This window comes from Hippichthys cyanospilos, chromosome 1, assembly GCF_059441005.1.
Source record: "Hippichthys cyanospilos isolate Australia breed blue-spotted pipefish chromosome 1, RoL_Hcya_1.0, whole genome shotgun sequence".
Classification (NCBI taxonomy): Eukaryota; Metazoa; Chordata; class Actinopteri; order Syngnathiformes; family Syngnathidae; genus Hippichthys; species Hippichthys cyanospilos.
Genome location: NC_142369.1, coordinates 15,321,421 through 15,393,509, shown reverse-complemented (window position 1 = coordinate 15,393,509; position 72,089 = coordinate 15,321,421). Strand labels below are relative to the sequence as shown.

General features: G+C 38.8%; 3 protein-coding genes across 3 annotated transcripts; 1 reads left to right on the top strand and 2 right to left on the bottom strand.

The window, feature by feature from the left end:
• Positions 1 to 24,384: 24,384 nt before the first annotated feature.
• On the bottom strand, positions 24,385 to 52,601 carry cemip2 (cell migration inducing hyaluronidase 2). The gene is made up of 24 exons (XM_088426363.1): positions 52,415 to 52,601; positions 48,074 to 48,438; positions 47,130 to 47,270; positions 46,258 to 46,825; positions 43,019 to 43,188; positions 42,034 to 42,225; positions 39,726 to 39,895; positions 38,508 to 38,720; positions 36,541 to 36,746; positions 35,180 to 35,249; positions 34,681 to 34,809; positions 33,237 to 33,325; positions 31,639 to 31,770; positions 31,505 to 31,540; positions 31,093 to 31,248; positions 30,040 to 30,217; positions 29,752 to 29,967; positions 29,447 to 29,658; positions 27,279 to 27,461; positions 26,867 to 27,086; positions 26,208 to 26,309; positions 25,980 to 26,125; positions 25,798 to 25,904; positions 24,385 to 25,723 (listed from the first exon to the last, which is right to left on the bottom strand). The coding sequence occupies exons 2-24, from the start codon at positions 48,405 to 48,407 to the stop codon at positions 25,521 to 25,523; spliced, it is 4,173 nt and encodes a 1,390-aa protein (XP_088282489.1). The 5' UTR covers positions 48,408 to 48,438; positions 52,415 to 52,601; the 3' UTR covers positions 24,385 to 25,520.
• An 857-nt stretch (positions 52,602 to 53,458) lies between these two features.
• On the bottom strand, positions 53,459 to 68,355 carry abhd17b (abhydrolase domain containing 17B, depalmitoylase). Its single transcript, XM_088421162.1, has 4 exons — positions 67,898 to 68,355; positions 64,278 to 64,745; positions 57,211 to 57,390; positions 53,459 to 55,488 (listed from the first exon to the last, which is right to left on the bottom strand). Exons 2-4 carry the CDS (start codon positions 64,742 to 64,744, stop codon positions 55,269 to 55,271), a joined length of 867 nt encoding a protein of 288 aa, XP_088277288.1. The 5' UTR covers position 64,745; positions 67,898 to 68,355; the 3' UTR covers positions 53,459 to 55,268.
• Positions 68,356 to 68,590: 235 nt separating this feature from the next.
• c1h9orf85 (chromosome 1 C9orf85 homolog) lies at positions 68,591 to 71,850 on the top strand. Its single transcript, XM_088421176.1, has 4 exons — positions 68,591 to 68,912; positions 69,023 to 69,129; positions 69,313 to 69,426; positions 70,681 to 71,850. Exons 1-4 carry the CDS (start codon positions 68,811 to 68,813, stop codon positions 70,913 to 70,915), a joined length of 558 nt encoding a protein of 185 aa, XP_088277302.1. The 5' UTR covers positions 68,591 to 68,810; the 3' UTR covers positions 70,916 to 71,850.
• The last annotated feature ends 239 nt before the right edge of the window (positions 71,851 to 72,089 follow it).

Genomic DNA, 72,089 nt, shown 5'->3' with positions numbered 1-72,089 from the left:
TTGATCTACCAATCTTATGCCATAAGAGGTTGTAGAGAATAGAGATATGTAGCCTGAAAATCAGCGGGGCTATTCTAAACCCTTTTTAAAGAAACTTGGGAGAAAGGGCAACAACATAAGGACAGTAGTACAACCAAGACAATGCAATGCATAGTCTAAAGCTTTGACTCACACAAAGTTACTCGTTTTTAATAATTTTAGTGGAAAAAAAACACAATTTGTTTCAAAGTTGCCGCTTATTACAAACCCCAATTTCAATGACGTTTGAATATGTAAATTAAAATGCAACAATAATTTGCAAATTTTTTTCATATACAACAAAATACTGTACACTACGAAGTAGCGGCACAATTAATAGAGTTTTAATCACGATCACGATATTGGCTGCCACAATTAACTAACCTGATCCTCGGCGATATTAACATTTAAAAAGCTGGCTGCCGTATATCAAATCAAGCACTTAGTCATCAAACCACCAGGGGGCAATGTTTCACACATGTTTGCACGACAAAAGCCTCTGCTTTTTCACACTAATATATTATTTAACAGTGTGAAATGCCGTTGAGTTTCCCACCTGATTCCTAATATATATAGTGCTAGCTGTCAATGCAGACCCATTTTGATTATTGATTCAAATTGGCTTAAAAGTAAATAATGTGCTTGGTTCTAAGTAGGCTTCGTTCTTTTTTCAATGGTTTGCACTCAGCAAGTAAGTTAGCTGTATTGGCCTGTGTGCCAAGTTTTTGCCAAGGGTGATTTTTTTTTCCTTTCTTTCTTTATTTTAGTATATTATAATTATCCATAAGATTAATAATCATCATTTCAATATTGACCAAAATAATCATGATTATTATTTTGGCCTTAATCGTGCAGCCCTATTACAGAGGCAAGAGGTCTGTGTAAAATCCAGTCAATGAACTGAGGTAAATAAGGCTAGGTTTACACTGCGGGGCTTAATGCTCCAATTCCAAATTTTTTGTGAAATCCGATTTTTTCGAGAGGTCGTCCAAAAAGGCAACCTGTATGTGACCTGTGTGTGACTGCCAAACGGCCCAAAACTGTTCGGCATGTGCAGAGGACACCGTGGCGTCACCCACACACGCTTAACCTTCATTTTGACAGAAGTAATGCAATAGATGGCCAAGGGTTAGGGTTAGGGTCATACTGGAGGCGCAATATTTTCAATCTGTTACATGTAAGACGGAAAGGAGGGGGGAAAGTGGGGTGTTTGGCCATGGCATTTTTTGCTGTGACAGCAACGTCTCCCCAAGCGAGAGGAAACACACACAAGCACACACAGAAAATGCACTTTTTCTTTTCAAAGCTGCTTCCACCTTTTTGAGACCAGAATTGTGACGTTTATTGCTTGTTTGGTTATGAATGCGACATGGCCATTCAGAGTGACATTTGAATGTCAAAAAATTGAATATGTGACGGATTTAGTTCCACATAACCAAGTGGTCTGGGTTGCATTTGAAAAAATTAGATCTGTGTCTTTCACACCGCCATCATAAGATCAGATACAGGTTGGACAGGGATGATAACTGAATTGCGTTACTTCAGGCTGCAGTGTGAACCTAGCCTAAGATAATAAAAATGACATGTTTTTTTTTTGTTTGTTTTTTTGTCCCTGATGGGAAAAAGGAAGGCATCTATATGAGGGAGACAACAGTATAGCCGAGACAAATCAGGGAAGATTGTTTATGAAAGAACTGGCCACTATTTGTGGAATACTAATATCACTCTTTCTGATTTGGTTTGCTGGATCGTTATTGTTTCCTTTGCTTGATAAGAAGGCACTGGTAGCACACAGTGGCTCATTTTGTGAGCAGCCACTGAAGAAAATTGCCATTTATTTGGAGTGGTGGCTCTGGGTGTGTTGTGCGAGAGAACATCTGTCCCTTTAGCTTCTAATTGTGTCACTACATTCCACTGTAAATCGCTCACTGTTTGTTTGCAAATTATTGTTGAACAGATCTTCCCTTGAAATGAGATGCTTAATGCTGCCAAAAGCAAAACAACAAGATAGCAGTTCGAAATTATCAAACTAATTTGATTACAGATATGATTTATCAAATAGCTTTAAACCTTTCCACAGTGGGCAGGCAAGCCTGAGCCTTTAAAAAGATGCCAGTGAATATCAATTAGCCTCTGCAAATGATAATCTGAAGTACAGTGGTAAATGTACAACTGGTATCAAAGCCTTTGCTATCCACTGAGTACAGCAAGCTATTAATGTCTAAATATGGTGTAGTACACTCATTGTACTAGCCATACAAGCCAGGTAGAAGGATAGGGGAGCACATTGTATAGCTGTCAATTCTGGGTTTTTTTGTATGACTCTTGCTCACTGGCCATTGGATGTTTAACTATATATCGAAAAAGATGATTATAGACCTAAAATTGCTATTCTCGATAGGTAGCCTAGAAAAATATTATATTGGAGAATGGTTTTGTGTTTTCCCGAAGATTGGTGCTACTCCACACGCTTCACCAGGATACTCCAAAGATGTTGAATCCTTGTGCTAGGTGTCATATTCAGAGGTGGGCTTAAAACACACCCACGGTTGAAACGAGTGAACAAGTGACAGGTCAGGCTGTCAGTGTGCTTCGGTATGGTTTTTGGCCCGGAGGAATGCCCTTCTGAAGCCGGCTCTCAAGAAAACCAGTAAACAGTGTACTGAAAGACAAGCAAGCAAGAATTTCTTACTGTGGTCTGATGAGCCAAAAATGTTTGGGTCAGGTGGTAGTGTCTTGCATGTGTGGTGGCACCCTAATGAGCAGTACCGAGATAATTGTGTCTTGCTTAAAGTCAAACATGGTGGTAGGATCATTGTGATCTGGGGGTCTATGAATGCTGTCAGCAGGGAAGTCCATTTTTTTTAGCAAAACATGAATTCAGGAGGTACTTGCTGAGGAGGTTGAAAGGGAAAGAATGTCCAAGTATGCCTCCAGACATGAACAGAAATGACCGCTAGTGGGATACCCTCAAGCAAATGGAGAGGAGCATGAAAAAACATCAGCTTGGTGATGTTTTCATGGAACAGTGGAAGGGGATTCTGGTAAACCTGTGCAGCTCTGGTGAATTTCATGTCTGAGAGGATTAGGGCAATACAAACAGAGAATACTGGCACTTTTTTTATGCTCTTGCCAGTTTGTTTTCTTCGCTGTGCGGTTTAAGAAATAAGAGCAGCACCTACTCACCTTCATCATAGATTGAACATACATGCATCTTTAGAAATAAGAGCAGCACCAACATATTTTCAACATAACACCGACAAATTAGGATTGATAGAATATCAATAAAACACTAACATTTACTAGTCAAGTGTTCACACTTGTGTTGAGTACAGTAGAGCAGTTCAAATTCAAAATCAATACGTTGCATCATACATAGCATCTTTCTCTGTGTCCCTTTGTCTACCAGGACATTGGAGTAAAAAATGTAGTGGCTTATAGTCCAAATTTTACATTAAGCTATATGAAAACACAACAAGTCAGTATAGTGTTTGGATCCAAGCAACACAAATCCCACAAACTCTAGTTAGTTTCTTTTTGGCAACACAAAGAAAAAATAAGCAACAACCCACAGTGTTGTCAAAAATGTGATTAATTTAATTTTTCAGGCCAAATATTTGCAAATTGAAGTTCATAAGTCATACTGACTGACTGACAACCCAAATACACAAATGCAGTCAGGGAGCAGCCAACTCTGAATGCTCTGACCTTCATTCAAAAATACCAGTAATAATTTCAAATATAGCGCAGTGGTGTCATCATAGCAAGGCTGATTTTGGGGGAAACATATCAAAGCAGACATGCCGTTCTATCTTCCCACACCCGTTTAATTTGTATGTGCTACAGTATATGGTTGCACATACAAATATGTAACAAAGTGTTTAAGTACAATGTTAAGTGTTCCAGCGTTATTTTGGATTGTCCACAAACACATGTGTAGGCGATAACGCAAAGTGCTAAATTAATATGTCATCCTAGGAGGATTAGTCATTATTCATTGGATGAAGCACCAGTAGTCATTAATTGCCATTTGAGAAGAATAATTAGCAAGACTTTCTAGGTGACTTGACATTATGGAACACCCTGAAATCATGTCATTCGGAGTTCACTCACAACAATACCTCAAAAGTTGAAAAGTTAAGATGGAACTACCACATGGTAAAGTAGTAATCATCGTCTATGTCTTGGCTGTACGTGTCAAAGTGATCTATCGCTGTGTGACTACATTTTTTTTTTCCCTAGAGTTAATGTTTTATTAGAGACCATATTTGAGACAGAAATGTCATTACCCTAGTATGTTGTGAGGTCATCAGGTGTGCTGCAGGAATTCATCAAATATCATCTCAATTCGTCAGAACTCAACACAACAAATAAAATGGTCTTCCATTAGATTGCAGCTAGTACAAAAAATAGAATAAGTCATAGCTCCATGCTTGATCTGCTTTGTTGTTCAATTAAGCTCACCCAAATTTTGAACCGAGCTAGTTCATATGTGAGAAATTTGATATAAAATCATCAGTATTTCAGCATTTTTGTTTGGTGCGATGTGATATCTTTCTAATATTCTCCAGGTTCATTCAGCTAATACAACATTTTCTGTTTACTTGGTTTCAAAATGTGCAAAGGATACGGTGATTGGCCAATTGATTGATTGGCCAATTGGTTTAGTCTTAAATTAAATTTCATGTTTATCTATGTAGTTGATGTGTGTTTCTAGCGGAAGGTGGCAACTGTCAGGAATTATACCCAGATTTTTCTCTAATCTTTCACGATACAGTCAAAACATTGTCAAAAGGGTTATAATGGATAGTTTGAGATGTAGTTAGAAAGTCAAGAAAGCTGAACTTAAATCACCTCAAATTGATCACATTTCGAACATCTCTATCTTAAAAACTAAATAAATAAACCTCATTCAGCGCCTGGTGACGACTATTGTTAAATGTTTCTCTTGTGAACAATATGAAGACGTTTGTGCCAGAATTTGAACACAAATAAACGAGGAAGAACATATTTTTTCTGTTCAAGAATTCCATTAAAAATATTTCTCTAAAATACCATCTTAATCTTGAACCAAGAAGTTAGCCTTCAAGATTCACGTAACGCCTCACATTCCGATTCGTAGTCGGCAGCACTGCGTCCTCCCGTAAACTTGCTATCAACCTGACAGATGTGCGGAGACCGACGTATGTGTCCTCAAAAACAACTTACCGGTGGCTGCTGAGAGCCCAGCACCCCCCGTTTGGTGGATCCCCCTCTAGAGCTCAGCCTCTTCCAAGACTCGGAGAAGCGCCCCCTGGCGGTGGGACGCCCAGGCCCTGACGCCCCAGATGCGACAGACGCATCATCGCGGGTGGAGAAGTGTTGCTCCTTGCGTGTTTCTCTCCTCTCAGCCCACTTCTTCTTGGAAGCCATCGGTGTTGAAATGTTGCGCTGAAGATGTTGTACGTACGTAGGGCAGCTTCCTTCATCAAGCTGGTGCCACAGGTGGCATGCTGATCTCTTTGCAAACTCGTCTGCCAATTGAGCAACTCTTGCTGGGTCTGAGTGGGTGTTCTCCTCAGTCTAGGAAATGATGAAGAGAAAGCTTCCTTTTCCTGCCTTCACTTCTGTTCCGGTGTCTGATCTTGTGATTGGGGAGCAAAAATCAAAAGGAGAAGAAGTGCTCACTCGGCTGCACTCGGTTGCTCCTCTCATCTCTCTTGTAGCCCAGTCGGAGAGGAGAGATGGCGACACAGAAGCTGCACCCTGTTGCATGTGCTCGTACTCAGGCTCGTTTTGCCTCCTCACAGGCGGAGGGAGGGCAGAAAGGAGAAGGGAGGAGGGGGTCTGAGGACTTCTGAGATCCAGGTGAAAAAAAGGAAGGGTTCAGGAATTAGGAGCTCTGCTTTGAGAAGTAAGAACGGAATGACAAATAGCAACAGATGACACAGGTGGAGGAAAGGAGAAAAGGCTCTTGAAAAAAATGGAGGATTCTGTGAAGCCTCAGTGTTAGATTGTTCACCCTCTCACTGATACCAACCGGAGCTCAAAAGGCTTAATTCTCACGATAAAATGATCTTCCTTTTCTTTAGCATGTATTAGCTGGAAGCCCACGAAGCAGCTCACAAGCCTAATTTCACCTCGGCCAACTTATGACGGACCCAACATGTAGGTCATCATATAGCATGGGAAAGCAGCCCTAATTACCACCAGACTTGCATTTTTAGGCGTGTCAGGAATGTTCCAGGATTTGTGTCAGTTTTCCCTCTTCAAGGTAATCTCCGTGGCATCTACTTTGCAGTCTTTTTATGCTTCAAGTAAGGATTTGTCCAGTATTTTCCATAGTCACATGGTCATGGCGATAATGATGTTATCCGTGGCTTCTTCTGATAAACTACTTTGGGTTGGAAAAGAAGGGTTAAAATCGCACAGAGTCAGGTGAACGCGGAGGTTTCTCCAGCATGACAGTGTTCTTCTTTGCTGGGAACTGTCAGATGCTCAAGTCCTTTGCGACAAAGTACAGTATGTTACCACGTTGGAGCAGCAAGGGTTGTAACTGACACATGTCTCCGTCCTGCTCACTTACCGAGCAAAACAAATACAGCAGAATGTTGGTGATGTACTGCCTGTACATTGATGGGAAAAATCTTAGTTTGGATTAGAATTTTTCTGTGATAGCATTTCTGAACGTTTTCTAACAATCCTCATACATAGTGTCCGACCTAAAAGTACTTTTTACGAATGAATTAGTGACATAAACTATCAATTATTTGATCATTATCTTCTCACCATTAATATTTCTTCTAAAATGGGATTCCATTTCTTCATTGCATAACATTTGGGTAGATTCAGAGCAGGTCCTTTCATTGTATTTCCACTGCAGTCTATAAACAGTATTTCTTCTCTAAGCTCTCAGTGGGAGTCTCTTATTTGGGTGGCAAAACTGAAGAGATTATTGTGGGACAACTGCCACGAGCAAGGGAAAAGACGGGAGCGTACATGAAGAGGTGACAGTGTCATACTCTGGGGACAATGTTGCCGTCGCCCACAACAACCATTTGCCACCTGGGAGATAGGGTTTAGGCATGTGTGTGTGTATGCGTGTGTTTGTGTGTGTGAGTGTATTAAAAAAACAACAACAGGAACCACAATGCAAAGTGCTCAAAGAATGAATAGAGTGTGGTGTGGGAGTAAAAGAAAAACATTTTGTGTGCATACAGTACTTCATCAATTATGACCAGTGGTGTATCTACAGGACATGGCTACATGCATTCTACCTACACCTTTCTTTTTTTTCTCTATTTTTTTCCTCAATGTGCTCTCAACCCTTGATTAGTGACTAAAACAGTGACAAACATACTGTAGAACATATTCTACATCATTTGTATGTAGTAGAAAATGGTTGGATGCAAAAGAATAAAAACACAATTATAAATGAAAAACACTTGACTTTGACATTCACTGAATAGATTGACAACTGTTGCCACAGTCACAATCATTGTTAAGTGCCTGTAAAATACAAAGTAATAGATGTTGAGGAGTGGCCATATTCATTTGCATCCAATGATATACCCATGTTGGGACACACTCTGGACTGATTGCCATTCAGTCTTCAAAGAATCCATCACAGTGAGTGGTTAGCATGTCTGTCACTTAGTTCTGAGTTCTGAGTTTGAATTTCAGCTCTGGCCTGCCTGGGTTTGCATGTGCCCATTCTGCTTTGTCCATGTAAACCATGTGCCTCACCTGCACTGGAATGGAACTCAACAAAATGAGAAGAGCCACTGCGAGAATCCGAGGAATCAAGTCGACTGTGTTCACGCCAACAATAGCGCAAATTCCCATCTGTAAATGTGCCCGTCTACGAAAATAACAAAAGAAAGAAAATTCAACCTATGCGCACAGTTACACTGCACTTAGCGGTGCACACAGACATATGCCAAGCACCACAATACAGTATTGCCAACATTATACTCTCAGGTTAAAAGGCCTGTATCTCACACAGCAAGAATGGACTGTACCAGTCACTGAGGTGTTTGTTACCATTGGTTAAACGCTTTACAATGATTTACACGGATGTTTTAAATGCAGCACGTATTACAATAGGCAGCTCAGCGGGCCGTGGTTAATACACACAGTTAAAGGACCCAAGTTCAATTCCGGCCTTCCTATTTGGAGTTTGCATTATCTCCCCGAACCCCCGTGGGTTCTTTCCAGACAACCGAGCTTCCTCCCACACTTCAAAATCAAGCATGGCAAGTGTATTGGGTACACTATATTGTCCTTAGGTGTGAATGTTTTTTCATCCCGGGATGCACTGCAATTGGCTGACAACCAGTTCAGGGAGTCCCCCGCCTTACTGCCTGAAATCAGCTGGGAGAGGCACCAGCAAGAGGATAAGCTCACAAGATAAGATGGACGGATGTATTACAATAGCAACGCTATGAACATTTTTAAATTACTGGGAAAGTTGATTCTAGCTTTTTACAGTAGCAAATGAATGAAAACAGTGTATGAACAATATTGGATGCCTTACCTTAAATATATTGCTCACGAAAAGTCCAGAAGCCAAAAGAAGTGAATGTTGTCAGCACATCCAAAGATGTCTGTAATTTTAAGGTTGGATACCGATGTAACAAAAATGGTTCTTATAGAAAAGTCAAAGTTGTTTGTTCTGATTGACAGCCAATTATTGGCGTGGGCAAACTTTAACTTTAAAGTGACAAAACTCACAGTTACAAATGTGTGTTATATATGCTATATATATATAAATATATATATATATATATATATATATATATATACAGTATATATATATACAGTATATATATATATATATATATATATATATATATATATATATATATATATATATATATATATATATATATATATATATACAGTATATATATATATATACAGTATATATATATATATATATATATATATATATTGCTTATCTAGTTTTAGCAATATATATATATATATTGCTAAAACTAGATAAGAACGTGTAAAAGTGTGTATTTTTTTTAATTGTCAATAGTTGCAACCATTCAAAACAATAGCAAATGTGCTTAAAGTTAATCCTGCGGTTTGCTCAGTTGTGTCATTCATGCATGACGGCCTGTATTCTTGTGAAAATCTTGCCCGAATGTAAAATTGCAAGGCCTCTAGGGCATTAGTGACTCCAGTGTAGAGAGAAATCCCTCTACTTTAGGCAGCTATGAATAGACCAGTGCTGTGAATAGCAAAAGAATTCAAATTATTGACACACACCCATATAAAAGTTTGTAATTGCCACAAGATATCATTAGAACTGAAAAACACAAGGAACATAAAGCATTGGTAGTGGTCATCAACCTATGCCCATGAATGACTGTATTTAGTAACGTGAAATTTGTAACATTATCAAATGTTCAAACCGACAACACAAAGATTCTACCTAATGTCAAAGTATTACAGATTCCTTCCCAAAAAAGATGCAAATTTTAAAATGATTAACTGAATAAGTAGGTGTTCACAAGTATGGGGGAAACAAGTATCAAAAGAAATAAGCTTTTGCATTTTTTACAAGTTTGGACATACTGTTGTGACACGCGTCTCCCTTACGTCCACCCCTTTCTTTAACATGCAACATCCACCTCCACAAGGTTTCCATAGCAACTACATCAAAAAGTTTTATGAAAACTTTTATGCTTTTCATCATAATCATCCCATAAACATATCACGTCAGTGTAGTCAAGTCCTATTTCTGCACACTCTTGCACCCGATAATAACGCTTTCATTTACAGAAGTTGATTAAGCCAAAAGTAAAACCCATGCGTTACAAAACATGCTGCATAAAAACCTCATTAATGGTCATGAATGTGAGTATAATAGGTCATTGTGGGTCGTCACTAACAATCTGTTATTTGTGAGTCTTTTTAATTGGCTTGTCAAGACACGGGGCCATTTTTTTCATGGGTGCTCTGTCCAATTTAATTGAAATGAAATAACAGAAAAACAAAAGGAAGCAAACAACAAAAACATGTCTGTGCAAAAGCTTGTTTGCATTTTCTGAGCGAGGAGCACAATGGCCCTTAGCACTTTAAAATTGATATCGTCGCACGGGAGAGAAAAGTGTTGTATTATCCAAAGCCAAAATCAGCATGCAGGTCGACCTCCAGGTGTAATAATTTCCATCAGTAACCGCTTGATAGTGCACTGGAACATTTGAGTTGTCATGAGTTTCTCCACATTTAAATTCAGAAATTAAGCTGCTGGTAGGAAAGGGGGAAAGAAATGATTGTGTGCTTCCTAATCCAACTTTCATAAATCCGTAGCTTAGTTTCTGCCTTATATCTGAGCTTTTAAAATTGCTGCCTGCAAATCCTGAGCATTCATCACCCACTTAAAGACATTCACACTCAGCTAAAATAATTTTACTCTCCCTCAGTGTAAATATTAGACAGCAACAAGTGCAATGAACCTCTGGTGCAAATTATTGCATTGATTTTGAGGAGGCATTTTATTACTATTACATTATTAATAATATCAGAAAATTGTTGTTGATGACCAGTTGTAGGGAACACAGAAACTTTTAATAATATAACTCTGTTGAGCAAAGTTGCTTCTTACCTTTATCTCTGTACACAAAGGGGTGAGAACTCTTCTACTATGAGACTTCCTCGGCATCTTCCTCTGAGAATGGAAAAAAAAAAAAAACATTCCATCAACATAAAACCTTCATATTCGTTTTCCTCTAATACTTGGAATATGTTGAAATATTACATTTCAAATTAGACAAGTTGAATAGGTGGAAAAGCTGAGAGTGGACTGAAATGCTGGGGAAATTATTGTGGAATGATAAATATGAACTGAAGTGGTAAAATTATGAAATGCGGGGCTTTTGTTTTGAAACTTGGGGAACAGGAATGAACTGAACAGTTTGACATTAGAATGGTTGGAATCAGTAAAGGTATGTGGAAATCAGTAAAAAAACAAAAAAAACTATTTGGGTTTTTAGTTTAGAAATTTGTGGAAACAATATATAACTGAATGTCTGATGTCGGACTATTTGATCAAGAGAGGAAGGTAAATATGCCAAAAACATCTTGTGACTTTTTAATATATTATACTCTAATTAAAATGGATAAATTGACAAATATGTCAAGAAACATCAACAGTGGCTGCATCTAGTAAACGTAAAAATGTGGTCAGCACTTTACTTGGAAGAGGGAGATAAAATTGGAGAAAGGGAATAGTTACAACATATGTCTTAACTATTATTTATTTATTTATTTGTTAAATGTCTCATTTGGGACATTTTTTATGGAGGGTTGATTTATGAGGGAGCGGTGCATTTTTGGAATTCTTTTGAATTTTTGAACTATTGTACTTGTACTCTTGTACGTGTGCATGTGTGTGTAACGAAGGATATAACAGATTCTATTTGCACATCCGATCAAAGTTTTGGACTAACGTCTCATTTGGATTCATGAGCATAACTTGGTATCGGCTCAAATGCTAACGAATGAATCTTATGCAAGAGCCCGATATGACTGAAAACTCTCGCTCAAGTCTCCGTGCTTTCTTCTGAACATTGACGAACACTGATGTGATTTATTTGTCTATGAAAAACGTGTGTGACTGCGTTTCTCAATGAACAAATTTAATCAAAATTATTTCAGAAAATATCTAGGATTAATTCCGGTTGGCATTGCTGAAACATCCTTTGTTCCATAACTGCCTCATTCATTGCATGTCTCCAATTTTGCTTTCATTATTATTTTTTTAAGCGAGCTTGGCTTTGAACATGTAAATCAGAGGTATGGAATCAATAACATGTGCGCTGTGAAAGTTTTGAAATGGCCTGCCACACATTTACAAAAAAAGTCACCCATTTTGCAGTATGGACAAACACTACTAAAGGAATAAAAAGCTGATGCATGTTTGTTCTGGTTTGACAACTAAATGGTCTAATTCCTGCAGATTTAAACAAATAGCAGACTTCATGTGCATTTCAAACCGCAGCCCTTCATTAATTTTGTCTCTTGCCATAATGAACAAGAATTACATTTTGCATCAATAGGCCATACTGCTAATAGAATACTCAGAAAGAAGGTGAGTGACTTACTCACAATCAACAGATTGCTTGTTGCTTGCTTTTTGCTTGTCAAAATTCTAGTCTACTTTCTGTCCCCAAATTGTCAGGTGTGCCTTGACTTGAAATAACAGAATGCCCTCTGTCCCTTGCAATGCCCAGCATAGTGCATCACGGGCTGCCAATTTCCCCGACACAGTAAACTAGACTTACCCTGGCTAGAAAATGAAAATGGTTACTTTACTTATTTCGCCATTTACAGCTGTAAAACGTTAATATGTTCTGTATAAATAACTTGATAAATGCAAAATTTATCATATACGATTAATACCCTTCAAAATATATTTAGTCACTTGCAGATGAGTAAAAACGATATCACATGTGCTCAGGGTAACATCCAGTTATGGCTCAGCTTGCAAAAGTCACATAACCATACCCAGAAAACACGTGCACTGTGATTGGTCTTTACCTGAGCCAATAGCAACTGTCATGTCATTTTCAGTTGACGCACAAGTGAAAAAAAATGTAAAATTTCTAATTGTAAAAACAAAAAAAATACTGGTAAACAAATTAATTAAAGAAAATATTAACATTTCACCGCTGAAAGGCATTGCTAAATAAGTAAAATATCATGTTAAAAATTCACAGTTTTTGTACAGAGTGCTTTTCTACAAAAATAGGGCCCAAGATGTATTTTTAAGTTATGTTCATGTGGAGCAACTGTCATCTATTAATTAACTTCACTTCAATGACGATTATACACAATATAGTAACAAATGGTTACTAAAAAATAGACTTTTCTCCGATCTGATCGGCTTGATCGAGATCAGCCAATGCTTGTCATTTTATGCAAGATCAGGGATCAACCAAATGTTATAATTTGCCAAGCGATCAATGATGTTATTGATTGGTCCCACAAATTATACATTGTGAGAATTGTGTGTTTTGAGCGGCAACGTTACGCCTATTATCACTATAATTGCACTAGTAGGAATGTTGCCTCTGGCATCAATTCCTTATTTGCAGAATTTACTTGGTGTTGCAAAGTAATTTAATACATTCAGTATGTAAGACAGTAATTTAATGAGCGTAAGTTGGTGTATACATAACTTCTCTTTCAAGTTGTTTTTATTCTATATTACTGAAGTTTCACTTTATGTCTGGCCACGTTTTTAATGCCACCTGCAGATAGTTAATGTGTTTACTTGTGCAAAAAAAAAAAAAAACAAAACACAAAAAAGTTTGAACTATGCTACCAATTGGACATAAAAAAATATTGGAGGACCCCTAGAGGTATTCCGAAGCAGCACATTCAAATCAAAACGACACGAGTCCTGTGTCTTCAGGCATGCGTTCTTACTACTTTCATTGCTACTCACTATAGTCTTGTCTACCTCTTGCTGAATTATACTGTATGCCTGTAATGGTTCTTGAGTGTTTTAGAGTGGGAAATAAAAGGCAAGGAGTCCAAATTAATAAAACCTCAGGGTAACACTAACCATACACACTATAACATACTGCGTAGTAGCCAACATTTGTATGATAGTATCAAGTGTCATGTTTTTTCATGAGGGTAGTTAGATGACAAAAACTGCAACGGCCACTGATAAGAAATCACGTCCTATGTAAAATAACTGATTGGCTGCAATGAAGACATTTATGATTCTTATTTCAAAAATAATATTGATTTAAAAGATCAATGATGTTCATGCCACAGCAACATCCCAACACTAATTATGACTAAGCGGTACTCTTTGTGTTTGACAGAAAGGTTGGGGATGCATTTTTTAGCAGGTTGCCGCCATCAATAATTCATGTGCAGCCTTTATATACAGACATTGTGGGTGTTTCTCTTTTGCAATTATTTGTACATTTATTCAAGTACGTTGGCTTTGTGGAACATGTCTACACCTAATACTCAAGAGGCAAGGATCCAATCAGAAAGCAAATTGACTGTGCAGCTGGGGCCATTTCCCTCCAACATATTATGAAAACAGACAAATACCTCCAGATCACAAGCAGTGTTTTTAGTTGAGCGCAAAGCAAAGGCAAAGACCTGCAGGGAAAAGTGGCCTGACTTGACACTGAAAATGAGACTCAGCATTAAGCGCTGGTGATTTTTTTGTGTTCTGCGTATGCACCGAAATGCAGTGCCTAATGAGGGAACAACCTGTTTGTGGCGTACAGCCGCCTGGAGACAAAGTCACATATCAGTGCCCTCACCATTAAAGTTGTGCAAACACACCAAAGTTCTGCGCATTCAAGCTCTTAGAGTACAGCAAACCAAGAAAAAAAAAAAAACAATAACAAAAAAAAACTATGGCTATCGGCTCTATTTATGTTTTGTGCCGTGGGCTACTGATAATTATTTATACATCTCAAGCATATGGTTGCGCCTGTGTCCAACAGCCAACAGATGGAGGGTCAAACCCAGAACTAGAGAATATGGAGGCAATTATTATTTATTCAACACATTTCACAGCACTCATTCACAACCATTGTCAGACCAAGTTGATCCTCATTGAAATATTTGAGTAAACAGCTGGTTTCTTACCACTTTCAGTCACCAGAGCTCTAAATACGACTTTCTCCTTGAACTTATGAATCCTCTTCTGGTGGGAAGAAGGTCCCTCTTGTCTTAAAATTGGAATAGAAAAAAAAACCTGTAAGACTTTTGAAGCATAAAAATGGATAGGATGAGGAGAGCACACAGGTGATTGTCAGAGGAGAGGAATGGAAGCTAGAAGATGACTGGCTCCAGGAGTCAGGCAAAGCCACAGGTGGGCAAGACGTCCCTGTGTAAGCATGTGTGTGCGCACGCGTCACACTGTCAGTGCACATTAAAACACATCTGTAGGTGCAGGAGACAAACTGTGACAATGAGCATTTCCCACACTTTATCTTTTCTAGCCTGGTTCTCATCATATGGAAATCAATCACAAATAAATGAATGGGTAAGGTGTGGCTGACATTTTGAAAATCTGGGCCTAAAAAGAGGAAGATGACCTCATCTTGCCGCCATGGAGACTACATGGGTGATGTCGTTTTTGCCATTTAGTTGTAAACTGCAATGTGGCCCTATCAGGAGACTTGACCATCTTGTAAGGTACCGGTGCAGGTTTGGAGAGCCGTGTATGTATGTTTGTGTCTGTGTGTGTTTTCCCTACATTTGAGCATCTCTCCAGAGGGCAGTTGCTAGGTGAGGAAGCTATGAAGCTCCCAACACACTCACACACACACATGCACACACGCACACATTACCACACAAAGACATGCGGTTGATGGGTAGGAAGGTTAATGCTTGCAAATAAAGCAAAGTCAACAGTGGGTGGCTAAACATGTGTTAATTTGTGCTATGAATTAATGACAACATCACTGGGATGCCACAGCAACTGATGGGAAGGGTTCGCCTGTTGGGACAAGGTGATCGGACCCATGTCACGCTGATTGTCTTTTAGGGCCCTTACATGCCTCCCTGTTGTCTGGCAACATGAGTGTTATGTCATATGGGTTTGCATATTCTTCCTGTGCCCACATGGGTTTTCTCCGGGTACTCCCTTTTCCTCCCATTATTCAAAAAACATGCATGGAAGGTATACTGGACACTATAAATTTCCTTTAGGTGTGTTTCTGAAAGTGAATGTTTGTCCGTGTTTTTGTGATGTGCGAATGGCTGGCAACAATGTAAGGGTGTGCCACACCTAAATATGCCAGGACAGCTTGGATTGGATGTGAGTACAAGCAGCTAGGATAATGGACGGATGTTAATTGTTGTTTGTAAAACCTCTCTGAAAGAGAGTAGCCCATACATCTACAAATGGCACCGATACCGTGAGGTAAGGCCAGGTATCGGCCCGTACCTGCCCATCCCTAGACAAATGAAAACAAAATATCAGCAGTATCACTGTACAGAAATCAAACACAAAAAAAAAAGATTCTATTATTATAGTATTTGTAAGCAAAAAAAATTGTGACATAAAGAAAGCACCTTAAAAAAAGAAATATCAAATGAAAAGGTTCATATTGTTCCAATGTTACAAGCTATTTAAGGATTGTGTTTTTTCCTCCAGAACAAGAAGTACCATCTGGAGGGAACAGGTCATACTAATAACTAATATTTCTGAGAACGTTTTTACAAGTTTAAGTCAGTTAGCAAAAAGAAAAAAACGTGGAGTAAGTCTTCCTTACCAGTAGTTGGTGCTATACTGTGGCCATTTGACATGATGGCAAAGCATCATGTGGCTCAAAAAGACAAATGGATATTTGTTTCTAATTATCTGTTGTGTTAATTGAAACTGTGTCACAAACACTAACTGAAGTAATCTATATTTGTGAGTAATTAATAGTGAATAGTCATACCGGTATTGGTCTGGAAAATAAGTGGTAACGAACATCTTAGTCATATGATTATAAGAAAATCATACAACATATTTACTGCAAAAATTTGTGATTCGATAAAATATGTTATCCTACAAATTAAAGCCGTAACGTTAAAAAAAAAGTCCATTTGTATAAAAATAACAGGAATAAAAGAATAACATTTTTTGCTTTCAGGTTTTGAAGACCGAACAACACAGTCTTGGATCCAGACTGAACAAAGATTTTTTTTTTTTTTTTTAAATACCACAAGAAGTTAAATCCAACTGACTTGAGTTGAACACTGAGCTATAGAAAATGTGTTCTACATTGCAGTAAAAAGAAAGTATACAGGCATTCAGTCCTCTATTACAATCTCTTCCACAGAGAATGTGTTTTACCACTAAAACATGTCATGAGGCTTCAAAGAAGCAGTAATCATTTTTATTTGGAACGTGGGCTGAGAAAGTGACACAGACGGATGGTGAAAAGTAGAGTTGTGTGTGTCTTTAACACCAAGGTGAGTGTGTGTGTAGCTGTCAGCTTTGATGGAGAGGAATAATCAGTACATTTGTGAAGGACAGAACAATGATTTCACCTCTTTCCTTCTTTCTGTGCCCTTAATGGCCACCTTGTCACAGCAACAAGGAGTGCAAAGGAAAGAAAAAACTCCTACTCTGCGGCAGACAGCGAAGAGCAAGTACTTTCAGCGCACTGAATGTTAAGTTGAGGATACCGAGATGACGATTGACTTTCACAGTGGTTTGTGTTCTGAGGAAACACACTCTGTAACCCCCATCCACAAACTGCATACAATTCTAAAAAAAAAAATCATGTTGCTGTTATAGCTAGGGATAGATAGATAGATAGATAGATAGATAGATAGATAGATAGATAGATAGATAGATAGATAGATAGATAGATAGATAGATAGATAGATAGATAGATAGAGACAGAAACATGATAAGTATAGACCCAATAATGATTTAAAAAAAAAAAGATCACTTGTATCAAATTGATATTGGAAAAAATGCATATCTTAAAAGACGCCTCACTTAACCAGAGCTCTGGGATCGTTTCATGAACCGCCGACTTTAAAAAAAATCCAGTATAGGGTCTAGACAAGCAATCAGCCAAAATTACCTCTCGCTAAAACAATGTTTTCTTTAAAAATTGATAAAGTGTTTCAGAAACCCAATGGATAGCAACACAGTACAACAGCAGTACAGCACTGCTTCCAGCAGATCTTATTGTGAAAGACACAGTGTTGGTTTCTGGTAATGCAACTAAGATGTTTGATATTTCTAATCATTTAGTTTTGTTTTGGTTTGGGGTATTAAAACAGGCAAGTGGCACTAAAATAACCTGCCTTCATTTAAAATTGTGCATGTGCATGTGTGAAACCAGAACCCAAACCTCACACAACAGACAATGACATCATCCAATATTAGTAGGAAGAGGGATTGAAATGTTTTATTCTTTCAGGCTGCAACAACAGATACATTAAGTATAGGAAAAAAATGTTGGTTATTGGTATTGATATCGAGAAGCAGAACGTTCTCAGGTAACGTTATGAGCATAAAAAGTATGGATATCATGGATCCATAATCTCTTCCAACGCCTGTAAAGAATAAGGCCACTTTTTAACTATTTTTACAAGTGCATACTCCACACTTGAGTATATACTGATTGCTGACACTTACTATCATCTAAAAAGAAACCAAAACCAACAGGAGAAGTGAAAATGTATTCACTGTAAAAGTTTTTTGTTTGATTGTTTTTTTACTGTAAGGTAAGATTTTTTTTTTCCTACGAGCATATGTTCAATGCTAATGAGCTGACTCACTCAAAAGCTGATCAGTCAGTTGTGTTCTTGAGTTTGGTCATGTGACGTTCACAAACTGAGCCATGATTGGTGGTGAGATCAGAGCAACTGTTTCATTTTCAGCCAATAAAGAGGAAAAATGGCCACCCCTTCAGATGAAAAAAAAAAAAAAAAAAACATATCTGCTAAATTCATATTTCACAAAAGCAATTTTATCCGAATTTTGCGTTTAGAGTGGCTGCGTAGAACATATTATTGTGAAGAAAATCTCCTTTAAACAGTTTGACAAGGCCAATTTATCCTCAAACAATAGCAGTCAAATTTAAGCCAAGCAAGTTTGTTAACACTGGCACAAATACACTCAACAATGTGATTACATTGCGACCCAATGGCTCCAGGAGTGCCTTCATATATCGCACGCTGGGTTTAAGCATTTAAACATCGAGGCTTCCTCACGTCCTAATAATCAAATTAAATTGAAGTTCATGATGAAAATGTGGTGTAAGCTCTTTACTCGACAAACTATGTCATAATCCCGTTTTTATTGCATTTCTCCAGGCCTGATTACAAAAGCACCATGGGGTGCGTAAAAGTACGCCGCATTGCTGCTAATAAAAGCTCAGACCACAGGCATCATATTCATACTTGCGACTTGTAGACCAGTGTCGGTAATTTGGCAGAAGAGCGGACCCCGGCCGGATCTGACAACAGGTTGGCTGCACCGCTGTGGGAGTTCCTTATATCTGATATTGTGCAATATTTTTAAAAATGGTCTCTATGTGCTGATTAAGGAAGTGAAATAAAGTTTAATTTTCAAATAACTGTTTGACCTTTCTTTTTTTGGACGACCGTACAGTAATGCCACATCAAAATCATTTACATATGTATATTTATTGATAAATATGAAGACAAATAACATTTTCACCGTAATTATGGTAGTTTTGTAAACAAACAAAGATACCTTGAGAACAAGTCAAGGTTTTGAGTTTCTTTTGACTGAGTTTCAAACTCCATATATGGTAATACAAAACCAGACCAATCTTCTCAACGCGTTTGAAGAATATTCATTCAATTGTGAAATAAATCGAATCATGTCATGTACAAGGCATAAAATAATTACATACTCGCTTACCTCTAACATCGCAAATATCCACTTTTGTCAAGCGCCGCCATCTTGCCTGTTCATAGTCGAAAACGAGCAGTTCAGTTTTTCATTGAAGCATTGAGTATGAAAATGAAAAGAAATTACACGACACGTGAAACATACCGTATGTTTCCCTTATTGTACCATCGATAAAATCACATTACGCTGGCGCCAGCTGAGGGCAGGCGACACTGCCCATTTGGGAATGTGCACAGTTTTTGGGAGTCTCATAGTCTTGTTGGACCTGGCGAAGAAAGCAAAGAGAAATCAAGGAGGTGGACTGGAGTTCACGTATTCACTGGAAGTCTGGTACTGTATGCTGTGTACTGTACAATGTAGAAATGCCTCTAAAAGTAATTTTGTCATTTTAATAACACACACCATTATGTGTTTTATTTGAAAATCCATTCGAAGGCTACTTGACAGGCCAGTGAAGTTGTCCATATGGTGGAGGCTCATATGTGTTTAGCATCACTGAAAAAGTGTTGTTTTGAATTTAATTCATTTTATTTCATCAAAATCAAATCTCATCTGAGTCCCGTCACTTTTTTTTTTTTCAGTAGACTGTAAGTCTACACATAAAAAGTATCTGGCTCCAGATGAGTTTATTTTGTGCAACAATGTGACGAAATAAAATTGAGTAAATTCCACACACCATTTTTTAGTGCATGCCCCACAGGCATGAATGAAGTGCTGCCTTTACAACTGAAAATAAAATGTTCACTATGTCTTCCCCACACTCTGGCTATTCCTGCAAGTATACAATGCTTGCTTGCCTGTTAAGTCACTTCGTGTAGCTCCACCCACGGTAGTCATGGTGACGATAGCCGTACTCTCCATTGGTACACAGCAGCCAGACACGTTTTTCTGTCACTAAGTTCTATTTCTGCAGCTATGGGTGTCACGTTATCACTTATTTCCCTCTTGGCAATCACTGGTTTGCGTCGGTGGTGGCATCAGAACAAGACATGGGAAAAATGCTAAAGAAAAAGTCAAGCAGTGAGCTGAAATCTAACCAGCTTTGATCCACGCCTTTTTTCTGTTCCACTTTAACAGGCTGTCAAGGTGATAATAAGCAGACAGGAGATTGACATCACTCCTCGGGAAGAAGGGATCGCCATGGAGACGGACCCCCGCGAAGCAGTCAGAATCATTTAATTATTCAGGAGCGGCGTCAGCGGGGAATCAAGTGGTACCACTCAAACCATTAAGAGGTCATATCATGAAGATCTGTGCCAAGGGGAGATGATAAACGTACCTGTTCAAACAGCCCCATTAGATGCTCGTCAAATACTCACTTTGACTTAATGTTAGGTACACCTGGATCAGCTATCAGGTATCCATTCTATACTATAGTGTAGTTGTGTACACTACATGCCCTACTTTAATGACCCAACTGCAATGAAAATCTGTGATACACAGACCATATTAAAAAAAAACTATTTTCTACAACCGCTTTGCACGGTTAAAAGAAGGGCAATAAGGTCAATAAATAATCCAGGTACAGACACCATGCACTGTTTATAAAATCACACTTGTTAAAATAATATCGTGAAAATAATTAAATAATGATCGCGGGCGTGCTAGAGCCAATCCTAGCTGTCTTCAGGCAGTAGGCAAGATACTGGTTGGAAGCCACAGCGCACAAAAACACACCTAAGGACAATTAAGCGTGGTCAATACACCGACCATTCCGTGTTGGAATGTGGGAAGAAACCAGAGAACTGTATCTGGAGAAAACCCATGCAGGCACGGGGAGAAAATGCAAACTCCATACAGAAAGGCCTGAGCTGGAAGCGAACCTGAGATCTCTGCACTGTAATACAGACATCCTTACCAGTCTGCCTCTATATAAAGAGTGACATACAGTATTTAGTTTTATACTGTAAGAGTTCAGTTAGAAAGGGGTAGAAATTTGAAGTTTAGACTTCTTTCTTACTCCTTTTTTCGAACATGTACAGTATGCTATGCTATGTTATCGGCTTTGTTCTTAGTTAATACTTTTATTTTTTTTCTTTTGTAGCATGGTAGAAGTCTGGTTTTCACGCCCACCTCACATGTGGAGGTCATGGGTTTGAATCTGACTCCGGCCTTGCTGTGTGGCATTTACACGTTGTCCCCATGTGTGGGTTTTCTCTGGGTTCTCCAGTTTCCTTCCACAATCAAAAAACATGCATGGTATTTATTAGACACTTCAAATTGCCCTTAGGTGTGTTTTTGAGTCTGAACGGATGTTTATCTTTGTATGTCCTACAATTGGCAAGCAGCCAGTTGAGGGTGTAACCTGCCCACTGCCCGGAGACAGCTGAGATAGGCTCCAGCACGCCCCTGACTTGAGTGTAGATAAGTGACTAATAAACAGGATGGATAGATGTTTTTCTTTTTACGTGTTCAAATTGATTAATTCATTCATTTTATATTAGTTTTACTCTTTCTATGTGGTTGTATAATTGATCTTATTTTAAAAATATGTATAATTCTGTATTTATACAGGCAAACGATAATAATAATAGCAATATTCACTTCTTAAGACTGCTGGATCAAAAGTAACACAAACTGGGTGAAAGATCTAACCCAGCACTTGGTCCAAAAGGGACCAAGCCATTAATGGGTTATTTATACCCTAATCACTGGATTGAAAATTTGACCTAAATAGTTGGGTCAAGATTTAAAAAAAAAAAAAAAACATGCTGAGCTACTTAGAAATGGGCCACCAAGTTATCTGCGCAGCTATAGGAGAAAATTGTATTGCCAACATTTGTTAAGAAGAAGAATTAAAGTATACCTGTCAGGAATCGCCACAGCAAGTCAATAAGATTTGATTGGCACAGTTTTTACAAAGGACACTTGCTAATGCAACCTGCCCACTTTCCATAGGTGGACCATCCACCCTGACCAGGATTTAAATCACAATACCGTGACCAATATCAGTGATGGTACCAAAGTTGAAGATGATTGTATCACAAAGGTGATTATATGTAGGTTAGGTTACATTACTTATTTGTAGTACAACTACTGCACTTCTTCAGGCTCTTAGCGTTCACAAGAAGCAATGTACAGGTAAGATCAGAACGTGAGAGCGTGTGCATAGTGGTTCATCAAGACAGTTCAGCCTTCCACACACAAACACACAGACACACTCACGGGTCCTTTAGAGTGTCCTATTTTCTGCCTTAGTAATTCTCAATAGTTTTTAACAGTTCAAAGTAACAGTGCATCATTATTAGTCCACTCATGCACAATATTGAAACACAACTGCCAAAATGAGAAGAGAAAAAAATGATTTGAATAATTATCTTTAGTGTTTTTGCCCATTATTTAATTGTATCTACCTTCTTATGATAATAATGAGAATAACGTGCAAGTATTCCTACCCAACCATGAGTGGGTGTGTTTTTTTTTTTTTTTTCATGGTGCTTTTTGTTTGTTTCAATAGACCATTTCTACATTTTAAACGGGATTCACTCAATCAAAAAATACAATTTAATTCACTCAGCCATCCACTCAAAGGGTTTGTAATGGGTTGGGGCGTTGAGAAAAGGCACTTTTCTGTTCTTTCGCTTGAAATGCTAGGCTGCCCCCATGTGGTTGAATTGGTTACAGACTGTGGCAATGATGGCATTCAAATGAGTACAACACTATTAAAAGGATAGTGTGTAAGATTTAGGGCCGTTTTTCATCACGGGCAGCAGGAGGTACCGCAGGTGCTGCATTTACCATTGTTCGTAGCTATAACAAACATGGTTGCCTCCGGAGAAGTGTCACCCCCCATGTAATATAATTTAATGATAACTAGAACTATGATTACATTAAAAACATAATAATAAATGCTAATCAAGCAAGATTTAATTTCCAGGGCATTTAAAATCTATTATTTTTAGTATTTTTGACCAAATCAATTATTTTTAGTGTTTTGGACATTTCATTTTTCACCATTGATTTAATAACTAATAAACTTGACAAAAATACAAATAAATTTTTGTACTCACCAGTGTCAAATCACAAAGTGCCTCGTTATTTAAAAATAACATTTATTCTTCTTTCTTTCCTCAAGAAGACTTAAATTGTTTATGTTAGCAATGTTGATCAGCGAGTTTGAGGTCCAACGGCAAGTCATTTCTGTGGACATGGAGGCTGATGCTGAAAGCCGTGTCTGTCCGGTCGTGTTTCAGCCACAAAACGCTTCAATGCCGAGAATGAGTGTTCAACAGGTGTCCCCAAATGTTTCTGCAGTTACATTGGTTTTTAAGTAGCCCGCCGATATTTGGCGTCTCCTTGGTACTTTCGTGAAACAATTCAAGTTGACTAACACTAACCCAATATGGGTCTAAACACCAAAAGGCGCAGACAACAGGCAGTCCCCGAGATATTATTGGTAACGTTTCGATTTTCATAGTTGCCTGCATGAAAATGGCGGACGAAACACCTCTTTACGAAATCTCTGTCTGTGGAAAATTCAAATTCACGTCAATTTGCGGCAAAATTACACCTGGGAGAGCCTATCCAATCACAGGACATTTATGTGTTGATTTCTACGTCGTTAGTTCCTCTCAGATCGAAGTCTCGCGAGATGATTGATCCGAGCCCTATAACCTGGACAGACTAAGGAAAACGTTTTGGGTTTTTTGCCATGTGAAGTGTAATTGTGATAAAATAAGGGATGTCATCTTTTTTTCAGGCAATTTGATATACAGTACCTGGGTTTTTTTTCTACTTAGACAAGCCTTGAACCTATATAAATGCTGTTAAAAAAAGTAGTTTAAAGTTGTTGTTTTTTTAATATTGCTTTTTCCTTAAGTCAATGATAAAAAAAAATGCAGTTTTAGGTAAACTTATACAATTTTTATAGATAATATTCTTATTTATGCTTGGTGTGGCGTTAAGCGAAGATGCACCCTGACTTCGGCATCTCACTTTTTTCTTTTAAATCATAATGGAGTTTTATAGATAAAATAATCAGTTAGACCCAGAAGCAGCACTTAAGAACACAGCATACATGTTTATTAACATCCTCATAACAAATTCCAGATATCCAAGTTGACACAAAACCACTGTAGAAAACCAGTTCACCCAGGATATGTACAGAATGAGTTATTCTACACTATAATTACAGTTAAAAAAAAAAATCTATTGACTCTTTCATGCATTTGCCCTTTTTAAACAGTAGAGTGGTTACAAGGCCACGCACAGTTCACACACACGGACACACACACACACACACACACACACACACACACACACACACACACACACACACTTGTCGTTAGTCACTCATTGGCACATAGCAATGCTCAGTGGGGGAGCCCTGCTCACGTCCAAAAGGCCTCTCAAAAGATTTGCACTCAAACGCTCAACGCAAAGCATGGCTGCTAAAATATATTCAAATGAGTGTACAGCCCTGTGTACAGTAAGCATTTACATTCTGCTGAATATGTATACTTGATAAGGCTTATTGTAGATTTTATGCCTGTTGCTGATGTGGCCTGCACGTTTTACACCTCCATAAAGACAGCTAGTCAAAATCTAACTTATCACATGGCAGCAATATAACCTCAAGCGGTTTCCAGATGAACAACAAAATCTATACTGAAATAAGGCAAGAGTATATTAAACTATTTGTAAATGACTATTGTTTAAATATTCATGAGAATATGGCTTGTTGTTTCGCACACCTAACCCCCGTTGGCTTTATTTATTACACGTTAATGCCTTCGCAAAGTATTTGAATTGATTTTCCCCGAGAATGTTTCATTCCAGTTTTGCTGCCCACCCAACATGATTTTAATTGTTTTCGTGTTTGTGACTAATGCACCGAGCCCTTCTCACTGATGAGATTCCTATTTTCATTTATTAAACCATAAAAGAATATAATTCCGTGATTGGTTCTCATTTGCCATTCCAAGCCTTAGTTCAAGAAGGTCCATTAGGTGACTTTGGCTCTATTTTTTTTTTTTTTTTTAATTTTAAAATAAAAGTGCATTGACTTATTGGCCCCTACTCAACACACACAAACACACACACGCACACACACGCAAAATATATGCCATTGTTAATAAATTAAAGTTCAGCAGTTCACATTCATCAGCCAGTTTTTGTGTGTCTAGTTCACATTAGTTCACTGGAGTCCCGTGGCTTGGTTGAGCAGCTCCAGGTCCTTACGTGTCTGCTGAGCCACGGGTGGCGGACAGCCATACGCTTGGAGAGCCAGCGGCAAGAAGCGCTCCTGCAAACCCAGGACGTGGTCCCCTTGGCCCGCCTGGAGACATACCCATGGAGCGGTGGTGGCACTGCCCCGGAAACCCCAAAGTGCCACGCTCTCTACAGGGAGGAACAGATTGTTCTTTTTGGTTTTGTGACGCCACCACGCATTGGTCATAGCCATGGCCACAAACCTTTATTGTGCAAGTCGGCCACCTTGGCCAAACCGAAAGGAATGAGATACTGAGCAACATCAGGCAGACCCTCAGGCTGACCTCGCGTTGCCATTAATACGATGCACCTGTTTAACAGGACGGCAAACACGTCAGCGATATTAAATGCAGACAAAATTAAACATTAGGTTTCACCCACTCACCTCTTTGGTATTCCAGTTGTTAGGTGCTGCTTCATCTTGGTGTCCATCCTGGCAAATGAAGCCTTTTTGGTTACTTTGCCAGAACAGGCATCCACAGAGACCACAAAGTAGCCAGGCTGAGTGAAGTTTATCATTTCCTCGTTTACCTGATGGACAAATCAGATGACTATAAAATGTCTGTTTTTCTTACGTTTTACCCTGACACTTGTGAGTTAAAAATGTGCTCACAGCAATAAAGGACACGTTGTCTCCTTTTTCCTGCTCCTTCACACTCAGAGACTTGACTTGCGTTTGGAGGTAGGGCATCCAAGGCTCACTGGTAAACACACGCTGAAGAAACAAAGAAAGTCACACGAACCAACATTTCCAAGTGTTTAGTGTTTCCCTCCAGTATTGTTGTAATCCGCAGCCCATACTAGGATTTTTACGAGACCGACGATAAATCGGCCAACTGATACAGTCAACTGATAATAGCTTTTCACAAATGCCGATTTTTAAATGTATTTGTTAGACGTTAACACATTATAACATATGATAGTGACATGAAAAACACCAGAACCCAAATAAGGAGAAGAAAAAAAATCATCCGAAATAAATAAATCTTAAGAACAAATTCCATATGCCTTAGGGTGTGATACTATTACATATGCTGTTGTTGTGTGTTGTTTTAAACATTGTATTTATAAAACCATTATTTTACTCTATTTATTCTGTTTTTTAACGAAATGCACTAAGGAGTAGCACCCAAATTCCGTTGTATGCTATACAATGACAATAAAGGCGATTCTGATTCTGATCTGATTCTGATTCACTTCATTTTCCCACACATGCATTTTCAAAAGCCTGTACAATATGTCAAATACTCAATCTCAATACTCAAAACAAACCTGTTGAGCTCCACAGTCCATGCAGGGCTGTGTGTCTAGGACCGGCATAGGCACGACGGCCGAGGGGGTTTTGGCATACTTGGGGTAGGCCTTGCTGGTGCAGTTGCAAATCTGCTGGGAGGAGGTGGTGGCGATGACTTTGACTCTCTCGCAGCCTTTGAACGAGCAGTAGCTGTGACCTTCACGACCGTGGCGAGCTCGCAGGTATAGCCACAGCAAGCTAGTGGGAACAAAGTTCATCAGGTTTGGATGTACTGGAATTAGAGTCAAATTTGATATATAGATGAAATTACCATCACTATTTAAACCTTAGGGGATGAAGTTGGGGGGAATGTTATGGATTATAGTCTGAACTTTACAGTATTTGCACAAGAGATTGATGCAACTAAAAAGGTTGGTTGGCTTCTCTCACCCCACATTTTGGTCAAAAAAGTACTTCCTATCTAACGGCCTTGACTCCAAATCAGCCAGAGAGAAAACGGGCCCGTAGTCTGTGATGTCATCAAAAGTGTTGCTCTGCCTGTCGTTGATGTCGGCCACGATCTGGAAGGTGCTGTCTGGTGGGTAGCACAGTCCGAACAGCACCCAGTCATCTCTAAAGGAACAGAAACATGTAGGCTGAACACATACAGTAGAAAATAAAGAATTTGGGCCCTTTGCTGTGACATTTACTGGAATGATTCCCAACAATTTGCCAGGAAATTGCACTTTTCTTGCTTTTCTTGCATTTTCATTAAGTTGTTTTGAAAATCATTACCTGTACATTGTCTAGGTGTCCTTGAGCAAGATAGTGAACCTTAATTTATACTGAGGGGGTTGCAGCTGTTATGTTTGATGTATGCAGCCTGGCATCAAACATTAAAAATGCTTCTGTTCAGTCCATCATTGAAGTCAACAAAATAATCCGCAAACTTAAGTCAGAGAAGGTCACACTTAAGTTTCAGTATTTAGGCAACAATGATGACTTGAGTTTGGCTGTATTCAGTGATGCCTCGCTGGGTAATCTTCCAGATGGAGGCACGCAAGGAGGTACATTGATTGCTCTCATGGGAAAAAATGGAAGATTCTCCCCACTGTTTTGGCAGTCTAAAAAAGTCAGGCGTGTGGTAAGGAGCACACTGGCAGGAGAAACACTTGCCATGTCAGATGCACTGTTCCTGGCTACACTCTATTCTGAGATTACTACTGGAAATCCTGACCTCAAACCTCTTCCTCTCATCTGTGTCACAGACAATCATTCCCTGTTTGATGCTCTTAAATCCACAAAACAAGTCACAGAAAAGAGGCTCAGGTTAGAAATCAGCAGTATTAAAGAGCTTCTACAAACTAATAAAATCAAAGAGGTACGTTGGTCAAATGCAAAGCTACAACTAGCTGATTGTTTAATGAAAAAAGGCGCTTCAACCCTCATGCTTTTGAAAGCCTTAGAGGAGGGTGTATGCGCACATTGAAGCGAATTGTTTGTGGCTGTTGTTAATGATGTTCAAACTTGTTGCCCTGTTATTTGTGATGTTTAATGTTGTTGCTCATTTATTTTATTTTATTCTTTTGTTTTGTTTTAAAGAAAGGGGGGATTGTTATTATTATACATGTTGTGTGTTGTCGCGAGGACTTACGAGACTGGTTGTTGTGAATTGAGTAATGGCGGAATAAACGAATCGTTAAGAAGACTACGTGTGCAATTTCCAATCCTTTCAGCAGCAACCTCCACTGGTGTTTGAATATTTGTGAATGGGTGAATGTGAGCTTTTGTAAAGCAGATTGAGCCTCATATGGTGTAGAAAACACTGTACAAGTTCATCTAACATTTTACTTGCGCATCCACCACTTTCCACGCCTACAACTGAATATTAGATTAGATAGATTTTCTTTTGTGATTAAACTGTCGCAAGATCACCATTATTTCAGAATGTTGTAAATACTTTTGTGACACTTCATGTGCTACTTCACGGCATGTAATGGTAAATTTTAGTTTGAGTGTCTGTTTCATGTATTCATCCTGAGGAACGTGTAAAGTGGCAACCGGGATTCACATAATGTCCTGAATGCACCCTTAAGATTACTTGGCCACATTCAAGGGGGCTATGTGACATTAAAAGTGGAATGACAATCTAATTTAACACATTTGTAAAATTTTTCCCCTAGGTCTTTTTTTTTTCCCTCGCAAAACAAAACGCTTTAAGATTCATTATTGACTCCGACAAAAACATGTTGTGTCAGTGCTCAGAGCCCCGCCAGGGAGTGCTTGAGATTACAATTAGAATGGTGGTCTGGTATAGTAATTACACATTCGGATTGTTATTTCTCATCCAATTTCCCAGTATCAGCCATTTTCTAACATGTTTATCCTCATCAGTATTATCATGGGTGGGCTGTGTCCTTTCTCAGATAACTGGGGGCAGGAGGCGGGGTACATCCAGGAGTGCTCACGAGTAGTTCGGGTGCAAAGAAAAAACAACCATTCACACGCAAAAAAATAAAAAATAAATTCAAAAGAGTAGATGAAAATATATCTATTAAGCATGTGCATCAAAATACATCGACTGCCCTTACATCTCAGATACACATTTGTGGTCTCACTTGTCAAAGTTGATGAGGGAGAGGACAACCTCTCTGGGGGCAGGTCCATTCCAGTGCAAAGTGTAGCTCTTACTGATCATCAAAACAGGCTGATACTGCTGCGACAGCGCCCCCTGGCTGTTAATCCCCCTAAGACCCAAAGGAGCCGCAGGGTACTCGTCTCTGATGATGGACAGAGTGAGGCTGGGAGCACCTTGGGTCTGGATATAAACCTGAAGAAGATGGATGAAGACTGAATGTTATACAACTGCACATTCATTTTACGTTCATCAATAAAACACAGGTGTGAGTGTCCTCTGCTGTACCTGGGAGTAGCGGCCACTACAAATTACTCCATTCCAAGAAGATTTGTTAACACAGCTCGGATGTTGGATTAGGTAATTGTCAGCCCTGCCCACGTAAGTGTCCTTGTAGCCTGTCACTGAGCCGTCCGCATCATGGTAGATTGAGTTCTTGTCCCCATCCAGGTCGTTCTCCTCGAACCACTGCCCCGGACGACCAAAAAATGACCGCAGGCCCACCTGAGGACGGTATATGGATGGCAGGTGTGGGATTTAGTGGGTACAAGCAAATGTGGATGAGAGTGTGCTTACAGTGGGATGGAAATGGAGGCGCGACATGTTGTTACGCGGGGTGAGCTGCCAGGTGTTCTTCAGGCTGAAGCCCACAGCACTGGTGTAACGCTCCGGCGTGGGAATGAATCCGCGGAACGTGCAGCGGGTCAGCCGCACCGGGCCATCGTAGATCTGGAAGCCTCGGATTGGGAATGTTCTAACACAAAGAAGATAGTGCAAGTCAGTTTATTAATTTGTGTATTATCTGATATTATTACAGAAAGCATCTTAAATGTGTATGTGATTAAGTTATTTAATAATTCCATTATCATTACATTCTATTTGTATTTGGTTTTTGTATTTGTTGGGTTTGGGATTCATAAAAATAATTTTACACTTTTAGACAGCCTAAAGCAATCAAATAAATAAAATTATGTATTTCATAAAGTACTTGCTACTACTGTTCATTAGTGTTTTTGAACACCCATTTTTAAGGGTGGGGTGTGGTTTGAAATAAATTAATTATAAATTAATATAAGAGATAAGTCAATTGCATCTGACAGTAATTCTTACTGTTCATCCTAAAGCAATCAGCCAGTACAGCATCATACTGAGTCAGTTATATTGGTTATGTTCATCTTAACAAACATCATTGAGAAAAAGACATTCCAATAACTTTCAATAGACATGACTGAGTAGTGTCACCTTTAGTTTTAATATATGGGGTTAGGTATATGGGGTTAGGGTTAATATGTTTTATGGCTGATGGCTTTATAACTTGGATGTCCAAAAAGTTCCCTCTATGAAAAAAAAAATGGAAGAAAAAGTGACATCAACTTCATTAGGATTTATACACTAGAAAAAAAAGGTTATGATGAAGTCATCAAAATGAAGCCATGAGTCATTTCCCTCTAGCTAAATTTGTGCATGCTTTAAAAAAAAAAAACCTCTTTATACCATCAGTAAATCAGCACAGAACTTCCTTTCTCTACCTCACGCAATAAACAAATAGCAATCGTAACTAGATCCTCTTATTTTTATCTTTTTCTCCGCCTTCTTCCTTTCCATTACCACTAATAGGTTTTTCCTCACCTGTTTCTAGGGAGGGTTCTCATCTTCCCATCGATTCCTCCTAAGCCCCAGTATTTATTCTGTCCTCCGTTGGTGCCCCGGTTCCGACTTTCTCCCACAAACAGAGACTGTGTCACCTCCTGACTGGAGCCCTCGTCCTTTGGGTAGCTGCCATCGCTACAACAAGAGCAAGGTAAAATATATAAATAAATCAAAGACATTCACATGAAGCAGGTAATGTGTTACCAAGTTAAAAAGCAAAGGTTTGATTTAGTGTGGAGATTTGTTCACTTGAGAGACTAACAGAACTACCATATTTGACTTTCACTGGTCAAGAAAGCCAAAAGATGAATGTTATCACATAGTGGTGAGGAAGTGAAGAAAACAGCTGCAAGAAGCCTGATATGAGCTCAGTGTTCCCATATGTACGCACCTGGCAAAGGATAATCCCACTCCATTGTCTGCAAAACTGTTCACAAAGACAAAATATACATGTCTGCTTTCTGGCATTCCAAAATCCTCATACTATTTCCACAACGATCATGATTCCTACTGGATTTGCCTTACCCAGAATTCTGGATGACGATGTCACCGCCACGTATCCACGCTCCCATGTCATTGTTTTTGAAGGAGACCAGCGTGTCGATGACCGCCGCTACTCGAGGTTGGTTCGGATCCGCATTCTGATGAGGTCGGAATCTGACGAGTTAAATAGAAACTTGTATGTGTAAAACATTCCCACACCTGACATTCCTTTGCAACCTTCATCTGCCTTTAACAAACTCATCACAATTCTGACATGACAAGGACTCAATTGCAAGTGTACTTGCTGTTTTGCATTTGAGTATTTCATTTATGGCCCAGAAGTAAATTTAGGACTTCTCTACTGCAAACATAGTTATAGCCTAACAGGTACTGTATTGCCTGCAGTATGAGAAGGTTTTCGTAAACGGTCCAGTGGTAAATACGTCACACATCATGTGAATATGTTTACAGATTTAAAGCCTCAACTGCCTGAGAAATGCAAACATGCTCACATAATGACTGATAATTGAGTTAATAGAATGTGAGAGTACTCCTGATGAACTGTGAAGACTTCTGTCTGCAAGCCGTCCTTTTCTGTGCCCTCTGGGTGGCACAAGAGGATATTTTTTTTTCCTCTCGGGGTCGTGTGGTGAAGATATTCATAGATTTGGTATGGACTGCCAGACACGATTATGAGTGATTATTTTGGCGAATATAGCAGTCATCATGAAAGAAGGGACCCTTGTCTTTCACTGCCATATTTTCAGAATATTATGGTTCTGATAGGTGCAGGCTTTTGGCACAATACAGTACTTGGCATGCAATGACGTTCATCTTAAATCTTCTTCCTGCTGTCACAAACCATACTCTCTTTCACATGTAAGATTAATACTGAGCACACATTTTAACATTTCCAATTCCAGTCCCAACTCAGCATGGCCAAAAGTCCCAGTGGATGCGTCGAATTTTTCCATGGAGCCGAGGGCAGAGTTTGGGAAGAGAGGACACTGTATGTGTGCCACCTTGTTATTTCTGTCAACACAAATCTGTCAGGACCTCCAATAAAATGCAAGACTGTAGTAATATGACCATCCACCAATCCCCAGCTAAGACCATAACATAGAAAATATACTTCTTTGGAAGAACTATAAATAACCTCAGGCATGAAAATAAAATTAAGTAGGCCAAAATTGATATTGTGGGGGACATTAAAAACAAGCGATTTAAAAAAAATGATCAACAATACGCTGAACCATTTCGGATATGGATATTTTTCCGGACAAAAAATAAATACATAAAAAAAGATGTTCTTTTTGGGGTTAAAACATTCATCCTTATAAAGCTTTTAGCAACAGTACAGACAATGCATGAAGCAATAATTAATGTTAATGGTCTGACAACATTGAAAAAACCTAACTACTGTAAAATAATTGAAATAAACTAGGCATACAACACGGTAACAAGATGACTTGCAACATGATGCTTAAATCTGAGTCTGCCTCATGCTTTTATAGAAAGATTTTAGATTTTTTTGCACAAAATAAAAAGCTAAAAACACACTCAGTTAATCCTGTTTCACTGCTGTATGGTCTATGTAAAAAAAAATTCTTAAAAAAAAAAAAATAAATAAAAAATCACACCTTGCATTATTGTCCAGACACAAGTATTCTCTCGGGTCTGCAGCACTCGCATTGGAGGTCTTCACTCCTTTATCAATGAATAGTCCAGCCTGCACGGTGACAATAGCAAGTCAATAGCAATTACTAACAAAATCTTAACGGATCCAAGTTCAGAGGTGTATTTTTGAATGGCATATTTTACAGTGTCCTTAGGTGTGATTGGGTGCGTGAATGGTTGTTCGTCTGTGTGTGCCCTGGAACTGTCTGGCAATCAGTTGAGGGTGTCCCCCACCTACAGCCCAAAGTCAGCTGGGATAAGCACCAGCAAGCCTGCGACACTTGTGAGGATAAGCAACTCTAGAAAATGGATGGATGGATTAAATGTATCCAAATTTGTGTTGGGTATAAGAAAACATACTGTGTGTCAACCCTGTGGTCTGTGCAAAGTGTAGTTGGGCTGCTTCCTCTCTCTCTAACTCGCAGTTGCAGACTGGACAAAGAACTCACAGTTCACCTGACGACCGCTGTCATTACATAACAGAGAGGCTTGTTCTACAGCCAGTTTCTGCATGTGTGCGCATGTGCACACCAACCAGGCCAGTCAGTAGAGGTTTGCGTGATTCATGTAAAAATATATTCTATCGCACAGCACTGAAGTGACTATCATCATAATGTACCTTTTAGTCTTCCCCATGTCCTCCAAATAATGATGAGATTTTCTAATGAACTTCATACTGATTGCATTGAGATTATGCTATTAGTCCCTACACATTTTAATAAAATTACTGCAAGCACAAAACTTGCATGACCACAGAAAAATATGTGAGCTTGTTGACAGGGTGGACATTTTAGCCAACGTTGGCTTTTAATGAGTGCACGTTGGAACTTCACTGAGCAACATGATTCAGTTATCAAACTGAATTTGTGTTGTTAAAAGGCCCACATCATGATATTTTAAACAGTTAAATATATGCATATAAATAAAATTGTCTACATTGGTGCTGTGGCGGCGCAGTGGTACGCATGTCCGCCTCACAGTTCAGGGACCAGAGTTCAAATCCACCTTTTTGTGTGGAATTTGCATGTTCTTCCCGAGCCCGCGTGGACTCTCTACGGGCACTCCAGCTTCCTCCCACACTCTAAAAACATGCATGGCAGGTGAATTGGACATACTAAATTGTCCTTAGGTGAAATTGGGTGCGTGAATGGTTGTTGGTCTCTGTGTGCCCTGCAATTGGCTGGCAACCAGTTCAGGGTGCCCCCTGCCCGAAGACAGCTGGGATAGACACCATTAAGCCCGCGACCCTTGTGAGGATAAGCGGCTCTAGAAAATGGATGGATGGATGGATATTGATTTCATTTTTTTATGCGCAAATATTTGAGTTTTGCTACTCTGCTCCATTTGAGTGATTCTGACGTTCTGATATTGAACAACTTAATAAATTAGTTTGTTTTCTTTAGCTACCTTGAAGTTGGAGTGAACACGGTTGTTGTAGAAAATTCCCAGAGGAGTGAGTTCTGCTTTCGTCTCTGGTACCAAACCATGAGAGTCACCTGTGGATGAGCTGTGGAACACAAACCATATGCCAGCATCCTGTAACAAACAGAGTAGATGACAACATACATTACATTTGTAGCTCTATTATATCAGACATCAATACAGAGGGCAGGATAACCAGATACAGCATTCTAGAAGATATGTGGTGCTTGATCAGTTAGAATGCACAGAAACTATCCCCATCTGGAAAAAAAAACATTACATAAAACATCTCTCTACAAGTGGAGCCCCTTATGAGCTATCCTTGTCTTCTAGTTTATTATATTAAAGCACTCAACTATGTAATTACAGCAAATCCGAACAAAGATTCTTAAGTCCTTTTTTATTGACAGATCAGTTTGTTATACACTTACAACAATTCACCACAGGGATCTTTTCATTTATATTGGGATCTTGATGTAATTACCTGGGAACCAGCAGCAGCATTGCTGATAAGATTGTTGTTGGGGTTAGTAATCCAGAAGGTTGAAACCGCCCTGGAAAATAATCACCACACAAAGGATATTAAAAGGGCAATACCTCAGCATATGAGAGATGACCAGACTATGAAATCAGTGATCTTTTTCAAACATTCTCCAGTCTCTCCAAACATAAACCTTGGACAGAGGCAGCCCAGCCAAAACACACACACACACACACACACACACACACACACACACACGCACACACACTCTGTGAGACCTTGAAGGTTCTCTCACAGTGGCACTTCTCTGTGACAGAAAAATATCCGGTCCAGAGGAGTGGGTGTTATTTCACAGATAAAAGCAGTTTCTTTCACATGGAACTGGACCCTGTGTTGTCCATCAAAGTGTGTTCGCTCAATCTCTTCCCACAGTGACACCCAGATTCAACAGTCAGTTCACTCATGCATCTTTTGTGGTTCTATATTACTTATATTCCAGTACTGATGAGATGTCTGTGTGAGCATTGTTAAATCCTTGCAGGGATTCATAGAATATAAAAACAAACCTGGGCAGTTATGGTGAAAAAAACAAAACATACAAATGTAACTGTTTTTCTTCAAATTAATTTACATGGGTAAACTTGTGAACTTTCCAAATATGTACAGTAGGCCTACATACACGTGAAAAACAGTCTGGAACAGATCCCAAATTTATATTTTAAAACAAAAGTGAAAAACATTTTGGGAATCTTTGACATACTGAGTGGTACTGTACTGCAGTTTTCTGGTTGGCCACCCAAACTCTTTTCTGAACCTAATTTCACAACAAGGTTTTGTGCCATTATGATCACATACAATATTTAATGATGCTATAACAGAAGTGTTGACCTCATTACACCAATACTAAATTTGTAATAAACTGGTGGATAGAGGCAGAAAACGCCTCAATTTTCAGCCATCTGCATTTTCAAGGTGCATATTTGCTTATTTTTGAGTGAAAGAACTTCTCTGCTATTTAATGACATTATTCAAAATTCAAGACATTCCTTGGGCAACACTTTGGCATCTTGCTTCCAAGCACCAATGCTAACCTGAGGAGAATATCTTAATATAGTATTGCTGTATCTTAGTTTAAAACAGTCCTTCTCAAATAGAGAGGTAAGATGGTAAGTAAGGTGATGCAAGGGGGGTATTATCCCGAGGAACAGGCTTAAAAGTTAACCTTGAAATGTTTTCTCTTTTCTGGAGTGGAGGGGATGCTTTGCAAAAATAATTGAGAAACCCCGGTTTAATAAAAACAATGTCATTTATAAACTTTTTCAATTCAGCATTCATAGAAATTCACTCTATAATAAACGGCTTACTTGCACTCTGTGCTGGGGGAAGGAGTATAGCCCTTGTACACTTTGTCCTTAATGCTGAGGCAGAGGGTGTCATTGCGGTCGGTGGGCAGCAGAGTACCGGGTCGGGTCAGCAGGCCGAGGTTGCGGTAGAAAGTATTCCTCTGCTCAATGCCGTCCTCCAGGAAGAAGCAGTGCCCCAGTGTGTCATAGCCCACTGTGTTCTTCATCTGCTCAGAAGACAAGAGAATGATTTATCAACCATCAGTCAAATACATCCAATAGAGTTTTAATCAATCAACTAATCGTTCACCTTCACATGTATGCTGTAGCACCTCGGTAAAAATGCTTATTTCCAGAAGGCTCTTTAACATCTGACTGAACTTGTAAACAACCAGAAAATAATCATTTCTGAGGCATATAGCGCATCTAATTAATTTAATACTTTTCGGGGGCTTTTTTTTTTAATACTAAATACTGTAGAATGTTTATTTTCTGTTGTTAAATCCATCCAAAGCCAAGTGGAGACTGAACAATGCACAGCCTTAGGGTTCTTGTCTTTATAGAAAGTCATTATCTGCAATTGTCTTGTTCAAGGTTCAAACACAGATGTTTTAATGCATTACTAATTGTGTCTCGCTTCCTCTTTTGCACAAAGTACTGGGAAACCATCACAGATGACAGTGCAGTTTTCCACAAAGTGATTACTGATTAGCGCTTAGGGAAATTGGCTGGCGATAAGAGTTGGGCAAAGGAAACAGTTCGTATTGGTCTTGTGTACCAAACACCTTTGTGCTGTTTATTTCCTGAAAGGAAAAATAATGATGAACAGTCTCAAGGACAAAAATGATGACGTCAAAACAGCATCAGTCCAGTCGTCAACAAACAACCATGAACATGTGCTGTCAATCAAATTGTGCTTTTGTAAAAGAGATTTAGGAGTATGTACAGTACTCTGTTTTTTGTTTGTTTGTTTTTTTCTTTTTCTAAAACTAGTTGTGTCCTTGTTTTTATACATTCAGTTTCCACACATTTTTTAAACTTGTGTGACTTCACCATTAATTTCTCAGTATCAAAGCATGCTCAGTCGAGGCATTTTCTACGTTGTTTTGTAAAAAAAAAAAAAAAAAAAAAAAAGCTCACCAGACGCAAGGCCTATTCCACAATCCAAAACTTCAAAAACAATTCAAAGGAATAGCCATCCCATATGGCCTCTAACATTCAGACAACATTACAGTGGTTTGACATAAAACATCCCGTTAAAGGTCAGACATTAAAAATAAAAGTATGCAGTATAAGCGTATCACCGCTTTCTTGGGCTCCATGGTTGCTTAATAGTTGCAATCAGTAAAGTAGTGCAAAATAGTTTAGATGAGAATGGGGAAAAAAAAGCAACCATAAGGTCAAATTGCTATTGCATTGTTGTGCTTGTATTTTGAATGTCAGAATTGTCCGCAATATGGCAAAATGTTCCCGGTGCTAGTCATTCAGAAAACACCTCTACAATTCACTGCAATTGCTGTCAGAAATCTTTACTGAAGATAAGTGATGTTAATTGCTCATATATTCAATTCTTTTCACCTCTTTATTTCAAACTGTTTTTGCAAGTTAAATTATAGTTATTCTCTATAAAATGTATTTTTGTCAATATGTAGGGTCGTCCAAAACAACTTAGATTTATTTTTTTCTATGGGGAATATTATTTTCGTATTTTTCGGTTTTAGTCTGACTTGCTGAACCGATGAATCACAAAAACCGTCATTCACACGACACACCTGCACACAAATGGTGAGGACCAACACAAGCTACATAATAAAGAGAAATGCTCAATTTTGATTTACATGCTTGGAGAGGAATGAAGAGGAATTCAGTTATTGAAGTTGTACTACTAGGAACTAAACTGTACAATCCATCTCAGGGTGTGAAAATTAACAAATTTATCTTTCTCTGGTTTACCCCTTTTTTTTAACAAGTTATGCAGAACTACGAACCAGCAAGCCGTTGGTGGCATGGATGGCGACGCAACGGGAGAAGGAATGGTGTACGGAGAGTCCATCCAAATAGGTAGGCTCCCAGTAGCCTCCCTTCTGGTCCACATCGCCACACATATGGAAGTGTATCGGGTAGCGACTCCTTTCTCTTTGCTGGCCCATGTTCTTCAGCTCCACGTAAGAGAGATGCACAGAGGAGAAGTTTCCGAAAATCTGAAATAGTGGGAGAATGCAGGGGGCCGATAAGTTGATCCATTATTACAGTGGAACATATTAATAACTTGCCTTCTCGGAGACAATATTACAAAAACAGCAAAGGGTAAATCCATAAACCACACCTGCTGTATGTAATAATGAAGCCGAAACAAACTCTCTAGGAGGTCTTTGGTCTGTGTGTCCAGTTACCGGTACTGCATAATCCACATGGATTGGGAAAGCATTCAAGCAAACTGAAATTTACTCTATTCTATTATATGCTGACACTCATTATGTAAAATGACACATATTTCTTTTTGTTTTTTTCTTTAACATCACAATTTATATTTGTTGAATTTGTGTCACTGAATTGGACCTCACATGAAAAATGATATTTTCATAATTCCATACTCAGTGCGTGCACTGCCACATTAACCTCAACACAAATGTAACAAGGTATGAATAATTAGGGGCTTAACTGTATGTGTAGTCAATTTTATTCTTTTTCAAAATGCTATTGCTATTGTAAGTTACAAATTACATTAAAACACATTGCAAGTTAATTCCCACATGTTCTTATTTTTATTCTTATTTTAACAATTAGGTTCGACTGTTTCAAGAGCACTGAGTTATACTTCTAAGCCATTTGAGTATTTTTTTAATAATGGAAATACAACATTAAATTGTAAGCTTAGTACACCCGGGAACCCGGATGCATAAGATGAATCCATTAAGATGAAATGCGGTCTTGTGTATTTTTCCAGATGGAATATATAGAATGGTCATCTATAGAGGACATCAAAAAAAAGGAGTAAAAGGAGTTTTGCAGAATTGGTGTAAAAATACAGCAGTGAACAAAAATACAAGCAGTAACATGAATTGTGCTTAGCACAGCTTCACTTTGCTGAATGGAAGAATATGTACTTTAATCACAAAAATAGTAAGCCCCTGATGTAAAGTCAAACATCTTAATTTTGCACATTGGAGCACAAAGAAAACGGTCTACACTGTAAAGTTACACACCTTGATGTGGCCTCCGTAAGTGTCATGACTGAAGAACTGACACAAGTTGTCTCCGTAGCAGGAGTTTTCCATTTCTCCATAGATGAGAATATTTCTGGAGAGCAGTGCAACCTCTGCACGCATGTCAACTCCATCGACAATCTCACCAATGTGGTTGTAAAGAGGCTTCCCTGTCCAACACATACATCCAATCTGCATTAGATGATTTTCCTTTTAAATGGAAAGAGAAAAGCACAGCACATAAATGGACCAAAGCAAAAACAGTGGCAAGCTGGAAATACAGCAGGTCTGGCTTCTTAGTACAGTAAGTTTAATTTAAAATTTTAATTTAATTGAACACAATGACTAACCATTGTGAGGAAATCCTTTTTTTGTGATGCACATGGGGTCTCAAACCGACATATTATACCACCAACTAGTGCCAAGGAGGACTTAGCCGATATCAGATTTGCTTTGCTTTGAAGTCGCATTGTGTAATAGGGCTGCCGGTCGCGCGGCAAGCACACAACAGTGTCTCAGATAGACCTTACTTTGCAAATCTATGCCAAGCAAGCAAGAGAGTGAGCATATACAAATACAATTCATCGTTGGTTTCAGTGCACAGCTACGCGGAACCTACAAAACTTGGGCAAATATATATCAACACCAGATAGTTACCATGGATATAAACAAGTAAGCCATAGACAGAGGTGGGCAGCGAGAAATGACAACTGACACAAGCGCTGCACAGTACCGACTCTATCGCGGACTCAAAACTTTTTCTGAATGCAAACACAAATGCACTCTTCCCGGTCATGTAGAATGCAGTACAGCGATCAAGACACACAAGGACTAACAAAGGCAAAAACAAGGCACACATGGCGGGTCATCCACGACACAAGGAAGCCACATTCGCCTCTCTTTTCAAGTCTGTTTTCGCCATTTGAAATTCTGGTATCGCAATGTTATTGCTTGTGTCTTCTTTTGTGTCTGCTGGGTAAAGTCAAATGCGTAGAATAACTTGAGTCATCCTAATTCCCAAACTGATCGTCGTGCTCAGCCATCATACTCTCTTGAGTGCTGCGTGGAACAAATTTCTTCTATTCCTTCTCCTTCTTTTATTTACGATTGGAATGCAAACTTTCTTTTTTTATTTTTGTTCCATTTGTATTTACAATTGGCATAAAAAACAAAACCTCGCTCAGCTGCACACAAGAAGCAAACTGACATTCGAAACGTGATATGAATTACGTTTTTAGTTTTCCTCCTTCGCTTTCTGTAGCTAAAAGAATGATGGCCTCAATCGGAGCGGCACTCTCCATGTCATATAATTAGTGATAACTAAACCTACAATAATATTAAAAAATGAATGTTGATGTGATAAACACATTTATTATCATGTCATGTTGAAATTTATAGTGGGTTTTCAAAATGAATATCTCACCAAATTTTATACACTGTAACTCTAAGTTTTGGAGTGTGGTTTAGGCTGCCTCCATAAGTACCATATACTGTACCTTGAAATTCTACTCACCTTTACAGAGTTACGATTTCTGATGGCAACAATTTGTGCCTGGAGCAAATTTTTGTAAAGTTTCAGTTTACATTGTTTCCCAAAAGAACAAATTATTGAAACACAGGTATCGCATAACAGATCATTCTCGACTTTGGATGATTTACTGTACTAACCAAATGCAAAATATTCCAAACAGTTGAATTGAATATTTACCGCCCACCACAGAAGTATGCTTAGCCTCAGTCGCACCTCATATTCGACCCGCTATAATAATATACAGTTGAAAGAGAAAACTGGTGAGACGCTTAGAAAATATATAAATCAGCTCCCAAAGTGCATGTGTCCACAGGGTGCTGTTGGTAATGATAACACAGAGCAGCTGTTTGGTTTCAACAGTAACTCAAATGTCGAGACCCGCACTTTATCACAGCCTTTCTGCAGGAAGGGAGTTGGTCTTTGCTGACAATGGAGTAATGACATCAGAAAATATATCTGACAATAGACTGTTGGGTCAGAACATTAGGGTGTAGTTAAAAAAAAATACAAAAAGTACGCTTTTTATTATATGTATTGTGTTAAGCACAGGGGGGTGTTGTGTAAAAAGAAAAAAAAAAAAAAAGAAAATAGAAAAAAAAAATTGAACACTGCAAGTGCCTTAAATCAGAGGTGCTCCCAACATATTTTGAGAAGTATCACTGAATGGTTTGTGAAAAACCTCAGTGTTACTCTTAAACTTCGTTATAGCAGGATAATTACAAAAAACTAAATAATATTTCGACTACATTTAAACTTTGTAATATCGCACATTCTCACCTTGTATTCGGACCTGCCTGCTGGTACAATTAGGGCAGGGTAGAAGGGTAAACTCTTCAGCTTGATGCATGGAATAATCTGTGCTGGCAATAACAATTTGGTCACCAGGCTGCCAGGTCTGCTGCACCTCATCCTGGAGATTCAGAACCACCTGGTCCACTGCGTCCACCTGAAAGCCCGAAATTGGAAAACCTAGGAGAAGGATACAACTTTTCATTTAAAAAGGAATAATGGATATTTACATGTGATGTTTGTCACAGTAAAAGGGTAAAGCATAGAAGACACCTGACTATGAATGTGTGTTAGGGTGTTTATTTGTACAGTTGTCCTAAATACACAGCTCAAAGGTCATGTTTAATGTTTTAAAAGCCACATATTCATCACAATGATATGGTCACAAAAACATAGTGTTACTTAAGGTTCAGATGTCAAGTTAGTCACCTGACACACCTCATTTTAACCTTTGCACCTGCTTACATAATGCTGATAAAAAATCCATCACTATTTAGCATTCCGAGTTCATAAACCAATCGATCGAATCGATTGGTATCAAATTCTTTTTTCAAAATTGCTAATATGTAATTGCTTAGATCAGTGGTCCCCAACCTTTAGATATATACTCCCCAACCTGTGTATATATACTCACTATGCTGTGCTAAACTATATATATATATATATATATATATATATATATATATATATACATATACATATATATATACACATATACATATATATATATATATATATATACATATACATATACGTATACATATATATATATATACGTATACATACATATATATATATACATATACATACATATATATATATATATATATATATATATATATATATATATATATATATATATACACACACACACACACACACACACACACATACATATATATGGGAACTGTGTATTATTGATAAAGAGCACATTACATCATTTGTACAAATTGCACCATTATGCGTTCCTCACCATTCTTCCACTCGCTGTAGGCTGAGACGGAGAAGCGCACACCATTGACTGTGGTGAAGTTCCTTCTTGCGACAGCTCTCCCTCCAGTGTCGTGGTTCTCATGTTCCCTGACGTCCTCCGAGCACGACGCGTTACCACCGCCGATCACGGAGACCAGAGCCCACGCCTGCCTGTAGGGATCAGGAAGAGGCAGACAATTAAATTTATTATATTCAGGAGAAAAGTCTTGAGGAAAAAAATGCTTTAAAAAGTCCACAATGGAGTGAGGTGACCTTTGAGGAAATACGTACTATGTCACAGAATTATTAAAGACCACCCAAGTCATTCGCTATCAGCCGGGTAAAAATTGATCTTTGACGTCTCTAGTCGTGAATGGCAGTCAAAGCATTAAGAAGAATGACTGCAAAATATGTGTAATAGTTTGATGCTAACTGAAAATGGATGGATGGATGTACAGTATTTCAGTGTTTCTCAATTATATTTTGCCAAGCCCCCCCCACCAGAAAGGAAACACTTTTAGTGCCCCTCCCCAACGCGCTGACTATCAATAAGACTCTTATATTAAGATTATTGTCTATAAAAATTGTATAAATATACCTAATCCCTTTGATTAAAATTCCTTTAACATTAACAATAGAAATAAGCAATATAAATCAACTTTCAACAACTGTTTCAACTATTATTTTTCACAACATTAATACAGGTTACAGCTTAGTCTAAAACAAAAAAAGAAGATAACCAAGTGCATCAAAGTGCCTGGAAACGAAAAAAAAAAGATGGAAATTCTTATTTTATTGCAAATACACTTCAAATGACAAAACAAAGTCGTCCACACTCCCCCTGGCATCACGTCGCATCCCCCCAGGGGGGCCCGCCCCACTATTTGAGAAGCACTGGTATAATTCAAAATGTCTGAAGAACAATGTTAGTGCAATAATTGTTTAAAATATACAAAGATGAAATCATCCGAATGGTGGAGCCCAAAGGGTGTGGACACTGAAAGGCATTGGCCCTGACTTAAGGAGTCTAATTCTGTCCTGAATTTCAAATGTCATAATTATTTTATGTTTGTCTAGATTCCAACCAAGTATTAAGACTTTACATCTTATGGAGATAATTTGTCAAACGTCAACCAACATGCTTTCCAAGGACCACCCAGTGGAGGACTGTCACCCGAACTGTTTAAGGCAGACATCCATCAAAGTATTCCTTAATATAAAAAAAAGGTTCACATTGGTAATTATCCCAATATAATCATTCTTTTTGAGGATGGACACAAACAGGACCCATCTGGGGAACCACACTGTGACATCAAGTGTAGATTTTCCCGAAAGGAAAGAACCTTTCACCTTGCTCCCAGTGCAAGTACTGATAAAAGCACAAGCAGGAAGCCTAAAGAGAGCGTGTATGGCGCACTTTTCCCTTCAGTCTCAGCCACCGGTTGATCTTCACAGCCTTTAAACAACCTCATTACTGCTGGGTGTGTGAGAGTGTGTAAGTGCTCTCCTGGGAGACAAAAACATTAACTACAAAGATTGTTTTATTTTTTATTTTTTTTAACACCACATATAAACATTAACTACAAAGATTGTTTTATTTTTTATTTTTTTAACACCACATATGTTGGAATACTAATAAGATAAATTATTTTGTTGAACTGGCCCCTAAAGTTATGACCCACCAGGGTGAACCTCACTACATTTGTAGAATGCAGTTAGACAAGATGGTCAGTTTATTGTGTTAGCATAGGCATGTGTGTTGCCGTAAAAGTCCCACACTATTTGTGCAAGAGTCCATTGCCACACTCGGTTCTATAAATTTAGACCCTGAAAGTCTTCTCAACTCTAGTGAGAATGAACTGCAGACTGTCTCATATAGCTCAGCTGTAGGTCTCATATCAGGCAAAACCATAGAGTTATAATGAAATCCTTCCAATAAATGGTGAAAGATTAGAAAGTGTGCACTTAGGCACACACACACACACACACACACACTGGGCTCTACCCCCAAGCCATTTGAAGACCTGTATTGTGGAGAGGTCTGTGCTAGTTCTTTAGCCTGATGTGAAACTTGACACTGGAGAATCTGGTTTAGCGCTTGATTCTCTGCCAAACAAAGTCCGAGCCAGCCCCAGCTACATCTAAATCCATTGTACCTCAAGGTGGAAGAATTGCATGTGCCCATGGGTTTTACAAAGAAACACAAAGTCAACTTGAGCAATTCAACAAACTAAGACTCTTTCCTGAACAGTCACATTTTTGCAACAATCCCTGGAAACTTTATGATCATAACCTTGTTATCCGCCATGTGCTTCCTTTCCTGGCAAAGAGGAGAAATTTAGAGAAAACAGGAAGAGAAATACCATGGAATTATTCAAGGTATAATCCCAAATGGCAAGATACAGTATAAAACAGCTCTAAACAGTAAAGAACAAAGAGGAGTTGTTGATTGTCTACGTAAAGAGGTGTCAAAAGGTGCACCGGTTTGAAATGTAAAACAAACACCTTTAGGTCCTTCAGGATCAACAAAAAAAAAAAGACAGAGAACAAAAACACATTAGCACAGCGATTCTCTAGTGGTACTGAAACTCAAGAATTGTTTTTTTTTTTCCGAAACAAACTTTTCCAACTACTTCTACTTCTGTATATACATGTCCTTGATGGCTTACCAGAAATTACGATTTCAAAACTGTGGAAATCATGCGGAAATGGAAACCTTAGTGGATGCAAAGAAATTAATACAAATGAGGAGAATGAAAGATTCCTGGATTTATTCTGGGCATGATGGTCTTGATCATAAGTACACAATTTCATCTGAGAGGAAACTTAGAAAACTATAAGAAAACAGCAAAGCGAGCACTAGAAATAAGACCTTACAACATCTTTAGCTTTGGCATAGCAATAACAGAGCTATTCTAACAGTTTACCAATCATCAACAGGTAGAAGTTTTATGTCTACAACCTAATCTCAATCATCCACTCAAAAGTTGTGCTGATTTCAAATTCAATGGAATGCAGCTATTCCATCTGCAGTGATCTAAGTATTTACAGTGATTTATGAACCTGAATTTAACAGATAACTTGGGAAAGAGCCTCTTCTATGCCTGTCTTGTGAGAATATGTCGGACAAATGTAATAATCAGTAAACAGATTCAAGTTGATGAATACAAGCCACACACGCCACTAAATGGGGTTATTTCTACATTGTGGATTCAGTAAAAGCGCAACAAGCCTCCTCACCTGTACTTGAGATCGTGGACATATCTGCTGCCAAGCGTCTCTTCAATAGCTATCTTGGTTTCCTCAAGAAGACTTTTGACAGCCGAGTCGCCGACGGCAAACGTGACAATGCGACCCGGTGGCAGGGAGCGAAGCAGCTGAGTGAGTCGGCGACTGTCATTGCGGGATTCGTGGGTGTCATAACGTTCCCTGAGTAGAATGTCAGCTGTGTCCTGATCCACCACACGCAGGTTGATGCCTCTGCTGAAGTTGCGTTGGAAGGTGTCACCCCCTGTGGTCAGGCCAGAAGCAGGCACGGTTTGTGTCAACAGAGACCAGGAGACTCTTTCTTGGCCATGGAGCTCCAATGTTGCGCCACTCATGACACCAATGAACTTCCGGCCGAGACCAGGTACTTCAGGGACATCCTTGCTGTCAGAGCGCCCCGTGAGGGCGATGGCAGCGTGGGAACGATAGCGACATTTGGCTCCGCCGATGTGGAGGGCTCCGCCATTCTCAATCAGGATATGTCCTGTTCTCAAAGTTATGTTCTTCGAGCCATCTGCATTGTCTGCAAACACTATCCGACCTGTAAGAATACAAAAGGTTGGAATCCTGATTGAATCTTGAATTGATCATTCATTATTTTGTATTTATTTTATGTATTTTGGAAGCTCATTCCTAACACGTTAAGCCCCATAGTATTTTTTCAATGTTTTATGGTGCCAATCAAAATGGCACTTTACTTTTATTGTCTTTGTAAAGACAGACCATTTATGTTGAATATGCAATAAGTATTATTGTTGGTAATTGAAAGTGTGTGAGGGGAAAAAGCTTCAGCAAGTTTAAAATACTGCTCATTAATTGTGGTTGTGCCTTGTTAATCTCCTTACCTCCTGATTGGATGATGAGTGAATGGAAAGTGGCAGAAGACTCCAATCGAAATAAATCTCCCCTCCTCACAACAATGGCCTTCTCTGGCTGATGGCCTGGGTTCCAGTCACTTAGGGATGGGTTATGATCAGGACAATTCTCTGTAAAGGATTTGGCGTAAAGAATTTACTCATTAGATACAGTATAAATGAAAAGGGTAGCATGGCTCAAGTGTTAGAGGGATTGTCTCCCAACCCAGCTGTTCTAAATTGGGGGTTCATGAAGGCACTTCAGGAGGTGTGTGAGATTTAACATTTTCTTCAGGTATCAGCAAATAAATAGAATGTAATTCTTTTAAACGCACTGACAGGAAGAGTACAATTTTTTTTTCAAGTTAAGAGCAAACTAACTGGAACATGAAACAACGTATTGCGAAATTGTGTTATAGTGACTCATTTGCTAGATGTTGTATGCATTTATTAGGTTAAGTATTATACGAATGTGCATTGTCATTAGTGAAACAATTAGTGAAACAAAGGATGATGTTACACAATTTATCTTCTGGAGTTGCCGAATAACATACATCTAGAGATACCAAGTTTAATAAATGAGACAATGATTGCACAGCACTCTAAGTGTGTGTGTTTTGTTTTGTTTTGTTTTGTTCTGTTTTGTTTTTATTCCTAAATCGATGTCAACTTGTCATTTTTATTTTCCTATATTCATGTACAGTATTACTGTTGAAACTTCTCATGATGTTACAATGGCTTACAACAATATTCATGTAATTTTTTGGAATGAAGCCGCTGCTTCACTTTTGATGAACACTTGGGCCTACTATCCTATTGTACTTTTAATGTTGGCCATGATAGTGGTACTTTAACCAAGTATTTTTTTTTAGGTGGTACATGTTATAAAAAAAAAAGTTAGCGAAGCGATGCTATAAAGGATCTATAATACTTACCGTCTAAAATGTCACCACTAGTGAGACTAAGTATAAGAATGAGGCTGAGAAAGAAAGCCCCCATGGACACCCCAAAGCAGATGAGCGTGTTCTTCCTACGAAGGAGGCTCTGAGCATGCTCCTGGCTATGGCTCTCTTCCGAAAAGCTGAAGGTAGCTTGACGCTGTGGCGGCAAGCCAAGAGGTTTGATCGGTGGTGGCGGTGGAGCTTTGGCCGACGGGGCTGAGCGGACCGGAGCGACCCGCCCGGGGACATATCCAGGGGAGCGCTGGTGGTTGCCTTTTGGGGGAGCCGCAAAGACCGGGAAACGGCTTGGACCATCACTTGTCGGCATGATAGTCACGTATGCTGACGCCTGCTGCTATCTGAAAGGAAAGAAAAACACAGTAATGGAGAAGGCGGTTCAAAGAACCAACAGTCATTCAATGCTGCATGCTTTAGCAAATGAGTCACAGAGGCGGTTTAGAAAAAATTTGGAAAAATGTGGCAAAGAGAAAAAAAACAAGGAACAAATTTGCAATAGTTGATTATTGATTCACGTTTTTGTGTGTACTGAACAAACCCATCTAATGTAAATGTGCATTTATTAGTGGGAGTAAAAGAGTAAATCAAGACAGTAATGCAGGGGGTCAACAGATAATGACTTTCCCGTCTCCGTCCCTTAGGTAGTGACATAGCCAGTTTGCGGTAGTCATGATCACATAAATATTCCTAATGTATAATGCAGCCTATTCTGAAGGGTATACTCCCTCCATCCATCCATCCATCCATTCATCATCCAACCATTTTAGGATCAATTATTCTGCCAAACAACAAAAGGGTTCTAGAAATAAAAAAAATTGCATTTATTTCGAAATGTAAATGTGAATGTGAGATGGAGGTACTATTGTTGTCCACGTATGGTCGCAATCCTCAAGTTCAGCAATGTAATACCTGTAAATGAGCATGTGCCTTTAAAAGTTGGGCTGGCCTTGTTGTGTGACGTGGGAGGCAGCGAATGAGAAAGTACAGTTGGCTGTTGTGACCTCAGGTTAGCGGCTGGCTGTTAACAAGTTAACTGTTAAGTGTGAATTGATCCTAAACTGGACATTATCAGTCTTAGCTTCTGGCTCGCCATTATCGCGCCAAATTATTTCTAAACAGAGTGGAGTATGAGTCTGTGGTAACAGCAGTTCATGTGGGAAAATGATTACAACGAAGCTTTAGTGTTTTAACTTTTTTTTGTCACCAATGATTCTGTCATTCAATTAACTGATTGAGCCCCACTCTGCTTGCACACCATCGCCAATCTATAAGTTGAGGAAAAGCCAATAGTTAAAAAAAAGACACTAAAAGTGTTTATAAATTAACATATAAACCACAGGAGGCAATTTTTTGTTTTGTTTTGTTTTGTTTTTTGAACACTCAGGGGCCACGTTTGATTTTTAAATTTGACACACAAATTGGGCCACTGCTCATAATAAATGTGCTCAACCTATGCAGCATGTCATATATCAAATACGCTCAGTGGAACTAAATAAGGATTCAATTGCAGCAAAAGTTATCTGAAGAATATAAAATATCATCATGTAAATCAAATGTCCACTGGCTGGTAAGTGTCCAAAGTCCAAAAGTTGGTTGTAAACATTGGATGATGACAACATTCCAGAAAATGTGTTAACACTGTTGAACCAGATGGCACCAATTACAGTAGGGCAACTGTGCTCCACTTCCAGTACTGCTTATATAACACAAAAGAGGAAAATTAGCACAAAGCTGAACTCGCATTGACACCACAAACATATAATGTGCATAAGGTCAAACACCTGCACTCGCAAAAAGAAGTAGCAAAAACGACGCTGTATGCATTTAACTTTTTAACCATTAAGCTTTGAGCCTCGTCACCGTTAGTGACTTCAGTTGTCGTTTTTACATACGGTGGATATAAAAAGTCGACACGCCATTTCAAAACTTTAGCCACCTTTCCCATCTCGTGCTACAGTAATTCATTCACTAGAATTGATGGCTATAGATGTCAAAAAGATCCCTTTCTACTGGGTTTACAGTTAATAAGTTAAAATAATGTGGTTGTACAAGCGTGCATAACTTATCCTAACTGCCTGTATCCAGAATAAACCAATGCATTTTAAACTTATGATACTTATGTCACCAATTAGTCGTCCCCTCTGGTTAACCACAAAATAAAGCTGCTGACCCTCTGAGAAGTGAATGCTCGCAAGTGTCTGCAAAGGTAATGGTTCTTTTAGTCCCGTCCGGGTGCGTTCAAGGTGGCCAGCGTTCATCAATGTCACGAGATGTTGCAAAGATGTCACCAGACGTTCGCCTATCCTGCTCTTGTATGTAAATTTGGAACATGAAAATTTCTTTGTGACGAGTGTAGGAGAAAAAAAAAATAAAAAAACAACACTAGAACTTATGGCACGCATGTGGTAAGATTTGCCAAGATTGGTAACCTCAAACGGAGCCTGATGAGATGAAAACAGTCAACCCGTTACCTTTGGTGACGTTCGCCCCTCAATGGGATAAGGGCTTACTGTAAATGTCAGGTAGGCCTTTCCAGACATTAAGTAGTAAAGAAAAGGTACTTGTGCATGGATGGATTGAAAAATGGATGAAAGAATGGATTCAACCCACAAAAAAATTGTTTACTATTCGTGATCATCACAAGTGTGTTCAGTGCAGCTAAACCCCTTATCATCTATGCAGCAAGAACTTTCTCACAGTCCATTGCAGTGAAAAAAAAAAAAACAGCACGTGTGTGTGATGGGAAAAATATCTCTTGGCCATGTGTATTTTATATACATACTAAGAGAGTGATTCTCTGTGGACCACTACTAGTACACAGGTTTGTTGCAGTGGTTTGTGAAAGAAGAAAATATAAAAAGAACTTACAATATTCAGCGACAATAAAGCTTCTATCTATATGTACAAATTGTTTTTCTCTTTATAATCTAAAGCAATATTTTTTTATGAATTTTCACTTTCAAGTACAGTTGAGCTGTATTTAATTGTTTAATTCAGTACAGTATATTTACACACAACCTTTAAGAAACGTTTGCTTTCAAATCGTATCAATGGCCAATTATTGTTTAGCTTTAATGTGCAATTTTGTTCATTCGTTTTATTCTTTTCCCTATAAGTACAAGGTGAAACTTCAAATAGGGCATACTGTAATGTGGATTACAACACATTAAATACACTTCTAAGGACAAGAACCTCTGTATAGTTCTTGACGAACACTAGGGCTTACTACCTTACTAGATAATGAGACCTTTAAATGTTTTTTGCCCCAAACGCCGATTTATTATCCTCTCTCCCCCTTATTAAAAAGAAAATACAAAACGACAATGCAGTAATATTATTGTAAAATTTGAGAAAGTCGCCTTTTAAATATGAGCCTTATTAGTTTCACATTTTCAGAATGTTCTGCAATTTAATTAAAAGCAAATTCCCTTTTGGCTTGTGTAACAAAATCATTGTCATTGAACATAACATGACTTACATGTGTTGCTTTAAGGCAAAAATCAATCTACATCCTTGGAAAAAAAAAATCTTTTCCTATGATTGATTATGATTGGTCCTTTTGGAGATCCAAATGTTTTTTCAGTTGGAACCACTGATCATTGTTCTATTGTAGACATTCCGTATAATGAAAACAGACGAGCTGCTCCTGTTGAGGTTCATGACCCAACATCTCTCAGTATCCCCTTGGATATGACACAGAGCACAAGGCTGAAAACACATACTTACATACAGCACACATACACACAACATTTCATGGTTTTCCTGCTACTGAATATCAAACAGATGTGTGTGACAGACCCTCACACATTCCTTTACCCCCTCTATGAAAAAAAGTATTTTTGCAACTTCGGAATCCAAATTCCTTGTGGTGAAAAACGCAGCTTAGATGGATAACTAAAAGAGTCCTCAACAACCAATAACACTGATGTTTAATGATCTGTACAGACAGTCCAGCACTCTCCTCATTCTTGGCAAATGCATCAATCACTTACAGTAGCACAGATCAAGCGAGAGGGTTCCGCTAATTAAGAGAAATAACCAATATGTTAAGGTCTTGTGTTGACACATCTTCGCAATTAAAGTGAGTCACTATTATGTAAACACCGAATGAGGAAATGACAGAATGCAATTTTTGTTAGCTTAGCGAACCTTTTTGCACTTTTAATGGTTAAAAAGGATGTGTCAGGAAAAGACAACAATGCAGACCGATTTGAAGATTTTCTAGCAGACAGCAAGTGTCTGCTTGTTCCGACCCCCGCACCAGCTGACACAAGCGGACACAATGTGAAGCCTTTCCCGCGAGGCTTAGTGAGTTACCTTCGGCGGTGGTCGGGGTTGTCCTGCTCCCGCTCCCGCTCTCGTCCATTCGCTCCGAAAGCCAAATCTTGAGACGAAGGAAATAGCTTCACCCTCGCCGTTGTCTGTCAGCGTGGCTTTTATATTCACCTTTTGGACACATGGTCGATTTTTTTTAAGCCTGTTGATGGGCAGACGTCCCCCCCCCGCCTGGACGGCCAACCCCCTCAGCCGCTAGCCGCGGAAAGGAGAGAAGCAGGCGCGGCTTGGTAGAGGAAGTGATGATACGTTCAAGACAGTAGGCAAACATTTCAAAACGTTTACTAAAAATGCTATGCTGGGCTAAATTCGCACTTAAGGGTCTAACAATGCTTTGAGTAACCATATCACATTAAATGGGAGTTGTTTTTTTTTTAAATAAAATCTGATGTGTGCTGGTGGCAGATATAACTCTGTCTTGATAGAGTTCAAACGGCAGCGTTGCCTGGCTTCCAAGTGTTTTTAAACGTCTCAACAGGCGGTAGTGCATTGGAGCCCCTTGGTGAATGGGATGGGCTTGTATGCAAGCAATGCCACACTGCCATCTGCTGGAACAAACGCAAAAGAAAATTATTGTGGGCCACCCATGAAGAGGAACTTTTAGTCGAGTGGGGACTATGAGCTTTTCAATAATAGTTTACCATCAAGTTCTTACAAGAATGTGGATTTATGGAGAGATGTAGCTAGTCAATTATAGCAAAGACTTGTTTTAATTCAATTCTAACCTGAAACCCAGAACCGAGCTAGGAACAATATCCTCCATTGTTTGCTAGAAAAACCAACCTACTGTAGTTGCAGTTTCTATTAGACAAAAGCAGTCACTTGCCACCATCATGTAGTATCTATACGCAAGATACTGTATGTATATTGTTTTCTGAGGTGAAGTCCGTTATTCAAAGAGTTCACTATTTGCAACAAGACAGGTGCTTGTTTTATTGTATTCCTTTTATTTGACTGGATCGAATAAGACTTACATAACATTCAAATTACTAAAAAAAAAAAAAAAAAAAAGCCAACACAAACAAGAGGTCTTCAAATCACCATTTATTTGTTATATACATAAGAGTTACTAAAGTTAATGTTATTACAGTTTGAGTTCCATTTGTATCGAAATATGCAGTAGAAAAATGAGAATCAGAGATGCCAATAGTCAAGTCGAGACATACAAAACAACGAGGCCTGTAATTTGATCTCACAGATGTCACATCACATATAAATGTAGGATAACAGAGATGATGGCAAATGGTTTTTAAAAGGAACAAAAAGTATAAGCATTATATAATACCTTATTTACAAAGTGCACAAAATAACCTTACAAGGACAGAAATGATTGATGGTCTTGTAAAAAAAAAACAACATACAGGACTTGGCAGATGCCGAGTCCTGATTAATCAGTCGATGTGAGGAGTTCTACTAGCACCCATATCTTCATCATGTTCCGATATCAGACACGAATTCAAGCTTGTAGGCCAAAAACAACAATGAAGGAATGGCATTGTGTGAACGTTGACATTTGCTTATCTCAGCTCTGGTAGTAAATGGATTCGTGGAAAAAAAAAAAAAAGCTGTTTGGCTTTGCTCAGCAATAGAAGGGCAACTAAACCATCAACAATGGAACCAAAAATGACAAGCAGGCAAGAGCATGAAAGTAAAGAAAAAGAAACGGAGGGGGTTCTCTGGCTATAAGGTAAGTTATTGTCCATTTACATGCATACAGACTTAGGAGGGGTGGTGTTTATTCAATCTCTGTTTAGATATTCTAAGGAAAACAATACCTCTTCATTTTTAAATGTCCAGAACCAAAAATAGACTCCAGGCACCTGTCTAGGCCTATATGGGCATGAGTGGTATACATTTTCATCACATTAAAAAAATAATCAAATAAATCGGTTGCAGTTGTATCAGTTATTTAAGTGATATCTTTCATATGAGTAATAGATACATAGATGTTTGATATGTTTTTTTTTTTTTACATCCTAAAATCCAGAAGAGAAACACTGTCAGAACCAGCAGTCTTCTTGACATCGTCTTCTTTAGAAAAAAAAAAAAAGATACAACACTTCTGCATAGTAATTATATTCTGAGAGTAACAAGATTGCATGATAAACTTAAAAAAAAATTAAGATCAGAGGAGGTGATGCAATCAAGTATGGAGTTGATCTCTGAGAGTCAATCTCTTTGCGATATATTATACTCAACATTTGGCAACACCGACCGACTGAGCAGTTTGTCCCACACAGTTCTTCAGTGACAGCTGATATGTGCAAATATCACGTATAATATATAGAAACATACTGCAATAATAATACCAAAAAAAAAAAAAATAGAATTCAGTTCTGTTAGATTGAAGAGTGCAGTCCAGTTTGGATCAAGGCTGTTAGTAACAATGTCAGCATCCTTGAGGCCTGCTCAGGGGTCTTTGTTAACAAGTGAGGAACGCATACTTTGTAAAAGGCAGCAAAAATATCACACACACACACACACTTGTACACAGGCTTTTCTTCACACAGCATGTCGTCTACTTGCATTCGCATACTGTAGCAATGTGCAATTGTGCAACAGGTTAAAAAAAAAAAAGTCCATACACAAAAAGCTAAAACAATAAGGTTTTAGTCTGTGTATTGTTCAAGGTTCACAGTTGCAGTTGAGTGGATGGGACTGAACTGGAGCTCCAAGTAGGAGAAGTGGTACATAATCATTCTACCACCAACACTTCCACAAAGGCAAACAATGACTGCATTTTAGCAAAAAAAAAAAAAAAAAACAAATAGCCATGTTAAGAATAATAACAGAAAAAAACAACCCCCTATTTTTATTTCCACATGTTTTTCTTCCTCTACAAGTTGACCAGCTCATGTGCAACAAACTGCTTGAGTCTCTCCAGGTACTGTCCGTATAGTTCCACATCATTGTGTCCCGCCCCTTCCACCCACAGCGGCTCCACGGGGCGCTGGCAGCGCTCGTACAGCGCCAGGCCATGGGAGAAGTCAATAACCTCATCGTCTGTACCGTGGATCACCAGGACCGGCGAGGTCACCTTTGAAATCTTGTCAATACTATGGAGAGAAGGAAAAATGGCTAAGGACACACATAATTAAAAGCAAAGCAATAATAATGTGACAAGTCATGACGTGTTTGGCAAATAGAACAAAGTCTCTCAAAGCTTAAAGAAGATAAATTGACAAGTCCAACCAGCAGAGAGCAGACAAGGACCATCTTATAATTGAGTCTCTATCATTTTACAGTAAGTAGGATACTAATTAAAATCTTTGGCATCATTAGACATCGCCAAACAATTGAATACCTGGCATTAAAATAAGTATCTAAAAATGTGTTTCTTTCATTTCAAATAATTACTTCATTGAATCTTCAAGATTTTGGCATGCCTGACCCTTTGCTCTACTAACTACAGTGTACTGTATGTAAATGAATGAATGAATGAATGAATGAATGAATGGATGAAGCTTTATTTGATAGGGACAATGCAGTCAAACATAGCCACAAGCTTTTCTCAGCTCTGGTCTTCCACGCCATTATGCTAAAAATATACATCAATTACAAAGACCAAAGACAATACTCTATTCCAACATTAATCATAGAACACAAAAAACAGGTTTTGTCGAAAGCAATTTATTTTGTGAATTGATCATTTTTTTTATGTATAGTCTATTTTCATCATAACTGACTCACAGCTGTAAAACCATGCCACTGTGTGTTTTGTTTGATGTACAGTCCTGTGCAAAGATAACCAATGTGATACTGGTGCTTGGGTTCCAATGATACTATAGTGACACCTCCTGAAGAAAAAAAAACTGCTGTACTTGTAGTTAATGTTTTACAAGTCACTTTGCCTACTGTAAAATCAGGGTCATTATCGTAAGAAATCTTGTGGTGAATTCGGCCTTTTGCTCAGTACTGTTTGCGCAGTCCTGGTTAATGATGGTGTGGAAAATTCTGTGGGCTAGGGCAGTAAATGTCTTTAAAAATATTTGCATTTTGTGTTTTACATGACTTCCGGCTGATCTCACTATTCACGGAGCTCATGGTGCTATCCGCCGCTATTAGATGATCTGCCAACATCTACACTTCAACTAACCAATTCAGGGTGTAGCATGTATCAGGTATAATTAGAACAAACACAACTAACAAACACTGCCTTTTGCTAAACAAAGAAAAGGGAGGCATCGATACCAATGCATATCTAGTGATTAACTGAAAGTGCCTCCCTCCCTTCAATGAACAACCTGTAGCAAAGAGGTGAACAAATATATAAAAAAGGAGGCCAAGTGCTTCTTTCAAGTGGTTTATTAGCATACCAGCTTGAAGATTACAATAAATCTAAACATAAGAAAATATTAACCAAAAGTATTAAGTATTAGTAGTCTATTTTTGCCACATACATTCATTAGACAAGTATAAACTCATCTGATGGCCAAGGCACACACTGAGGGAAGCAGCACAAGGAAGCACGGGAGGGAACGTGGGCTAAGGAAGCATGAAAATATACAATACATTTTTAATTACTTATATTCTATCTAATATATTTTTAATTTATGTTTTGATTACAATATTGTAATAGTGAGGGGGGACAAGTCAGAGACAAAATATGCCAAGATAACAATACAAAAGTAGCCTGTCTTTTTTTTCCTTATCCCCCCCAAAAATGTGCTGGTTAGGGGGTATTTGACAGACTAAATATTTCACATGGGGTACATCATTAAAAAAAGTTGAGAACCACTGTATTAGGTCTTCCCCATCGCATCTATGAGTGGACTTACTTGGGAAAGGCATCGAAGCAGTAAGTCTTCTTGGTGTCGGGGAAGGCCACCCTCATGCCGGAGGTAAGTGGGGAGTGCAGGATCACTGCGGCACTCTCGTAGCGAGAGGCGAGGTCCACAGAAGGCACGGTGCCAATACTCTGGCCATACACAATGACTGTTTCTGGACGGATGCCATACCTGAGAGAAGAGGCATATTTGAAGTAAATCATATTTGATCTGGCAGTCGTCCAAAGTGGCCATATGATATAAAAACAAACAGCTTGGTGGTGGGCAAGTATGGTGGAAGGGAGATTTGCTGTACTTTGGAAGCAGTTTTAAATTTAATCAGGAAAGAGGGAGGGACAGGGCACTCTTGTTTCTAACGCCACTCATCCAATTAAGCTGAGGTCAGAAATTTACCTTCACTAACACATATATGAAGCCCCATGAGTCAACACGTCACACACTCGCACAGAAGTACACACCTGCAGGCCAAAAGACTTAGTCACTTGTGACTCACCCATTGCTGCCTCGTAAATCAAATACACCATTATGAATTGACGCACGGGTAGTTTTGAAAAACTGTATTAGAGGGGGGAATATCAAATGAAAAGCAGATAGCACTAAATAAAGATCACCAACACTGGATTGGTAGCAAGAGAAAGGGAAAGTGAGGGGGCAAAACAAAGGCAACGGAAGACATTCCACACATGATTACTGCAAACGTGACACGCTAGTGAAAGTCAGCTGAGTCGCCGAAATCCAGCCTGAGAAGACTGGCTTGCTGTTTCTACACAGCTCTGGATGTTCTGAATGAGGTTACATCTGTACTGCTTTTGTTGTTTTATAACTTTTGAGAAAGCTCAAAACAAAAAAACAAACCCTGGCATCAAGTAAAACAAAAACCAAAAAGAGGCTGCTCATCACCTCGGCCAAGCTGACATCACAGGCCCGATGTTCCTGGGTTAGCCTTTTACATTGCAAAGAACACATGACCACTCAATATGACTCACATTTACAGCGCTTCCGACAAGAAGATTCCGACAAGTTGGAAGCACACACTCAGAATTGCAAGACACCTTAAGCACAGAAATACATTCTTCAGACTCGACAAACCCAGACACATAACTGATTCTGATCTGTAGCATTAAGCCGGGTGTGCTTTTTTTCTATTTTACCCAGGCCCACTTGTACAGTATTACACTGTACACTTCAAAAAATATATACATATTGTGACAGGACATAAGTGCTATTCACAGCAAGCTGCAATCACTATATCGATTTTTAAATTGCCATTAATATTCTAGTATGAATAAAATTTCGAGTCATTCCCAAAGTTCAGCGTAAAGCTAGTGAAGAAACAATATGGAGATTGTTGGTTGATGCATTGATTGTCAATACATGCTCCTCCCAGGAGGCTTGTAAATAGATTTCTTTGTGCAGGAGAGTCGTGTGGTTGCCGACTTTGCCTTTGCAGCACACAAACACTAAAAAGTCTGAAAGGGCGATGACCCTTGTACTCTTGACATTTTCCTTAAGCCATTAGTGACACACTTTTCTACAGTTTCATTCTTGATTATTCTAAATGTTTTGACATTGTGTGATAAGCGTTTACTCTCCTACCCTTATCAGAGGTTTGTCAAGATCAGTGCATAAACCCTCACCTTGTTGATGTCACAATGAAGTCATGTGAAAATATTGTAGGGCGTGCCAGTTTACTTATCAGATGACAGGATACAGCAAGTCCTTTTAAACCAATGTTATCGTTCGAAATGAGGACACAACAAGGCATATTAATAAGACAAAGAAACATACCGGATTAAACAAGGTGTCTTCTGTTTTGTCTTTGGAGCATCTATGAAAGCAGCTGCACTAATAATGTTCAGTGGGCAGCATGGCTGTTACAGATTTTGAGACCACGTACAATTTGGTGTGCGGAATTTAGGTTTGAGTAGACCTTGCCGTGCCATAGTCAGCCAAGCGACCATGGTTACGGCCCTCCCCCACAGCCCTCATCAATTCTGTCTCTTGACACAGATCCGATCTTTTATGCCTCGCATCCTCCCTCATTCCTCAACTCTTGGCTCTTGAATGCCTGCCACTTTTTTCTCCCGGTGGAGTGGAAAATATTCCCAATCCAGAGAGAGGTAGTATAACAATAAATGATACTTTTAAGACATAATGAGATTATTCACAAACAAAACGGTTCTCATGACCAACCAACGTGCATCTTTTACTCATCCTATTGTGCGATACCCGTATAAAAGTCCCTTCCCTTGGTCTGTAGAAAAAGGTGCCCTATCTTGATCAAACATACAATATGAAAGAGTGGATATTTGGATCTGTATACCGATGGACCAGGAAGTGAGTCGCTCTTGCTTGTTTTTCTTGGCCACAGTGTGGGAAGGCCCGGGTCTGAATGCACATTAGAAATCAGTTGCTAGGCTACTGCTGAATATTAGACTGGCAGGTTTGACTGCTGGCCCGCCTCCATCACAGAGGCCAAGGAAAATGATACTATTCAGCCGAGAAACCCACAAAAACACACACGCGGTCCAGCATATGCTACACTTTGCACATTCTACAGTATGCCTTAATCAGCTTTAAACTTTAGTAATATAATTAGGGCTTTGCGTTTCAGTATGTTGACTCAACAACTAAACCTCTCCCTGCTCAGGTGAAAGAACCTCTTGTCCAGTGACTAACCAAACCACACACAGGAGGAGATTGTGCGTGACGCAGTAGCGGTGGTTCCTGCATTGTATTAGAAGTACCTAACTTGCTTTGTCAACACTCAACCAAATTGGACACGTACTGACTGTGCATAAGAAGCAAAGACATGCAGTAACTTAAGGAGAAGTGAAACTTGACAGAACAAAATGTGGTTACATTAGAAGTGTCGGGGGAGAGTTGAGTTTGTCATGCATTTACATCTGAGCGAACAAAAATAAGTGAGATGAAGGCCAGGCCACACACTTACAGAATTTTTGATTCAAGGTCAAAGGACCACATACAGGTAAGCTATGAAGATGCACAGTGGACACTCACTTCTCACTGTTTTTCTCCTGCAAGTATTTGATACAGACAGTATACGGTAATGCACTTGCATGAGAAAGTCAAGGAATCTCTTTAATAACAGAATTTTTACTTATTAAAAATTGTGCTGTCAAGACATTTTTAAATATGAGAACTTTGTGAACTGCCAAATAAATAAAAATCAAGATTTAAAAAAAAAGAAACTGTCCATCCTGTCTGTCACAAACTTGCTCAAATGTGGAGTGTTCTCAAATTATGTTTGGCAAAGTGCTTTGCTCGGGCTTGCTACATTAACATCTTTGTTGCTATTGTTAGCTGAGGCTGCAGTCGCAACTGGTGCTTTGCATTTATGTGGTAGGCTAAACTTCGGCTGCTTCTGTGGCAAGCTTCTTACAATGAATATTTATCTACCATTAAGGTGCTGCTGGGGCTTTTTTAGGTTCAATTTACCTCTAGATTTTTGGACCTTTGTGCACGCACAGCTCTTTTTAGATCCACCCACAAGTTTTCAAAGATGTTTAAGTTTCGTGACTGAAGGCCATTACAACACCTTCAGCTTGCATTTCTTGAGGTACTCAAGGGGGATCCTGAGGTATGTTTAGGATCATCATCCTGTTATAGAAGCATTCCTCTTTTTTCAGTTTTAACTTTTGAAAAGATGCTTTGGTTTTCATCCAGAATTTGCTGATATTTAATGGAATCAATTCATACCGCCACCTGTCCCACTGGTTTCTGCAACAATATCCCTCCCAAAAAATATTATGCCTGAAAAATATTTTCTAGACAGGACTAGAAAAAAATGCAGGGCTCTCACTGATTACAACAACTTTTAAATTTAGCATTATGGTGAATTGTGTTTTTAATAAATTGTTTTAGTTTGTTTCTCTGTCTATGTAGAAAATGCTAGTGGTGCAAAAAAAAAACCAAACAAAAAAACATTGGGGTCCAGGATCACTATGGCGTGCAAAAAAAGAAAAAGACATAGATTATCTTCAGCTCGACTTTCATCACAGTAGAGGCGAATACAAACAATCTGTAGTCATTTAACCATCACCACTCACTACTTTTCACAGCCACTGGCCTGCCTTTGATTTAGCATATCATGACTTACCGTTCAACACTAGCCTCCATTGTTCTAAGTGACCAGACATAAATGAATGAATGTATGCATGTAGAAGTCTGACAGCCTCATACCAAAATTCTTACTTTGCTGCAGGGCAATTTTAAAATGTAGTTTTATTTTATTTCTTTTTTCCATTGGAGAGGTCCATGTGACTGACATTCCCCTTATAAAACAACTCTTCGACACCATCAGAGGCTCAAACACTTATTGCAGGTATTGTACACTGACTCAGGGGGAAGCCAGATTTTAATTATGGTGCACATTTTATTCCACGCTCTCGCTAAAAGTCAAGACAAATGTCAAAGGAAAGAATCTTTTTGGAAGGTCTAACAGAGATAGCTTAGATTTAATCAGGAACACATTCTCATTCTCGTTCATCCTTTTTAGATGAAGCTATTGTCATTGTTTGTTTGTCTTGTAGCAGGAAACACATAGAACATTATCATTTCCCCCTCCTCTTTGAAATAAACATAGGGGTGCGAAAATATTTGACACACAGATAACAAATCAGACTTAAAGAATAAGAGCGTCTTGGGCTAATACTGTAGATGGGAAAACTGCAGAATGAGCAACACAATAAATTATATGTTTCATTATGCTTGTGGAAATCCCCAGATAAGTCATGTTCAAAGCACAATGTAACAATGTCAGAACATGAGCATATCACTTTAAACTCCTCATCAGACTCCTCAACAGCCACTAGTTATTACAACTAATAATATCACTCGCATACGTCTGATATTGCTGTGGCTACGCCAAGTCCATGCACCTTATTTCTGAATTTTTGCACCATTTATTCTGCTCCTTCTATTGCACCAGACTTGTAAACAGCCATACTTAACCTACCATACACATTATTTACAGTAATTAATCATGCACACTTGCACTTTATTGTAGGTATCTGTACATAACCTACCCACTTACGGTTCATAATAGTGCTCTGTTACTTGTTTTTGCTGTTTTTGTTTTGTTTTTGTTTTTTTGTCTAAAACCGCACTTATTTTTGCGACATTCGTGTGGATGGTAAAGTATCAATTTTATTGAACGGAGAAACTTGTTTCTAAATTGTGCACATGACAATAAACACTTTGACTTGATTTCATTAACCTTTTGGCATGGATCTATTCATTACTCATTTGTGGGATGATGCATATCTATCTATGACTGCAAAATATGAGCAAACATTTTCAGTAACTCGCCTTAAGCATTATTTGCAGGTTACATACAATATCAATGTATATACAGTAGTACAGATCGATTAACACCAACACAACCGCTAGGGTAATTCTACATCCTCATTTCACTCATCAGCCACACCAACACCACTAAGCCCACAAGCAGCCCAACACTGTTTATCTTGGCCACAACATGAGGTTCAAGGTTAAAAAAAAAAGGTCAGTACAAAGTGTGTCATTAAAAGAAAAAGGAGTGGTGTGGGCTTGCAATTAAAGTTTATTTTTGATCATCAATTTGTCAATTATTTTGTCAATGAATCAATGAATCGGATTTAAAAAAAAAAAAAAAAAGTTTTAATTTTCGACCATTTAGTCAAATACCGGGCATGACCAAAATTGAGAGTGCAATAACATGAATTATCTGGAGGTGCAATGATTAATCGACAACTCATGCATCCATGCATGCATACATCATCATCGTAACCAAATACACGTGTCTGGCGCCTATCCCCCTGAACTGTTTGCCAGCCAATTGCAGGTCACACATAGACAAGCAACTGATTATCTACACAAACATACTCACCTAAGGACAATTTAGAAGACCCAATTGAAGCACCACCCACGTAGATATGTGGGAGAACATGCCAACTCCACGCGGGAGGGCTGAAGCTGGAAGCGAATCCGTGACCTCTTCACTGCGATACAGACATGCTAAACAATTTATTATTTTTAATGATAGATTAAATGCTACTGTATTTTCTGCACTGCCAATTTGACGTTATGTCCTCTTTTTGAATAAAGAGATGAGAATCAAAACATTTTTTTTTTTTACATTTGTGACTTTGAATCGCTAGTTACTGTCCGAAATAAATTATCATAGGGTTGGTTTAGTCCAGAGGTGTCAAACTCATTTTTGTCGCGGGCCATTTTGTAGCGAGAACTTCCTTCATTGGGCCGATATGTTGAGGAAACCAAGTCAATTTTAAATTGTCTCATAGTATTATTACTGTACAAAACAAATTGATGGCTTAATTGTTTTGAAATCAGAAGTAACAGGCTAGTTTGTTCATTTATTGTTTAGATTACTGTAACAGAACACACCAAAAAATCACAACTTTATTTTTCATTATACACGACAAGCTAAAGTTTTGGAACAGAGATTAGCAAGGTTCATGGAAACTTACATGATTTGCTTTAGCGGGCCACATAAAATGATGTGGCGGGCCGGATTTGGCCCCCGGGCCTTGAGTTTGACACCTGTGGTTTAGTCTGAAGCATGTCAGAAAAAAAAGGCAAAAATATTGATCATTTTACTGTAGTTCAAAGAAAAACAAATGTTTGCAAATGTGTTGTTGTTATTCATTTTTTACTGTTGAGAGGGTGATATTCTTGGGATTTGGGCAATTTTAAATTAAACTAGCTCCGAAAACAATGATCAAAAATGGTTGTCGATTAATTTGATAATTGATTAGATGTTGATGAACTGATTAATGATTGCAATTCTATGAGTGATGTATTAACCATGGTGTGAATGTGAGCATTTTCAAAATCAGCAAAAAATGGCTGCTTTTTGGCTGTTTACTGATTTAAAAAAGCTAATATGGGTCAAAAAGACCAGCCCTAACATTTAATTTGGGCCCTAATGTTTGTAACCTCATACAAAAGCAGAAAGTTGATACAGCTCTAGTAGTGGTGCAGCCGCTGCCTGCAGCTCACTCTAACATGCATCCATCTCTTTCAAGTCTCCTTACCGTGAACGGAGTGCCTGCCAGGCAGCGTCTACATCTGCATACAGGTTCTTTTCCGAGGGTTTCCCAGAACTGGCGCCGTAACCAGAGTAGTCATAGGAAAACACATTGCAGTTGATCCGGGAACCCAACCCAATGTAGAAGCTGCTCATCTGGCCCAAGTCCACTGCATTTCCGTGGGAGAACAAAAGTGTGTAGCGGGCGCTGGGCGAACATCGGACGAACATGCACGCAATTCGGTTGCCCCGGGAAGTGCGTGTCATGAAGCACTCAATGGCTTCCTTCTCACGGGACGAGTACTGCCAGTCAGCTCGTTCGGACAGGTGCAACGTCCACCGGCTACCGCTCTCGTCGCACATCAGGTTGTAGGTGGGCTCTGGGGGCAAGAAGGCCAGCTTGGCCGTTATCTTGCTGGGGCACGGCGGGCAGCAGAAGAGGCAACAAAGCTCGCTGAAGGATAGGTGGTTCATCCTTGAAAGTAAGGAAATATTTGCCTTAGAAAATACAAAAAAAAGATCCATTTGCTCTTGACTAATTATAAGGTGTATGGATAAAGTACCGGGACTGTCACAAAAGATATGGAGTACGAGTCAAAAGTTTGGAAAAGATCTTCAAACTTATTTCTTTCATTTGTTTCCCCTTATATTGTAAACTGATGTCCATTTTCCAAATCAGTGGTTCTCAACCTTTTTTCAATGATATACCCCCTGTAAAATATATTTTTTCAGCAAAGCTAAAGGTACAGGGTAAAGCAGTTTTGATTATAAAAAAAAATACACCAACAACAAAAAACTGTGTGTGCAGCAGTACAGTACAGCATGGATGATCCACATCCATGACTGATTTGATAAACTTTGCAACTACATTTGGAGTAGTCTCTCTAGATGTATTTTATTCAGCAACTCCAGAGGATAGATAGTGTTTTTCTCATGTCACTATAACGCAGTCTACCAACAAGTTGCTTCAAATGCCAATTAAATATATCTCATTTTGAAATTAAATAGAGTATACAGTTACTTTTGCAGCATTTAAAAAAGGATTATTAGTAATGTGCCATAATGTACGCCCAGAGAAACCTTTACCCCTCTTTAAGAATATCTGATCCAGTCTATGTAGCTACATGTAAGGACTCATATATAAAAATAAAAATATGACCAACCAAAATTTGTTTTAAATTCTTTGAAGTTACTGTTTTCTTGATAACATATTTGCATATCTTGGTATTTTATGTCAGCTTTGTAACGTGGATGATGCTTTATGATCTGTAATGACTCATTTTGCAGCTGTACGTTATGAAGAGTTAAGAACTTGAATTTGTTTCTAATGTTTGATGAAGGGTAGTGTAGTTAACCCTCACCAGGCAGGCGTTGCAGACTTGCAACAATAATATGCAACAGGGTCTCTTTGTAGACCTACTTTGTTGATCATCTGGGACACATTTATGGAAAAAAATATGCCGCAAATATACAAAATTAATTGGGGGTTCTGAGGTTGAACAAAATGTTTAATTTGGGTCAGGGAAACTTGCTCAGATTGTCTAATCAAGTCGAGATTTCAACTGTGAAGAGAAAATGAAGTTTGGCCACCATTTTGGAGATGCACTGCTCTCCTGAAAAAGATTGATAAGGACACGGCCCTACCTGTAAATAAAATAACATCCTTGTGTGCCTCAAGGCTTTACAAGCACTTAGACATCAGTCAGCCTGCACCTGAGCCCCACTGAAAGCTGCCTTGTATTACTTGATGTTCTTAAGAGTAGAGGTGCATGCATTTTAAAGTTTAATTAACACTGCAGTTATTTGGCAGCAAATCTGGTTCGTTGAGATGCTCAAACGCCTTCTGGGAAGGTGCTGTTTGGGAAGGTGCTGATATTTCCCACATCATATCCCATGTATGCTTATAGTGTCCCTTTGTAATTAAACTCTATGTGATGCATTCTGCAGAAACAACATGGCTTTGTCAACCTTGTCATTGTCCTGATGCACAATGGAAACTATATTATTTCCTGCTATGTGAACTTCCTTGCTAAACCTGGGCAAGTCAGCTAATGAGTATCACCACATATTTGTGACGAAAGCAAAATCCCACCTTGTACCGTCATACTCTCGTCTTGGTGAAGGAATAACAATTTTACCCTTTTGTCAACTGTTGACGTCAGTGCAGTTGGGAGGGTATGAGGTTGTTTCTGCTTCTGTGCTTCACTGAATGTCTCAGATAGGAGAGAAAGCCTTTCTGTAGCATTTGCCACATGCCTTCAGGCCAATCCTTGTCCCACAATCATGTGAATACCCCCCCCCCCCACCCCCTTACATTTCTTTTTAAACCAGCCATCTAATACAAAACTACATTAACGGCAACAACGTAGGTATAGCTCCAACATGAGAGCCACATTAACCTTTTCTTCTTCATGCATATAAATGTGCTGTTTTTTGACAGAAACAATAAAGCTCTTTAGCCACAATATAGTGAATATAGCAACAATAACCACAGGTCAGTTCTTGTAACATGACAGACTTCTTGTTTGAAAGCAGACTTGTGTTTGTTAAATCTATCATGGCTTATGTGTCCACAATGGTCGGCTCAGGCCGAGCAAAAACAATAGGCTGATAAAGTATCACTGTCATAGCTTAATCAGTTGAGGTGTTCTCAATATCGTTTTTTCCTTGTTTTATTTTGTAGTTAACACACTTGGGTAACAGGGTATTTGTGATCTGACTTGTGTATTGAAACTATTTTCTTGACATCTTTTGTTACTCCTTCGTCTCTTATTTATCCCTTTACATCATGCCGTCTTGTGCTTGGTGTAAGACACCACATAACAGAAATATCCACACGTAGCTTTTGTTTACTTGCTTGACTGAAATTATGGAATATGTGTTTGGAGTAAAATATAACACATGTTCATCACTACTGCAAGATGTGATGGCATCAAGCATCTGTACTCCGGATTGATGAGTACCCAAATGGAAGTACAGTACCAGTACTTAAGTTGTATTTAGTCTAAAAAAAAAAAAAAAAAAAACTATGCTTAAACTATGTTTGGTGGTGGCACTTGTCATTTGAAAAATGATCACTTTACAACACCAATGAGATCTTGATAGGACCAGTAAGCAGGGGGTTCAAATTATAATTGGTAATGAAGCGGAACCTATTCACTCACACTTAAATGGAGTGTTTGCATAAGAGGTGACGGGTGCTGGTGCATTTTAATGACAGTGGGAATGTGGCATTTAATGTAATTTAATTTTGCAGAACCTCATTAACGTCCCTTGCTATGATCTAGTGAAGGCCCCTGTGGCATCTTGAGAAAGCACCTAAATACACTGATGGCGTACGTTTTTTTTTTTTTTTTTTTTTTTAGTTTTCACATTTAACCCAATTTTAATCCAATGTCGTCCCGGGAGTGGGCCAAAATGCGAGCCAAGCAAGTGGTGCATTGCTGGGTACTCTAAAATGGTGGGAAAGGCAGCAGTGGCTTACACAGATTCTACTGTAAACAGGTTGGTTGGGGTTGCAGTGACTCGTCAATTGTTGTAATTAGCGATCCGCACCATCGAGTGTGTGCGCTGAGGGTTTTTTTTTTCCATTATGAAAAAAAAAAGAATGTCGGCCCGTGATATTACCTGATGACTGCTGTGTTTGCCTTCCAGTCTTCAGACGATACCTTGGGCTTTATTATTGTCGTCAAGCCAAAAAAATGAAGCGTTTTCCTTTAGGCGACGGGAGGATGTAGAAAATGTTATCTCAAGATACAAAGTATCCCTCGATGCTGTTAGACGTCTTTTTGTTGATTGAAGATGTCGTGTGTGAACTCAGTCGATTTTAAAGGGGTTCGTCCTCCACTTCGGGCAGCTTCCGTGACGGTTCCTTTTACTCCCTCCGCTCGGTTTCATCAACATGGGACTCTGAATGTTAACCAAGTAGATTAGCGTAAAAAATACACACGATTTAAAAGCGGCATAGATTAACACAAAATAGTTGATGATATATAAGCTTATTTGCGGTTTGGCATTAGACCGTGATGAGTATTAACAAGCAGTTGATACCAGTATCACTTGACTCATGAGACATCGCCGCTCAGATTGTTATCTTTCCTCCGAGCGGATAAAGGGTAGTAATTGACGGGTCTGTAGACCAATGATAGTTGCATTCGCCGGATAATACCACCAATTGGACGGCTTGGGGGCGTGAAAAAGGGTGGTTCCTTCGGTGACGAATGACGGTGACTGACGTTTTTGATTGACATTGACCAAAAAACATTGCCCAGACTAGCCGATAGAAAAACTTGCCTTTTTGCCGAATAAATTATGTCTCTTTCGTTATCATTATTTTAATAATTTTGATTTTACAATAAAACCTTACCAAAAATACATTGAAGAATAGAAAAAAAAACACTTTAAAAGCTGCGCCAGTGGGTGGCGACAAATCCACTCAGTTACAGTCGCGGAGAGACCAAATTACTTCCGGGTCAAATCTCTCTATAGCGTGTTGTTTGGTTTCTGACCGCTACGTTTAACTTTTAGTAATTTAACTACGATGAGTTCTCACAGGGGTAATGCGTCTCGTTCGCGAGCCCAAAAGTACCAAAACACCACCGCCTTCAAGAATGACAAATATGGAGCTAGTGTACAAGTAAAGGTAAGACGTGTTTACAAAGGCCATCGAGAGAAGCAAAAGTGCTTTAAATTCCTGAACTATTTGTGTGTGTAAAATGCACGTTTATTTTTAACATGTTGCTGTAAACGTAGAAGGCAAATTCCAAGATACATGATGGTCTCTGTCTACACTGCAAGGGTGTTCTTGAGTGGAAAGTCAAGTACAACAAATATAAATCTCTAACACAGCCTAGGAAATGGTAAGTACTTTATGATAGTATAATGTAAAATAAGTTCTGGGTCCATTTAAATGTGAAGCAGTGTGCATGTGGGCCGTTTCTAACCTCAAATTGACCCGGACCTATTAGATGCTTTCTAATGTTATCTATATACTTACTTTTGTTATCGTTGCAAGAATATATGCGTTATTTTTCCTATTTCAGTGTCAAGTGTTCTCAGAAGACCGTGAAAGACGCTTATCATGTAATTTGTAAACCGTGCTCTCTTCAACTGGAAATATGCTGCAAATGCGGCAATAAAGAGGACATTGTCATCCCGTAAGTACTTCTTCTATTATCAACAAATGCACATCTCCTTTTACATAATTATATTATATATAGATATACATTATATAGTTCTTCTAACAGGATGATTACGTTTGTCCTATTTGATATTCAGTTCATGGTTTGTGAAGACTGTCATCTTGTGGGTTTAAGGTGCCCAATAGCAGTTCCTTTGACTTGACTGAAGAGGGGGTTAGATTAGCGCCAAAGAACCAAGGCACTTTTTCCTTGGGAAAATAACGAAACACACGACCAGCCGCAACTTGAAACTCTGTCGCCTATATTAACAATATAAAGTATATAAAGTTTTAGCAACATGAATCAAATACGTATACACAGGAAAAAATGAATTTCACAATATCATTTTTATTTTTAATCACTCAATTTGAAACTTGGGCCTGTTTGGATTAACACAGCTCTCTGATAGCCTGGCATGAATAGAAGACAAACATAAAGTTATTCTCCAACAGATCCCAGAATCTTTCTGCTTTTAGATTTTGTCGCAGTCAGGCCTGAAAACCTGCATGGTAGATCCAGACCCTACTGGATAGAAGAGCACTGTCTGGAATGGCCTGCTTGTATTTGTCTGCTATCATCTGAGATTTTAGATGTAGACAATAGTCTAATCCTTTGTGTGTGTGTGTGTGTGTGTGTGTGTGTGTGTGTGTGTGTGTGTGGGGGGGGGGGGGGGGGGGACTTTTGAGACTGCCCTGGATGAACAAGGGCCCCTCCAAATCAAAATGTCTTTCTTTTTTTTTTTTACCTTTTTTGTTTGACTTAGAGAGTAAATGTTTGTCTTTAAAGTTGTTGTATCAGTGCCATTATGTTTTTACTCCCACAAGACATCCCTGGAGGGCACTGGAGCACCCCAGCTAAACAATTTGCTTTTTCATTCTAAGGTGGTGTTGGTCACACTTTGGGAGACTTTTATTACACAAGTAGGCTCACAGCCACCTGAAGGGTGTTCAATAAATCAGTTGTTTTCCTTTCAAATGTTATATTGTTGGCCTAAATTTCATACCAGGTAAGTATTATTTTACCAGCTCCCCTTTACGCATGTAATTCCCTGGAAGGGAATACAGCCTTCCCAATTAAAAAGTACATTTTTGAGTTTCAACATTGCTATTGTATTGGGCGATGACGACAACAATGTAACCAATAACTGTCTAATTATGTCACACACAAGCACTTCGAAACAGTGGTGATGAAGATGATGAGCTGATTTTGATTTCTCTGCCACCATTACAGAGTCAACTCTCATCTGGACCAAAAAGAAGAGGAAAAAGAAGATAAAAAGAAAGTGTCGAAAAGGAAGGACATAGAAAACTTGGACAGTGGTGATGATGATGATGATGATGATGACAAGGAAGACTTCAGTGACCTTGAGGACAAAGAAGATGAAGATTGTCAATTGGTACCACAGATGAAACAGAGCAAGTCTCCACCAATTCCAGATGTGTCAAGTGTGAAAATTACAAAGTAAATGATTTAAGTCAGAAGCCATAAATGAAATGAACCTAACATGCATCATGTTTTTGGAACATGTCAAGAAGACTGAGTGCCATGAGACAACATATCCAAGTACTGGAAGAACATACAAAGGCCACACAGGAAGGCCAGAACATTGATTTAAACACTAGTTTCAGAACTTTAAGTCTGGTCAGATGTGAAGAGCACTGTTTCAACATATGTTTACTGTTTTTCTTTTTTTTTCTTTTCTTTTTTTAAGTCTGCAGACTTTACATTTAAAATTTGCATTGCAGTTCAAACATGACCCGCAAGTGATAACCTACCACAGTTGGCTTCCACAAAAAGCTGATTCTCATTTTTCTTGACTTTATTTGCTGTCATTTGCATGCCAGCACTTTCGATCATTCCTCTTGTTTCACATTTAGCATTTCTTCCCTTTTCTTACTAAAGGGTGAGTCATTTGAGGTCATCCATCACATGCTCCTTTGCTGTTTATTATGATGACCATATGTCATTTTTTTTTCCCCAAAAAGATATGATTTTTGATTTTTTTTGTCCCCAGGTTTTTTCATTGACATTTTTTAAAGAAAATAAGTAAAAATTACACAAATTCAAATCAAGTGTTTTTATTTTTTAAAAGCTAGCATTTAACATACAAAAGTCTATTCTATCTCCCAGTGATTCTATTCTGTCTCCTAGCGATGTTGAAACATTAATTCATGCATTTGTTACGTCCCGTCTTGACGACTGTAGTGTACTGTTTTCTGGACTTCTCATGTCTTGCATCAAAAGCTGCAACCAGTACAAAATGCAGCAGCGAGACTCTTGACAAGAACTAGAAAGTTGGATCATATTCCCCCGATACTAGGCAACCTGCATTGACTTTCAGTACACATGAGATGTATTTTTAAAGTGTTGTTAATTACTTATAAAATTTTACATGGCTTAGCTCCTTCCTATCTCTTCCACTTAGTACCACTGCATGTTCTGTCACAACTTCGGTCACAAATTATTAGTTTGTCAAAGACCCCGCAGGCTAAGGAGAAGTCCGCTGCATCTCGGGCTTTTTCCATTCGCACGCCAGTGCTCTGGTATGCCCTACCGATGGAAGTTCACATAACCACCTCATTGAAATATTCAAATCCCGACTAAAAACTCATTTCTTCACGCGTGCATTTAGCTAATTG

What these genes read in the sequence shown, in the direction of transcription:
- abhd17b (XM_088421162.1), bottom strand. Translation starts at nt 64,744, where the DNA reads ATGAACCACCTATCCTTCAGCGAGCTTTGTTGCCTCTTCTGCTGCCCG. An exon ending in TGGCAGGCACTCCGTTCACG is followed by an intron (nt 57,391 to 64,277) that starts GTAAGGAGACTT and finishes CTCTTCTCTCAG; the next exon opens with GTATGGCATCCGTCCAGAAA. An exon ending in TGCTTCGATGCCTTTCCCAA is followed by an intron (nt 55,489 to 57,210) that starts GTAAGTCCACTC and finishes TTCTCTCCATAG; the next exon opens with TATTGACAAGATTTCAAAGG.
- c1h9orf85 (XM_088421176.1), top strand. Translation starts at nt 68,811, where the DNA reads ATGAGTTCTCACAGGGGTAATGCGTCTCGTTCGCGAGCCCAAAAGTAC. An exon ending in GAGCTAGTGTACAAGTAAAG is followed by an intron (nt 68,913 to 69,022) that starts GTAAGACGTGTT and finishes CTGTAAACGTAG; the next exon opens with AAGGCAAATTCCAAGATACA. An exon ending in AAAGAGGACATTGTCATCCC is followed by an intron (nt 69,427 to 70,680) that starts GTAAGTACTTCT and finishes CCACCATTACAG; the next exon opens with AGTCAACTCTCATCTGGACC.
- cemip2 (XM_088426363.1), bottom strand. Translation starts at nt 48,407, where the DNA reads ATGCCGACAAGTGATGGTCCAAGCCGTTTCCCGGTCTTTGCGGCTCCC. An exon ending in CAGGCAGGTCCGAATACAAG is followed by an intron (nt 39,896 to 42,033) that starts GTGAGAATGTGC and finishes TGTGTTGGACAG; the next exon opens with GGAAGCCTCTTTACAACCAC. An exon ending in ACAACTGGAATACCAAAGAG is followed by an intron (nt 25,905 to 25,979) that starts GTGAGTGGGTGA and finishes CCTGTTAAACAG; the next exon opens with GTGCATCGTATTAATGGCAA.